The sequence below is a fragment of the Macaca nemestrina genome, chromosome 15 (assembly GCF_043159975.1).
Source record: "Macaca nemestrina isolate mMacNem1 chromosome 15, mMacNem.hap1, whole genome shotgun sequence".
NCBI lineage: Eukaryota > Metazoa > Chordata > Mammalia > Primates > Cercopithecidae > Macaca > Macaca nemestrina.
The window spans coordinates 19593939-19664246 of NC_092139.1; the positions used below are offsets into that span (position 1 = coordinate 19593939).

Below are 70308 nucleotides of genomic sequence, written 5' to 3' on the forward strand. Positions count from 1 at the left end.
ATTGTTACCTGGTTTTGAGACTTGCCATATATTTTCTCTTCAGTTTGGATAGAAATGCTGCCTTTGGGTACACCTTTCTGTATGCCCTTTTCTCCACTGTTGAGTCGTCTTTCTTCTGCACTTGAAGATTGGTATGATATTTTATTTTCCTTATGGACATGCTCTTGATCTTGACTAGGAATTGTTACCTGGTTTTGAGACTTGCCATATATTTTCTCTTCAGTTTGGATAGAAATGCTGCCTTTGGGTACACCTTTCTGTACACTCTTTTCTTCATGGTTAGGTTGTCTTTCTTCTGTGCTTGAAGATTGGTATGATACTTTATGTGCCTTCCGGCCATGCTCTTGATCTTGATTGAGATTTTTTGTCTGGTGTTGATTCTTGTTATATACTAGGAGCTCATTTTGGGTAGTAAAAATGTCTTTGTATCCATGTTGGAGTCTGTGTTGATGTGCAGGATGGAGTGAAGTTTGTAGTTTACTTGAATGTTCCTCTCTCACTTCAAACACATTTTGGTAATGCCCTTTATTTCGATGAGAATTTTGAGTCTCACGTTGTTGTTTGTTTTGTTGTTTGTTAGCTACTAGCTCTTCAGTTTGGAGAACATAATTGGTTTGGGATCCACCTTGTGTTCTACCTTTTTGTGCACCAGAGGCTGAAGCTTGTTCTTTACTTAGTCCACGAAACCATAGCCTTTCTTCTGTGTTTGAATATTGACGGAATATTCCCTTTCCAGATGGGCTATTCCCCTGATCTTGAGAAGGATTTTGTGTCCCGTGATGAACTTGGCCTCCTTTATGATGTATAACTATCAGATGAAAATGACGTTTTGGTTTAACACGGCCTCTGCCTTTTTGTTTATAATTGAGCAGTCTTTGACGTCTACGTAGATGTTGTTTTGATTTTGTTGTTTTATGTTGGGCATTCAAATAATATTGCTGACTTTTTCGGGTCCGGTCATGATCATTGGCATCTACATGATATGTGTGTTGAATAGAAAAACTGCCTTTGGATTCAGTATGTTGTTTGTCTTTTTGTCCAGAATAGTGCTGGCTCCTATGTCTATGTGGAAATCGGGAAGATCCACTTGATAATTGGCCTTTTGATCCACCTGGTAATTAATAATAGAAATATATGCATTCATTATCTCCAAAGCTCTCTTGCAACTCTTACCTCCCACCTTTTCCCAACAAATTACTGATATTTCCAAAAGCCTACAGCGTTGGGTGGAGAAAAATCAATTTTCATCAAGGAGAAGAATCTGTGCCTGAACAGGTTACTGTTTGCACCCTGAATACCCTTAGAGGCCATTCTTTCTGAGTAGCTTTCCCAAGGCTTACCCTCTCCACTCACCTTTTTGTCCCATTACAGCTGCTTGCTTCTCCAAGATAAGGAGCAGGGAAAGGACAAAGAGGATGATGGACTTCATCTTGCTTGAAAAATCTTGTCTGAGAACGGAATGGATCTCTTCATTTATATGTTCCTTGAATGGGTGTGCCATGGGTGGAGCTGAAATGTCAAAAGGCACTGCCCTTTCATAGCTTATTAGTAAATGCCAACTTCCTCGCCACTGCTCAGTGGGGGATAATGTCAAAGTCCCCAGGGACTTAGCATGGGGACATAATGTCAAAGGCAATTTTTTTTTGCTTCCAGAATCCCCAGCAAAATTTTATCGGTCCTTGTATATCATCAAGCCAGATCGCTTGCATTACACAGAAGACATTCAGTCCGGAGTAGGAAGGAGACTAGCTTCAGGTTACAAAAGTAACTGGTGGCTGACTATGCCTTCATATTCTAAATGGGTTTCCTTTCTGATGCCATCACTTAAATACTCAATTTAGGTATAACTCTGTACTTCATCTTGTTTTAAAATAATCCTGAGATGCATTCTGTTTTACTTGAAAAGGAGCAGTCATAGAAGTAGAATGACACAGAAGAGAAAGAAACTTTATGGAAGGCAAAGAAAAAAAGTTTCAACAAATAAATGAGGCACACCAATGTCAAATGTATCTGTGAAGTTCATCACAATAAAGACTGACATGTGTCAAAAGCTTTCTAATGTCACTCACTGCTAGTAATGTTAACGAGAGATGAATACGCTTGTGTTGGGTTGTCAGTTGAAGGATGGAGTCCAGCTGAAACCATCTCAAGAAGTCTGATTTCATGGTAGAATGACAGTTGAGGCTGTATCTGGAGGGTGAGGCAAGCTCCAGAGATATTTTGAAAGGATGAGAAAAATTTAACATGTTTTTATGATGATAGGAACAACTGTTGGAAAAAGAAGTAAGAATGTTGGTTTCCAAATTGGATTATTTGATGATATCTACCTAAACGGCAAAATATATTTTTTAAATAAAAGCATTTCATACTTCTGTAATAAACTGCTGCACCCTCCAACAGACTGTGAGAAATATTTGCTACCTTCAATGGATTAAATAATGTATTGAGAGTGGAGCTAAAGCTAAAATTTTTACCTTGAGTGGAAGCATAGGATTTTTTTGCTTTTGTTTTGTTGTGGTGTGTTGTTTTGTTTTGTTTTTTTGCAATTGTGAAAACTTCCTGAAAAATCCAAGGAAGGTTTTTTTACTTTGACTGAAAAAGTACTTGTTATGAGCAGACCACAGGAGAAGCAGCAACATTTGAACAGTGACCCTGTATGCATTCAGAACACTGTGGAGGGTAATTCTGGAGAAATGATGGCTTGAAAACTTATTTTCAATTATTCTCTCTTAAAATCCTAACCTTCCTGTAAGCAATGCTATATGGAAGGGGAGAAGGGAAAGGCCAGCCATAGAGAAAAATGCCATGCCATCAAACACAAAGCATGTGAGCTACATGGTTTCTCTATGAGCCACTCTGAGATCTTACCAGTTTTATCTGTTTGCCCTAAGGGCAGTAAGTATTTGCTTATGGCAGGGACCCCAAAAGAGAAGAGTAAAGTTTTCCTGGACACAAATTTATTGCTATACCTGCTAATCACTATAATCTTCCTTACACTTCCCTTAAGGAAATACCAGGAACTGTTCTGTTGCAAGATTACCAGAACAAAGTAGAGTCTGAAATATTAATCTTACTTATGGATCAAAAACAAAACTTTCAACTAATCTAGTGTCCAAAAGATACAGATAAAACAAATGTGCACAAGATATGCAAAAACAAAGCAGGAAAATGCAAACCGGGCATAACATGTGATTATGATACTCATATCATGATTGGGTTTAATGAAATTTGGAAAAAAAGCATTTCAAAATAAAAAATAAATCTATTGATAAAGATGAAAGCAGAAATCGGTAATTTGGAAAGCAGAAACATGGTATAGTGCTGCATACATCTTAGATGTGGTATCATGACTGGGAAAATATCAAATGATAAAAAAACAAGGAAAAAATAGTAGAATATTTTAAAGTTCACCAAGTAGGAGAGAGGCCACTGAACTTGACACAACTTATATGCCCCTGTGGCAGCAGAGTGGCTATATGTCCACACTGAGTACCTGAGAAATAGCCCTGTAACACCCTCTCCCTCCACAGACACATCCGTGGCCTGCCCAGTGGCCCTGTGCTCCCAATAAGAGCTTGAGAAACAGACTGACAAGCTCCCGTGCTGGACATGACACCACGCTGGCCCAACTGCCAAAAGCCCATTTCCCAAACCTGAGAAACAGCCCATGGGCCACCCCTAGTGGGCATACCCAAGCCAGCTGAGCAGCTATGTGGTCATGTCCCAGGTCTGAGAAACAGTCTCACAGACTGCCTCTTGTGGTCACACCTGAAGGACAACCAAGAAGCTCCGTGCCTGCACCCTAAGCCTACAAAACGTCTTCTTGGGCCACCCCTTACAGAAATGCTCAAAGCCTAGCCACGCAGCCATTCAGCTGTGTCAAGTGCCTGAGAAACAGCCCTCTTTCCTCTCTTACCCCCTTCCTCTTATAGGCCATCCAATCAGCCTTACACCCACATCTTGGGCCTGAGAAAAAGCCCAGTAGACTGACCCTGGTAGACATGTCTTCAGACCAGTTGAGCTTCTGTACTTGCATGTCCTGAGACCAAGAAACAGCTTCACAGGCCACCCCTCACCTGTAGTCACGCACACTGACTGAATAAACATGCGCCCATACTTCCAGCCAGGATAACAGCACGCTGGCCCCAACGCCATTGAGTCATACCTTAATTGAATCACCTACCACGTGGATGCACACACCCCTAACCTGAGAATTAGCACTGGAACCACAGCACTGGCAAAGCCATGCCACTGTAGCAGCACACTCTCTCAACTAGGGCGCTGAGAAACTCTCAATTGGCACAAGTGTGGATTATAGGTGAAGAAACTATGTGGAAATAATACTGCTACATACACCTACAACAAAACCCGACAAACCCAAATGAACTAATACCTAAAGATCCATTCATAAAAATAAGCTTTCACTTATGAAATCTACTCCATAAAATTGGAAGAGGCAACTTTTCCATCAGATGCTTAAAATAATAGCAGAAAAGTTCTTGCATCTTGGCAGAGAGATAGAAATCCAGGTCCAGGAAGCTATAAGAACCCTAAATAATTCAACCTAAACAGGTTCTCTCCAAGGCACATTTTAATTGCATTGCTAAAAGTCAAAGACAAAGATTTTTAAAAGCAGCAAGATAAAAATGTCAAGTCACATATACGGTAATTCCCATTTGACTAACAGAATTTCTCAGCAGAAACCTTACAGGCCAGGAAAGAATGGTATAATATACTCAAATTACCAAAAGAAAAAAATTATCAGCCAGGAACATCACACTCAGCAAAGATATCCTTCAGAAATGAAGGAGAAATAAAATCTTTCAGAGAGAACAAAAATTAAGGGAGGAGGGTGGCAGAACAAGATGGTGGAATACAAGGCTCCAATGATCCCCTCCGCCCCCAACAAGGTCGCCAATTTAACAAGTATCTGCAGAGAAAGAGCACCTTTATAAGAACCGAAAAATCAGGTGAGCACTCACAGTGACTGATTTTAACTTTATGTCACTGAAAGAGGTACTGAAGGGGTAGGAAAAACACTTGTATCATGATGCCACCCCTCCTTCATCTCCCGGTTGCAGGTATAGGGCACAGAGCATTTCTGTGCAGGGGGTGAGAGAAAGCACAGCAATTATAAGTTAAAAAGTGGCACAAATGAAGTTAAAGTAGAGAGTCTTTATTAGTTTTCTTTCTCGTTTGTTTGTTTATGGAAGCAGTGTTAAGTTGTTATCAGTTTAAATAATGGGTTATAAGATAGTATTTGTGAAGTGTGAGTCTTCCAACTGTGTTCTTCTTAGTCAAGATTGTATGGCTATTTGGGATCCCTTGAAATTCCAAATGAATGTTAGAACCCGCTTTTCCATTTCTACAAGAAAGCCATAAAATTTTTTATGAGAATTGCATTGATTTGGGCCTGGTGCAGTGGCTGTAATCCTAGCACTTTGGGAGGCCGAGGCAGGTGGATTGCCTGAGCTCAGAAGTTCGAGACCAACTTCGGCAACACGCTGAAACCCCTTCTCTAGTAAAATACAAAAAATTAGCTGGGCATGGCAGTGTGCGCCTGTAATGTCAGCTACTCGGGAGGCTGAGACAGGAGAATCGCTTAAACCTGGGAGGCGGAGGTTGCAGTGAGCTGAGATCGTGCCACTGCACTCCAGCCTGGGCGACAGAGCAAGACTCCGTCTCAAAAAAAAAAAAAAAAAAAAAAAGAATTGCAGTGATTTGATGATCACTTTGGGTAGCATGCCATCTTAACAATATTAAGTCCTCCATTTCACAAATACAGGATCTACATCCATTTATTTAGGTCTTTACTTTCTTGGGAAAATGTTTTGTAGCCTTTAGTGTATAAGACTTACATGTCATGGGTAATTTATATTTCTAAGCATTTTGTTTTTTATGACATTCTAAATAGAATTGTTTACTGAATTTTAATTTCGAATTTTTCATTATCAATGTATAGAAATACAACCGATTGTTATCTTTTAATCATGGATTCAGCAACATTGGTGATTTCGTTTGTTAGGTCCCATGGTTTCTTAGTTGATGCTTTGGAAATTTTTGCATATGTATTGTCTGCTAGTGAAGGTAGTTTCCCTGTTCCTTTATTTTTTTAATTTTATTTTTCTGTAAGTTGTTGGGGTACAGGTGGTATTTGGTTGTATGAGTTAAGTTCTTTAGTGGAGATTTGTGAGAACCTGGTGCACCCATCACGGGAGCAGTATACACTGCACCATATTAGTTGTCTTTTTTCCCTCGCCCCCCCCCACTCTTCCCCCCAAGTCCCCAAAGTCCACTGTATCATTCTTATTCCTTTGTGTCCTCATAGGTTAGCTCCCACATATCAATGAGAACATACGATGTTTAATTTTCCATTCTGAGTTACTTCACTTGGAATAATAATCTCTAATCTCATCCAGATCATTGAAATAGCTGTTAATTCATTCCTTTTTATGGCTGAGTAGTAGTCCATCATATATACATATATGGGCAACACGATGAGATATATATATATATTCTATGATATGTGCTGCCCATATATATTCTGTGAATATATATATTCATATATATGATATATAAATATAAACATATATGTTTATATATACATATATAAAATATATATATATAAAATAGGTTCTCTCCATTTTAATTGCATTGCTAAAGTCAAAGACAAAGACAAAGAAAGATATATATAATTCTATGATACATGTTGCCCATATATATATATTCTATGAATATATACGTAGATAAAACAGATTCTCTCTAAGTCACATTTTAATTGCACTGCTAAAGTCAAAGACAAAGATTTTATACATATATATACACATACACATATATATACATATACATATAACTCTGAGATATATATATATGTGTGTGTGTGTATATATATATATCAGAGTTTCTTTATCTACTCATTGATTGATAGGCATTTGGGTTGGTTCCAGGATTTTGCTATTGTGAATTGTGCTGCTATAAACATGCATGTGAAGTATCTTTTTTGAAAAATAACTTCTTTTCCTCTGGGTAGTTACCCAGTAGTGGGATTGCTGGATCAAATGGTAGTTCTACTTTTAGTTATTTAAGGAATCTCCACACTGTTTTCCATAGCAGCTGTACTAGTTTACACTCCCACCAGCAGTGTAGAAGTGTTCCCTGATCGCCACATCCACATCAACATCTACAGTTTTTCGATTCTTCGATTATGGCCATTCTTGTAGGAGTAAGGTGGTATTGCATTGTGGTTTTGATTTGCATTCCCCTGATCATTAGTGATGTTGAGCATTTTTTCATATGTTTGTTGGCCATTTGTATATATTCTTTTAAGGATTGTCTGTTCATGTCCTTAGCCTACTTTTTGATGGGAATGATTGTTTTTTCTTACTGATTTGTTTGAGTTCGTTGTAGATTCTGGATATTAGTCCTTTGTCAGATGTATAGAATGTGAAGATTTTCTCCCACTCTGTGGGTTGTCCATTTACTCTACTGACTGTTCCTTTTGCCATGCAAAAGCCCTTTAGTTTAATTAGGTCCCAGCTATTTATCTTCGTTTTTATTGCAATTGCTTTTTGCCTTTTGGTCATGAAATCCTTGCCTAAGCCAATGTTGAGAAGGATTTTTCCAATGTTATCTTCTAGAATTTTTATAGTTTCAGGTCTTAGGTCTAAGTCTTTAATCTGTCTTGAGTTGATTTTTGTATAAAGTGTGAGAATGAGGATCTCATTTCATTCTCCTACATGTGGCTAGCCAATTATCCCAGCACCGTTTGTTGAAAAGGGAGTTATTTTTCCCCACTTTATGTTTTCATTTGCTTTGCCAAAGATCAGTTAGCTATAAGCATTTGGGTTTATTTCTGGGTTCTCTATTCTGTTCAATTGGTCTATGTGCCTATTTTTATACCAGTGCCACACTGTTTGGGTGACTATGGCCTTATAGTATAGTTTGAAATAAGGTAGTGTGATGCCTCCAGATTTGTTCTTTTTGCTTAGTCTTGCTTTGGCTATGTGGGCTCTTTTTTGGTTCCATGTAAATTTTAGAATTGTTTTTTCTAAATCTGTGAAGAACGATGGTAGTATTTTGATGGAGATTACCTTGAATTTGTAGATTGCTTTTGTCAGTATGGTCATTTTCACAATATTAATTCTACTCATCCATGAGCATGGGATGTGTTTTGCATTTGTTTGTGTTGTCTATGATTTTTTTAAGCAGTGCTTCGTAGTTTTCCTTGTAGAGGCCTTTCAACTCCTTTGTCAGATGTACTCCTAAGTATTTTATTTTATTTTATTTTTGCAGCTATTGTAAAAGGGGTTGAGTTCTTAAATTGATTCTCTGCTTGGTCACTGTTGGTGTATAGAAGAGCTACTAGTTTGAATACATTAATCTTGTATCTGGAAACTTCGCTGAATTCCTTTATCAGTTCTCCAGTTTCTGGAGGAATCCTTAGGGTTTTCAAGGTAAAAAGTCATATCGTCAGCAAACAGGAACAGTTTGACTCCCTCTTTACCAGTTTGGATGCCTTTTATCTCTTTCTCTTGTCGGATTGCTCTGGCTAAGACTTCCAGTACTGCGTTAAAGAGGAGTGGTAAGAGTGGGCATCTTTGTCTTGTTCCCATTTTCAGGGTGAATGCCTTCAACTTTTCCCCATTCAGTATTATGTTGGCTGTGGGTTTGTCATAGACAGCTTTTACTACATTAAGGTATGACCCTTGTATGCCGATTTTACTGAGAGTTTTGATCATAAAGGGATGCTGGATTTTGTCGAATGCTTTTTCTGCATCTGTTGAGATGATCATGTGATTTTTGTTTTCGATTCTGCTTATGTGGTGAATCACATTTATTGACTTGCTTATGTTAAACCATCCCTGCATCGCTGGTATGAAATTCACTTGATCATGGTGGATTATCTTTTTGATATGTTATTGGATTCAGTTAGCTAGTATTTTGTTAAGGGTTTTAGCATCTATGTTCATCAAAGATATCGGTCTGTAGTTTTCTTTTTTGGTTGTGTCCTTTCCTGGTTTTGGTATTAGGCTGATGCTGGCTTCATAGAATGAATTAGGATGGGTTCTTTCTTTCTCTATCTTGTGGAATAGTGTCAAAAGGATTGGTACCAGTTCTTCTTTGAATGTCTGGTAGAATTCTGCTGTGAATCTGTCTGGTCCTGAACTTTTTTTGTTGGCAATTTCTAAATTACTCTATCAATCTGGCTGCTTGTTATTGGTCTGTTCAGGGTATCTAATTCTTTCTGATTTAAGCTAGGAGGGTTGTATTTTTTCCAGGAATTTATCCATCTCTTCTAGGTTTTCCAGTTTATGTGCTTAAAGGTGTTTATAATAACCTTGAATGATCTTCTGTATTTCAGTGGTGTCAGTTGTAATATCTCCTGTTTCATTTCTCAGTGAAGTTATTTGGATTTTCTCTCTTCTTTTCTTTCTTAATCTTGCTAATGATCTATCAATCTTACTTATCATTTCAAAGAACCAGCATTTTGTTTCATTTATCTTTGTTACTGTTTTTTGTTTGTTTGTTTGTGTCAATTTCATTTAGTTCTGCTCTGATCTTGGTTATTTCCTTTCTTCTGCTGGGTTTAGGTTTGACTTGTTCTTGTTTCTCTAGTTTCTTAAGGCATGACCTTAGATTGTCTATTTGTGCTCTTTCAGACTTTTTGATGTAGGCATTTAGGGCTATGGACTTTCCTCTTAGCACTGTCTTTGCTGTATCCCAGAGGTTTTGATCGGTTCTATCGTTATTGTCATTCAGTTCGAATAATTTTTTAACTTGCATTTTAATTTTGTTTTTGACCCCCCCCCCCATTTTTTAAATTTGGATGCCTTTCATTTCTTTTCCTTGCTTGCTTTCTGTGGCTAAAATTCCAAGTACAATGTGAATAGAAATGGCAATAGCTGCATCCCTGTCTGTCTTGTTTCTGATCTTAAGGAAAAACTTTTAGCTTTTTAGCATTGAGTTTAATATTGGTTGTGGGGTTTTTTTTTTTTTTAGATAAATACCCTGTGTCATATTTTAAAAGGTTATTGTACTCTGTCTTTTTTTTTTTTTAGGTTAAAAGAGATATCAGAAGCAATTGAGGGACTAGGAAGTGAGTCCTCTAGGGATAAGGAGGCATTGCACCAGATATTTTTTTTAAATGATTTTTTAGCAGTGTCATCTGTCTCATTAACAGTCGTTTTTTTCTTAGAAGTCTCTGCTTTAATATTTAAAATGACATAATTTCTTTTTTTTTGTTTTTGTTTTTGTTTTGTTTTTTTGTTTTTGTTTTTGTTTTTGTTTGACAGAGTCTCTCTCTGTCGCCCAGGCTGGAGTGCAGCGGCGCAATCTCGGCTCACTGCAAGCTCCGCCTCCCAGATTCATACCATTCTCCTGCCCCAGCCTCCTCAGTAGCTGGGATTACAGGTGCCCGCCCTCACGCCCGGCTAATTTTTTTGTATTTTTTAGTACAGACAGGGTTTCACCGTGTTAGCCAGGATGGTCTCGATCTCCTGACCCTTGATCCGCCCGCCTCGGCCTCCCAAAGTGCTGGGATTACAGGCGTGAGCCACCGCGCCCGGCCGATTTCTTGTTTTCTTATAAATGCATGCTGCTAATAAACCCATCGTATATTTTCACTATGTCATCTATAGGCACTTTTTCTGCAGGTTCAGCAATGTCATTTTTACTGTTTTGAGACTGCATTCTAAGTGTGACCCATCACATGCAGTCGGGACGGTATTTCCTACTTGTGACTTCATGTTAACCCTCAAAAATTTTAGGATTTTGGAGTATTTTGGATCTGAATTTTTTGGATTAGGGATTCTCAACCTGTACTCACAAATATTGCCATAATCAGCCTTTTTCAATCAAATCAATACCATTTACTGGAGCTATAAAAAGAAAAAAGAAAAAGAAAAAAAAGAAAAATCTTTCATCCTGCAGTGAAAGATTTCTGTAAGGAAAACTACAAAACACTCATGAATGAAACTGTAGATGACCCAATGAAATGGAAAAACATCCTATGCTCAAGGACTGGAAGAATTAATATTGTTAAAATGCCAATACTGCCCAAAGCAATCTCCGGATCCATTGCAACGTCTATCAAATGTCATTCCTCACAGAATCAGAAAAAAAAAATATCCTAAAATGTATATGGAACCAAAAAAGGGCCTAAATTGTCAAAGCACTCCTAAGCAAAAATAACAAAGCTGGAGACATCACCTTACCAGACCTCAAATTATACTACAAGGGTATAGTAACCAAAATATCAGTAGAACAGTAGAACAGAATAGAGAATCCAGAAATAAAGTCATATATCTACAGCCAACTGATCTTTGACAAAGTCAATTAAAATGGACACGTGGGGAAGGACATCCTTTTCATTAAATGGTGCTAGGAAAACTAAATTGCCATATGTGGAATAATGAAATTGGACCCCTGTCTCTATCCATATACAAACGTCAACTCAAGATGGATTACAGACTTAAATGTAAGACCTGAAACTATAAAAATCCTAGAAGAAAACTTAAGTAAAATCTCGGCATTGGTCTAGGCTAAGAGTTCGTACCTCATAAGCACAAGAAACAAGACCAAAAATAGACAAATGGGACTTAATTAAACTAAAAATCTTCTTTACAGCAAAAGAAACAATCAACAAGTAAACAGACAACCTGAAGGGCGGGAGAAAATATTTGTAAACTCTACCTCCAACAGAGGACTGATATCAGAATTTATAGTGTATGCAAAAAACTCACCAACAACAAAAATCAAATATTTCCTTAAAAACTGGGCAATGGGCATGAATATACATTTTTCAAAAGAAGACATACAGATGGCCAACAAGCATCTGAAATAATGCTCAACATCACTAATCATCAGAAAAATGCAAATTAAAACCACAAGAAGATATCATCTTACACTAGTCAGAATGGCTATTATTAAAAAGTAACAAAATAACAAGATGTTGTGAGGATGCAGAGAAAAAAGAATGCTTATACATTGTTGGAGGGAATGTAAATTAGTATAAGCTCAATGGAAAACAATTTGGTGATTTCTCGAAGAACTAAAAATAGCACTACCATTTGATTCAGCAGTCTCAATACTAGGTATTTACCCAAAGTGAAATAAATTATTATATCAAATAGATACCTGCACTTACGTGATTATTGCAGCAGTGTTCACAATAGCAAAGAGATGTAATTAACCTAAGTGTCCATCAGCAGAGGACTGGATAAAGAAAATGTTTATATATATATATATATATATGGAATATATGTATATGGAATATATATATGGAATATATATGGAATAGGTATATGGAATGTATATATGGAATATACATATTGAATAGGTATATGGAATATACATATGGAATATCTATATATGGAATATGTATATGAATATATATGGAATGTATTTATGGAATATATATGGAGAATATATATGGAATATAGATATGGAATACAGATATGGAATATAGATATATGGAATATGTATGGATTATATAGATATGGAATATGTAGATGGAATATATATGGAATATATATATGGAATACTATTTAGCCCTAAGTAAGAATGAAGTCATGTCTTTTACAGCAACATAGATGGAACTGGAGGCCATTATCTTAAGTAAACCACTCAGAAACAGAAAGTCAAGTACTACATATTCTCACTTACAAGTGAGAGCTAAGTAATATGGACACAGAGTGTGAACTAATAGACACTGGAGACTCAGAATCATGGAAGGATGGGAGGAAGGAAAGGAGTGAGAAATTACTTACTGAGTTCTTTGTACATTATTTGGAAGGTGGTTACACTAAAAGCCCATACTTCACCACTGTGCAATGTATCAATGCCACAAAACTGTACTTGTACCCCTTAAATTTATACAAATTTGAAAGGAATTCAACCCAAGGCTTACAACAATTCAAGGAGTGTTTTATTAAGAATAACAAGTGAAGCTCAGCAAAAAGAGACAGTTTTGTGATGTGTAGCTTGTTCTTTTCCCATATTTTTGTCCAGCTGTGTGGTATCCTGGAAAGTCAGTAGTCTTGCACTGCAATAGTTGTGAAAACCAGCAGCCTAGCAGTCACTGAAGGAGAGAAGGATTTCCTCTTTCTGCCTTCAAAATCTTCATCCCTAGGAAATTATCACAAATTTACCCATGTGCCAACTCTTTTCAAAAGCTTTTTCTCTTAAAACATACATTTATCTCATGTAACTCAGAGTGTGGTCTGTGTGGCCAATGCTATCCCAGAGGCAATTATTTTATGTGTATAAATGTAATTGGTACAAGTACAGTTTTGTTAATGGATATATTATATAGTAGTGAAGTCTGGTGTTTTAGTGAAACCATCACTTGAATAATGTACATTGTACTTATTAAGTAATTCTTCATCCCTCTGTCATCCACCCTCTCACCCTTCCAAGTCATCAGTATCTATTATAGCACACTCTATGTCCATGTGTAGACATTATTTAGTTACCACTTGTAAGTGAGAACACGCAGTTTTTGACTTTCTGTTTCTGAGTTCTTTCACTGAAAATAATGGCCTCCAGTTCTATCCATGTTGCTGTAAAGGACATGATTTCATTCTGGGGAAGTTTTTTGACCTCATAGCTACTTCAGACGCAAGACTAACTAGAGCTAAAAAGAGCATGACCAAAAAACAAAAACTGAAAACATGGGAAATGAGGTGTCCAGTGTGTCTTGAAACTCTTTGTGTTACTTTTGGGAATTTAAAAGGCTATACCCATGTGTAGCATTGTATGTTTTCCCCAGTGCTGTGGACATGCTCGGGAAAGGCCTAAGAATGCCCTAATAGTTACCTCTGGCTGAATTCTATGCTCTGTGTGAGTAGGAAGTGAAGTCCAAAGTAGAGTTGTAAACTGCTTGCTGCAACAATGAATATATGCCTCATCATATACACACACAACCCCTTGGAAAAGTCCAGGTGAATTACATAATTTAAGATCATTGCTGTCCACTCATTACCCGACTAGTAAGCTAACAAAACAAAGACTTTAGTGGCTGCACATGACACGTAACGTAGACTTCACAAAATTAGTCCAAGAAGGTTACCAAGTGAGTAATCAGCAATGAAAACCTCACAAACAAATGGTGAAGAGATAATCTGTTTCCAAAGCTGCAAATTATATTAGGTAAAAAGTCCAGTTTTATTTAAAAATTATGAGACATGCAAAGAAACAGGAAATATTGCCCATATACAGAAAAGAGGGAAAACAATAAATAGAAATATTCCTTTAAGGCTGGGCGCAGTGGCTCACGCCTGTAATCCCAGCACTTTGGGAGGCCGAGGCGGGTGGATCACGAGGTCAGGAGATCAAGACCATCCTAGCTAACATGGTGAACCCTGTCTCTACTAAAAATACAAACAATTATCCGGGCATGGTGGCAGGTGCCTGTAGTCCCAGCTAGTCGGGCGGCTGAGGCAAGAGAATGGCTTGAACCCGGGAGGCAGAGCTTGCAGTGAGCCAAGATCGCGCTACTGCACTCCAGCCTGGGCGACAGTGCAAGATTCTGTCTCAAAAAAAAAAAAAAAAAATGTTCCTCTAGGAGCCCCAGACAATGGCCTAGTGGACAAAGACATCAGCTAGTATACTCAACAAACTAAAGGAAATCATGGACAAAAAGACTAAAGAAAAGTATGAAAATCATATCTCACAATACTGAAATAATTCAAGATAAGTGGTGAAGTTGTAAAGTACAATCGCTGAGATAGAAATTCACCAGAGGGGCTCACCAGCAGGTAGGAATGGACAGAAGAAAAACCCGACGTAAGTATAGATCAGTTGAGATTATACACTCTGAGGAACAGTAAAAAAAAAGAAAAAAAGAAAAAAATGAACAGAGTTTCAAAGACTTATGGAGCATAATCTAGTGTAAAAACGTATGCATAATGGGGATTTCAGAAGAAAGAGAGAATGGCACAGGACATTTGAAGATATAATGGCTAAAAACATTTTGATTTTGCTTAACACTATTAATCTCCACATCTAAGAAGCTCAATGAATGCCAAGTAAGAAAAAATCTAAGAGATCCACACCTAGACAATTTATAATCAAGATATCAATGACAAAGATGACTAATCAATAAGCTTAGCAGATTACTTCTCATGAAAACCATTCAAGCCAGAAGATAGTGAGAGAATATGCCAAAAGTGGTGAAAGAAATATTTGTCCAGCAAGAATTCTATATCGTGGCAAATCTATCTTTAAAGTCAGGGAAAAATTAAGATACTCCCAGATATATAAATACTTCAAGTTCATCACCATTAGACTTGCCATACATAAAATACTCATTGACCTGATGGTATATAAAGAAAACCCTTAAGAATACATACCACCCCAAAATATTATTAGAGCTAATAAATGAATTCAGGAAGGTGGAAGACATAATGTCAATGTATTACGCATATGAAATTGCATGTGCATTATGAAAAAACCCATTTACACTAGCCTTAGAAGAATGAAACACATAGTAGTTCACTTAAGCAAAAAAATAGCAACACCTGTACACTGAAAAACAACAAATCATTGTTCAACAACATTAAAAAAAAAAGACAGAGAGAGCCATTCCTTGTTTGTGAATCGAAGACTTGATATTACTAGGCTGGCTGTTTTCCATATTTGATCTATAAATTCAATAGAATTCTTATAAAATTCCAGATGACTTTTTGCAGAAATTGACATGTTAATCCTAAAATTCATGTGTAAATACAAGACACCCAGAATAGCTATTGACTAATAATTAAATTAGATCATTAAAATAATTTTTAAATGCTTACAGTTATTTTAATATAATCTCTTGAGATCAACAACACATTGCTAGCCAGGAGCAGTGGCTCATGCCTGTAATCCCAGCATTTTGGGAGGCTGAGGCAGGTGGATCACTTGAGGTCAGGAGTTCGAGAGCAGCCTGCCCAACATGGTGAAACCCCGTCTCTACTAAAAATACAAAAATTAGCCAGGCATGGTGGTGCATGACTGTAATCTCAGCTACTCGGGAGACTGAGGCAGGAGAATTGCTTGAACCCAGGAGGCGGAGGTTGCAGTGAGCCGAGATCGTGCCATTGCACTCCAGCCAGAATGACAGAGCAAGATTCTGTCTCAAAAAAAAAAAAAAAAAAAAAAGAAATGATGTGCAATTTCATTAGTCCTCAGGAAAAATGCAAATCAAAACCACAACATGATACCACTTCACACCTTTTGCAATAACTATAATCTTAAAAAACATACAATAGCAAGTATTGATGAGGATGTGGAGAAACAGCAACATTCAGACATTGCTGGTGGGACTATAAAATGGTAGAGTCATTGTAGAAAACAGTGTGTCAGTTTCTTCAAGAGTTAAACAGTGTTGCCATGTGACCCCAAAATTCCACTTCCATGATAATACCAAAGAGAACTGAAAATGTATTCACACAAAAATTTGCACATGAATGTCCATAGCAGCATTATCAATAATTAGTAAAAACAAGAGCATCTTGGAAGAAAGGAACCTTGATCTGTACCTTGCATGGAATGCAAATATTAATCAATTGGAACCATAAACCTTAACATAGATGCTAAACCTATGCAGCTTCTAGGGAAAGATATCACAAACAGAACATTTTTGCAGGCTTGGAAAGGGCAAAAGTTCTTAGACACAGTAATATCCAATTTAAAAGGGAAAATAGATATATTTGATTCTGTCACACTTTAAAATTTCTACTCTTCTGAATACACCATCGGTAAGAAAAAGAAAAAGAAAAAAAAAAAAACCCAAACCACACACTGGGAAAAAATTTCACTCCTAGGTATTTACCACAGATAATTAAAAATACATGTTATTGTGTCTTGTACAGGGATTTATGTGATATCTTAATTCACTATCACTCAGTTGGGAACACCAAATGTTCATGTACCAGCAGATAAATGGAAGAACAAATATGGAGACTCAAACAATGTAATATTATTCAACAATAAAAAGAATGAACTGCTGATACATACAAAAACAATGAATCTCAAACATTGAATAACAGTCAGACACAAAAGGTAATGTTATCATATGATTTCATTATGTAAGGATTGAAAACAAGCAAGTTATTAGTTTCTATGTCAGTATAAGATTTGCGCCTGAAGGGCTTCGAGTGAATTTGAAAGGGGCATAAGGCAAGATGAATGTTCTATATGCTCATCTAGGTGTTGGGCAACCATGTGTATGTGTTTGTCAATCTCATTCAAACAGATATATAAGATCTGTGCATTTCTTTATATGAGTTTTACCTCTATTTCAAAGAACATATAAGAAAAGATTGTTTTGTTATTATTATTTCCAAATTTGTTGTCATTCTGGCACTTTTCCCTGAGCACTTTGGCTGTGATCATCTCACTGAACACATCTAAGCATCTTTATGCGATGGTTATTATATCCCCTCATTAAGAGGCAGGAGGTCAGTATCAGAGATCCTGTGACCCAAGACTATGCAAGTGGTGGGAACCAAAGTTCATGCTAATTGTACCACAGCACACAGCATTTATGACTCTGGCTCTTTTGCTTGTTTACATGTCAGTTTATTTTTCCCTCCCCCATGCAATCAGCAACATGTCAGGGAAACTGTTTAATGTATTTCTGTCCATACATAGAGGAGAGAATCTGTTCAGCAGACTGTAGCAGGTATTTCTAGCTTCCCTGATGCTAAGGCCCCTAAGCCCATTATAACCTCTCCTTTCTAACTGCTGGGCTGGGAAAATAAAGCAGGTGACTGAGCACAAGGTCTCTATTCTCTTGGAAAGGTAGCAGTGAAGAGAGACAGAGTTCTCATGCCACTATGACAAAGTCTCTAGTCACACACCTACAGGCGACATGAGGACATTAAGACCTGATGGAGACTCTTTCTTTCTCTCTCTCTTTCTCTCTCTTTTTCTCTTTCTTTCTTTCTTTTTCTTTCTTTCTTTCTTTCTTTCTTTCTTTCTTTCTTTCTTTCTTTCTTTCTTTCTTTCTTTCTTTCTTTCTTTCTTTCCTTCTCTTTTTCTTTCTTTCTCTCTCTTTTTCTTTTTCTTTCTCTCTTTCTTTCTTCTCTCTCCTTTCTTTCCTTTCTTTCTCTTTCTTTTCTTCTTTCTCCTTCCTTCCTTCCTCCCTTTCTGCCTTCCTTCCTTCCTCCCTCCCTCCCTTCCTCTCTTTCTCTCTCTCTTTCTCTCTTTCTTTCATTCATTCTTTCTTTCATTCTGTCTTTCTTTCTTCTTTCCCTTTCTTCCATCAGGAAACAGTACTTTTATTGTACATATGAGACAAACAAAACAACAACAAATGCTTTGCCAGAGTCATACAGCAAAAGAAGTAGAACTAAAAGGAAAATTTATGGTAAGCAATTGCTAATTCTCTACAATTTCTTCTTCACCAAGCTATTGCAGCACAGGGGCCATTCAGCTGTGTATGCGTGTGCTTCATGTGTGTGAGAAGTGGAGATGGGTACCTGTGGGCCCACAGCACACCCATATACATATTTCTTGGCTGATCTATACTAATCCTTAACAATGACATACTTGGTAGATTTTATGACTTAATACACACATAACTGGATGCCTGGCTGTGGTGATGGACAATCATAGCTACACCTACTCTTTTGGCTCTTTTGATGAAGCTGACCCTCTGACTTTCAACCTGTTGGCTAGCTTAGGGAATGATTCACTTCTCCTTGAAGACTTCATGGCTCTTTATAAACTTATGGCTCCTTGGTTGTTGGTATGTGGGGCCCAGGCTAACCCAACTCTGGGCCTATATGATCCATGATTTTGACGGTGGGCAAAAGTGCCAATATCTGCTCCAAGTAGGCCTGTGTCGTTCTGAAGCATTCATATCCATCTGACCTATTCTGGCCCTACCAAATTTACTGCAGCAATGGGCCTCATTAGACACCATCTTTAAGATCTTACTGACCTCCTTTCTTTCTTTTTCCTTCCTTTCTTCTTTCTTCCTTCCTTCCTTTTCTTCCTTCCTTCCTTCCTTCCCTCTTTCCTTTCTTTTCCTTCCTTCCTTCTTTCCTCTCTCTTTCTTTCTTTCTTTTCTTTTCTCTCTCCTTTCTTTCTTTTCTTTTCTCTCTCCTTTCCTTCCTTTCTTTCTTTTCTTTTCTTTCTTTCTTTCTTTCTTTCTTTCTTTCTTTCTTTCTTTCTTTCTTTCTTTCTCTCTCTCTTTCTTTCTCTTTCTCTTTCTTTCTTTCTTTCTTTCTTTCTTTCTTTCTTTCTTTCTTTCTTTCTTTCTTTCTTTCTTTCTTTCTTTCTTTCATCTACAATATTGAGTCAGTAAGTACTATGAAGATTGCTGTGTCAAACTTTTCCATGTTGCAGATGTGGGACTTAAGCTTGCAGGAAAGAACAGATTTAGGTAAAGATATACAGGTTATTGTGGCAGACTTGGAACTAGAATCCAAATCTCTTATTCTTAGTCTTGTGATTTTCTCACTCCCCTATGTTGGCCTCTTCTCCTGGAGGTTTAGCTTTCTCTGGAAACTTTTTTAAAATAGAGGGGGAAAAGACAGTATAGGCAGCAGAATTTCCATTATGAAGACACCACCTGCCTCAATATTTCTTTGACTGGTGCTCTGGTCTTTCCATCCACAGGTGACATTTTAACCCACTTGCTGTTACTGAAGTTGTGCAGATTTAACATATCACCTTTGGTGTAATTGCATCTCAATGGATGCTGTAGGGGTAAGACATTCTTAAGCTAAGTGAAGGGATGTGCTACTGTGGAATTGATCACCAGCAGATCAGAGACTTTCCCAGGGCCTGTTGCAATACATTTCCTCTTGTCTTTCTTGGATATTTTTAGTTCCTGGGGTCTGATTAGTACCAGGGTCATGAGAGCCTTTAGTGTTGGCCTCAGGTGGTAGACATGTGACTGGCAGACTAACAGCACCCTATTTTTAGTGTTGGTTTCTATCAATACATCTAGAAATGTGGCTTTGATTACTATTCTCCCTAGTGCTTCAAAAATATCCCTTTATTTTCTTTCAAAACCATTTATATTAGTAATGCCCTCAACCCCTTGAGCAACTAGGAATCCAGAGAAAACAGGAGTCAAAAGCAGATGAAGCAGAAAATGATCTCTTTATTGGAAGTTTGAAGGGACTTCAGGTTGAGAAAGCCTAATTCAAGGAAGCACGGGCAGGTGGTGTCATCCATGGACCAAGAATCTGAAACTACATGGGTGTGTGCATATCAGAAACATCACAGAATTCACTGAGGTCAAGTGATACCTAGAGAGAAAGAAGAGAATCAATGATGTGAGTACAGTAAAAAGTGAAGGGTGGGGATGGTAGCTGGGCCCCCTGTCCCCTTCAGCTCCAATTGTACCAGCCCTCTATTACTAGGATACCAGGCCACTAGTTGCCAGCCGGGGCCACTGTTTCTGCTGCTTGCCCTCTCTTCAAGTACAGTGTTACTTATTGCAAAGAGGCAGGGAAGCACCATTACCCCTCTCAGGGCTTCAATTTTCTTCTCCTGATGTTGCAAACATCTAATTGGCCCATGAGATCCCTCACCATCTCTTGTGTCTCCCTTTCCATCTCCTCTTTCACAACATGAACGGGGATCTTTCTACTTATCTCTTTCCTGTATTCTGAGAGGGAGGACTGCTAGTCTTTGGGCTTGTGGTCTCTGAAGGAGCATAGATGAACCCTAACAGGGATGCAAGAACATTCATTGGTGCGCAGAAAGAAAATATTAACTGCTATAATCCTTTATACTATATAGGAAATAAATTGAGGTTTACTAACCTAAAGTATAAGAACTGACAAGAGTATACCATAAACTTATAAATACGCATATGTAGTCAGTACAGGTTCAAAAAACCTTTAGGAGGTAGGCATATACAAAAAAAAAAATTATTGAAGAATATTCAATTAAGGATAGGAATTCTAGGACCTCATGATAGGCCAAACATCCTTCTGTGCCACTACCAGACCCTCTCCTCACCAGGGAATTGTGAGGCTCATCTTCCTAACACTTGTTATACAGCACTTCTATTGGTGTGAACAATGGTTATCAATCCTACAAAAGTCCTGGAGAGTCCCCAACAATTCTAAACATTGGGAGAGGTATCTCCCCTATTTGCTAAAAAAAAAAAATTACCTTGATATTGATCCATCCTTTCACATGGTTACTGAATGGTAGGTTTATGTAGATAATGGATTTCTGTGGTAGTTACGACGTTGTACCAAATGATGATTACCGTCACCTTCATGCTCTACAATTACAATATCCAGTGCCCCATGAGATCCATGTTGGTGCCTGACTTTTTGTTCATGACTGAGTAGGTCTTGTTCTCTATTTGTAGATTGGCCAGACTCTCCGTTTGCATTTTCACCATGCCGTGACTGTTGCTTAGGATTTGGTGCCTGAATTTGAGATTTGCCTGCTATTAGGTTTTCAGTTTGGCTATAAATACTGCTTTGGGATACATCTTTCTGAACACCTTTTTCTCCATAGTGGAGTCGTCTTTCTTCTGTACTTGAAGATTGGTATGATATTTTGTTTGCCTTTTGGCTATGCTCTTGCTCTTGACTGGGAATAGTTATCTGTTTTTGAGATTTGCCATGTGCTTTCTCTTCAGTTTGGCTATAGCTACTGCTTTGGGATACATCTTTCTGGACACCATTTTCTCCATAGCGGAGTCGTCTTTCTTCTGTACTTGAAGATTGGTATGATATTTTATTTGCCTTTTGGCTGTGCTCTTGCTCTTGACTGGGAATTGTTACCTGTTTTTGAGATTTGCCATGTGCCTTCTCTTCAGTTTGCCTATAAATACTGCTTTGTGATACATCTCTCTGGACACCATTTTCTCCATAGTGGAGTCGTCTTTCTTCTGTACTTGAAGATTGGTATGATATTTTATTTGCCTTTTGGCTATGCTCTTGCTCTTGACTGGGAATTGTTATCTGTTTTTGAGACTTGCCACGTGGTTTCTCTTCAGTTTGCCTACAAATACTGCTTTGTGATACATCTTTCTGGACACCATTTTCTCCATAGCGGAGTCGTCTTTCTTCTGTACTTGAAGATTGGTATGATATTTTATTTGCCTTTTGGCTATGCTCTTGCTCTTGACTGGGAATTGTTACCTGTTCTTGAGATTTGCCATGTGCCTTCTCTTCAGTTTGGCTATAGCTACTGCTTTGTGATACATCTTTCTGGACACCATTTTCTCCATAGCGGAGTCGTCTTTCTTCTGTACTTGAAGATTGGTATGATATTTTATTTGCCTTTTGGCTGTGCTCTTGCTCTTGACTGGGAATTGTTACCTGTTTTGGAGACTTGCCATGTGCCTTCACTTCAGTTTGGCTATAGCTACTGCTTTGGGATACATATTTCTGGACACCATTTTCTCCATAGTGGAGTCGTCTTTCTTCTGTACTTGAAGATTGGTATGATATTTTATTTGCCTTTTGGCTATGCTCTTGCTCTTGACTGGGAATTGTTATCTGTTTTGGAGACTTGCCATGTGCCTTCACTTCAGTTTGGCTATAGCTACTGCTTTGGGATACATATTTCTGGACACCATTTTCTCCATAGTGGAGTCGTCTTTCTTCTGTACTTGAAGGTTGGTATGATATTTTATGTGCCTTCCGGCCATGCTCTTGATCTTGATTGAGATTTTTTGTCTGGTGTTGATTCTTGTTATATACTAGGAGCTCATCTTGGGTGGTAAAAATGTCTTTGTATCCATGTTGGAGTTTGTGTTGATGTGCAGGACGGAGTGAAGTTTGTAGTTTACTCGAATGTTCCTCTCTCACATCAACCACATTTTGGTAATGCCCTTTATTTCGATGAAAATTTTGAGTCTCACGTTGTTGTTTGTTAGCTACTAGCTCTTCAGTTTGGAGAACATAATTGGTTTGGGATCCACCTTGTGTTCTACCTTTTTGTGCACCAGAGGCTGAAGCTTGTTCTTTACTTAGTCCACGAACCCGTAGCCTTTCTTCTGTGTTTGAATATTGACTGGATATTCCCTTTCCAGATGGGCTATTCCCCTGATCTTGAGAAGGATTTTGTGTCCCATGATGATCTTGGCCTTCTTTATGATGTATAAGTATCACATGAAAATGACCTTTTGATTTAGCACTGTCTCTGCCTTCTAGTTTATAATTGAGCAGTTCTTGACTTCCACGTAGGTGTTGTTCTGATTTTGTCGTTTTATGTTGGGCATTCGAATAATACTGCTGACTTTTTCGGGTCCGGTCATGATCATTGGTATCTACATGATATGTGTGTTGAATAGAAAAACTGCCTTTGGATTCAGTATGTTGTTTGTCTTTTTGTCCAGGATAGTGCTGGCCCTTTTGTCTTTGTGGAAATTGGGAAGATCCACTTGGTAACTGGCCTTTTGATCCACCTGGTAATTGATAATAGAAGTGTATGCTTTCATTATCTCCAAAGCTCCCTTGCAACTCTTACCTCCCACCTTTTCCCAACAAATTATTGATGTTTCTAGAAAAGCTGAAGCTTTGGGTGGAGAAAATCAATTCTCTTCAACAAGAAGAATCTGTGCCCAAACAGGTTACTGTTTGCACTCCAAATAATCTAAGAGGCTATTCTGTCTGAGCAGCTTTCCCCAAGGCTTACCCTCTCCACTCACCTTTTTGTCCCATCACAGCTGCTTGCCTCTCCAAGATGAGGAGCAGAGAAAGTACGAAGATGATGTTGGGCTTCATCTTGCTTGGAAAGCCTTGTCTGAGAGCTGAGTGGACCTTGTCATTTATATCTTCCTTGAGTGAAGGTGCCATGGGTGGAGCTTAAATTACAAAAGGCACTGCCTTTTCTTAGTTTATCAGTAAATGCCAACTTCCTCACCCCTGCTGAGTGTGGGACAAAGTCAATGTCCCCAGCAACATAATGTCAAAGGCATTTTCCTTCTTCTGGAAGCCTCAGCAAATTTTTATCAGTCCTTGTTGATCATCATGCCAGATCACTTGCATTTTACGGAATTTTAGACGAAAGTAGGAAAGAGATTAGCTTCAGGCTACAAAAGTAATTGGTTTCTGAGAATGCCTTTATATTCTAAATGTGAGTTTGCCTTCATGATGTAATAAATTAAATATTCTATTTTAGATAGAACGCCATACTTCCTTTTGTTTTAAAAATGATCTTGAGACACGATCTATTTTACCTAAGAGTGAGCAATCATAGAAGTCCAATGACATAGAAGATAATGAAACATTATGGAATCCAAAGAAAGAAATTTTAAACAAGTAAATGGGGCACACCAATGTCAAATATGTCTGTCAAGTTCAACACAGTAAAGACTGACATGTATCCAAAGTTTTTCTTAGTTGTTGCTAGTAACTTTAATGAGAGATGAATACAATTATGTTGGGTTGTCAGTTGAAGGATTGCGACCAGCTGCAACCTTCTCAGGAAGTCTGAATTCATGGTGGAATGAGAGCTGAGGCTCTATCTGGAGGGGGAGGTAAGCTCCAGATATGTTTTCAAAGGATGAGAGAATTTTAACATGTTTTCCTGGTGATAGGAACAACTGTTGGAAAAAAAGTAAAAATGCTGGTTTCTAAATTGGGTTCTTTTCATGAAATCTACCTAAATAGCAGATTTTTTTTTTTTTTTTTTTTAGTTAAAAGAAGTTTCTACTTCAGTAATAAACAGCTAAATCCCCACACAGGCTGTGAGAAATATTTGCCACCATCAATGAATTGAATAATGTATTGTGAGTGGACATGAAGCTAAAATTCCCACCTTTGGTAGAAGCAAAGATTTTTTCCAATTGTGATGACATCCTGAAAAGTTTAAAGAAACTTTCTTTACTTTGAGTCATAGACTTTGTTATAAGCAGATCACAGGGGAAGAAAGAAGAAAGTGTCCCAACAGTGTTCCTGTGTACATTCAGAACACCTTGGAGGGTACTTCTGGGGAAAGGATAGCTTGAAAACTTATTTTCAATTATTCTAGCTTAAAATTTTAACCTTCCTGTAGGCAATGCTTTACGGAAGGGGTAAAGGGAAAGGCCAACCACAGAAAAAAGCACTATGCTATCAAACATAAATCATGTGAGCTGCATGGTTTCTCTATGAACCACTCTGAGATCTTACCAAATTTATCTGTTTGCCTCAAGGCCAGTAAGTAGTTCCTTATTGCAGAAACTCCAACAGAGTAGGGTGTTATTGTCCTGAACTAAAATTGATTACTGTGTCTGCTAACCACTGTAATCTTCCTCACACTTCCCTTAAGAAAATACCAGAAACTGTTCTGTTCCAAGCTTACTGATACAAAATAGAGTCTGAAATATTAGCTTTACTTATGGATCAAGAACAAAACTTTCATCTCATCTAGTGTCCAAAAGATGCAGATAAAACAAAGGAGCGCAATATTTGCAAAAACAAAGCAGGAAAATGCAATCCAAGCATAATATGTGATTATTATATTCATATTAGAATTGAATTCAATGAAATGTGGAAAAAACAATTTCCAAATGATAAAGGAATGTATTGATAAAGTTGAAATCAGAAATCAGTGATTTGGAAAGCATAAAAATGGTATGGTTATGCATACATCTTAGATATGGAATTATGATGGGGAAAAGATTAAGTGATCAAATGATTTGCCCTGTTGGACAAATTTTTTAAAAAGCAAAAATATTAAAGTGCACTAAACTGGCACAAAAATCAGAAAGTTTTGTACTCATAGGAAAAGAAGAAAACAGGAGGATTTAAATGTATTTTGCTCAATTCTATGGGAAATCACTTTACAACTTAGAAAATATTCCAATATAGTTATTTTGGGGAAATGGGCAGAAAAACCTGGTAGAGTAGGACTCCCCAGAGATTATACCCTCCAAAACATGAAATTTAATAATTATCCACATGTGATAATACTTTCTCAAAAGCTAAACAGGCCAGATGAGATATTACAGAACCTGATTATAGCATAATAATTAAAAATACACATTGAAGAGAATATGAAAGACAATTTCGTTTCCTGCATCACCCCTAACCCAATCACAGGCAGCACAGTGCAGAGAGAGCTACTTTCTTTCGGGGGAAGGGAATGAAGTAAGGCTTGGACTTTTTCATAGAACCCAATACTAGTCACATAATAGTAAAATTCAGCACTGGGAGGACACTCATGGTGACTCTGGGTGAGTACCTGTGGCCTAAGCAGCAAGACCGACCCCAGCAGCAGAGAGGAACACATAGTTCCTGTGAGATAGACTTGTGTTCTTACCTGCACCACTGGCAGCCAACTACAGCAGCCTTGGATTATGAATAACCAACATAGATAGGCAGGTATCAGTGAGGAGGAGTTGGGAATGCAGTCCATCATTGTGCCAGCCTCTGCAGCCATGGGTTAGGGCCTGGTGCAGAACTGGCCATGGTGGTCCTGGGTTTATGACATCTCCTTGTGCTGCAGTGACTGAAACAGTCACAGACTTACAAACCCAGAACTGATGATCTGCCTAGAATTTCTGGACAGAGTTGAGGGACATTCTCAGACAAAGCCAACTTGGAGTAAGTAGCTACCTTAAATTCAATATCTGCATTCAAGTACCTACCTGCAATTCAGTAAGTACCTTCTTCTTCAATGTGCAGACATCAATGCACAATCACAAGGATCAAGAACAATTGGGGAAAACTGATAACACCAAATTAACAAAATAAGGTACCAAATGAACAAAATAAGATACCATTGATTGGCCCAAAGACATGGAGATGTATGACCTGCCTGAAAAAGAATTTAAAATGACTGTTCTAATGGAGCTCAAAGAACTTTGATACAATACAGATAAATAATTAAATGAAATGATGAAAACAATAAGCGACCAGAAAGAGAGATGTAACAAAGGGCAAAAATGATAACAAAATATCTAATGTTAATATGGGAGATGAAGAATGCAATGAATAAAATGAAAAGTGCAATAGAGTGCATTAACACCAGAAATGATCAAGCAAAAGGAATAATCTGTGAGCTTGAATACAGGTTACTTGACAATATATACTCAGAAAAGGAAAAAAGAAGAAAGAATAGAATGAAGGAAACTTATGAGATGTATGGAATAGCATTAAGTGAGCAAAGGGACAATTTACTGGTATTCAAGAGAAGTTACAGAAATATAAATGGAAAAGTAAAGAAAGCTTATTAAATAAGTAATAACAGAAAACTTTCCAAATCTGAAGAGTTCATATATATATATACACACACACATATATATACACCCATATATATACATATATGCATATTTTATATATATATATATGTAGTCAAAGTTCAGGATGTCAACAGTCACCAATCACATTCAATTCAAAAAAGACTAGACATATAATAATCAAATTGTGAAAGATCAAAGACAAAGAAATGATCCTGAAGCAGCAAAAGAAAAGAAGCAAATAAAATACAAAACAGTTCCAATACACTTCACATCAGACCTTTTTTTTCTTTTTCAACTGTCATTTTACATTCGGGGGCAAGTGTGCAAGTTTGTTACCTGGGTATATTGCATGATGCTGAAGCTTAGGGTATGAATTTTCCTGTCATTCTGATACTGAGCATAATACCCAACATTTAGTTTTTCAACCTTTGTCCCCTTTCCCTCCCTTCTTCTCTCCTCTAGTAGTCTTCAATGCCTATTATTTCCATCTTTATGTTCATGAGTATCTGACATTTAGCTCCCCTCTATAACTGAAAACATGTGGTATATAGTTTTCTCTTCCTGCATTAATCCACTTAGGATAATGGCCTCCCACTGCATCCATGTTGTTGCAAATATATGATTTTATTTATTTATTATGACTGTGTAGTATTCCATGGTGTATATACACCACATTTTCTTTATCCAGTCCAGCATTGATGGGCACCTAAGTTGATTCCATGTTTTTGCTAGTATGAATAGTGCTGCAATCAAATCATATTTCTCAAGGGGAACATTAAAGATCAGAGGAGAGTGGAATAATATTATCAAAGGAATAAAAAAAAAGAAAACCATCCAAGCATACTATACTCAGCAAAGCTGTTCTTCAGAAATGACAGAGAAATGAAAACTTTCCCAGACGTGAAAAGGTGAGGAGGTATGTCACCATCAGACCTAATTTTATAAGAAATGCTAAAGGAGTTCTTTAAGGTGAAAGAAAAGGATGCTAATGAGTAATATAAAATAATCTAAAAGTATAGAACTCACGAATAAAAGTAATTACACAGTCAAATTCAGAATACTGTGATACTATAATGGTGATGTATAAATCACTTCTATCTTTAGTATGAAGGTTAAAAGATAAAACTGTTGAAATTAATAGTAGCTACAATAAATTGTTAATGCATATGGCGTATAAAAGCTGTTAATTGTGACATGCGAATATCAAAATGTGGGGAGGGAAGTGGTGGTAAAGTATAGTTTTATGTTTTGTAATCAAACAAGTTATTATCATGTTAAAATCACTTGTGATAGCTACAGGATGTTTTTTAAAGGCCTCATGTTAGCCACAAAGACAATATTTTTAATAGATGCCCTAAAAATAAAAAATAAGTATCAAAATATACTACTAGAGAAACTAACTTAATCATAGTGGAAGGCAATAAGAGAGAGAGAGAAGGAAGGAAGGAAGGAAGGAAGGAAGGAAGGAAGGGAAAGAAAGGAAAGAAAGAAAGAAAGAAAGAAAGAAAGAAAGAAAGAAAGAAAGAAAGAAAGAAAGAAAGAAAGAAAGAAAGAAAGAAAGAAAGAAAGAAGAAAGAAAGAAAAGAAAGAAGGAAGGAAGGAAGGAAGGAAGGAAGGAAGGAAGGAAAGAAAGAAAGTGAATCACCAAAACAACTAGAAAACAAAAGTGGTAGTGGTAAGTCCTTACCTATGAATAATTATCTTGAAATTGTGGTAGTAGTAAGTCCTTACCTATGAATAATTATCTTGAAGGTAAATAAATTCACTAATCAAATGCCTAGGTTGGATGAATGGGAAAAAAAATAAGACCCATCAATAGGCTTCCTAAAAGAGGCAACCATACTGGTAATTACACACATAGACTGAAAGATAATGGATGGAAAAAACATTCCACATAAGCAGAAACCAAAAGAGAGCAGGAGTAACAATACTTATATCAGATCAAATAGACTTTAAGTCAAAATGTAAAAAGACATAAAGATCATTATATAATGCTGAAGAGGTCAATTCAGCAAGATAATACAGAAATTGTAAGTACATATGCACCCCAAATCCAAGCACCTAAAGATATAAAGCAAATATTCTGAAGAGAGATCAACTGCATGCAATAATAGTAGGTGTTTTAGGCCATTTTGCGTTACTATAAAAGAATACCTGAGACTAGATAATGTATACAGAAAAGAGGTTTGTTTGGCTCAAAGTTCTGCAGGCTAAGATACCTGATGCCAGCACCTGCTCAGTTTCTGGTGATGCCACACAAAATATTTAATCGTGATGGAAGGGAAGGGGAGCCAGTGTATCACATGGTGAGAGAGGGAGCAAGAAAGATGCCAGGGTCTTTTAAACAACCAGTCGTCATGTGAACTAACAGAGTGAGAACTCCCTCATTACTGCAGGGATAGCACCAGGCCATTCATGAGGGATCTAGCCCCATAACCCAAACACCTCACATTGGGCTGCACTTCCAACACTGATGGTCACATTTTAACATGAGATTTGGAGGGGACAGATATCCAAACTATATCATTAGAGGATTTCAAGACAGTGTAATAGCAATGGACAGATCACCCAGACAGAAAATCTGCAAAGAAATATGAGATATAAGCTGCACTCTAGACTAAATAGACTTTAAGGGCATATACAGAAAAGTATATTAAACAACTGCAGAACATATGTTCTTCTCAACTGCACATGAAATATTCTTCAAAATAGATTATTATATGTTAGGCCACAAAACAAGTCTTAACATATTTATGAAGACTGAAACCATATCAAGTATCTTTTCTGACCACATTACTATCAAACTGGAAATTAATTAAAGAAGGAACTTTGGAAAATACACAAATACATGGAAATTAAACTACATGCTCCTGAACAACAAACTGGTCAAAGAAGAAATTAAAAAGGAAATGAAAATTTCTTTGAGACAAGCTAAAGTAGAAACACAATGTATCAAAGGCTATGAGATATAGTAAACATAGTTCTAAGACAGAAAGTTACAGAAATAAGTGCCTATACAAAAAAGAAAGAAGATCTCAAATAAACAACCTAATGTGGCGCCACAAGGAATAAGAAAAACAAAAGAGAAAACTAATCATAATAACACTAGAAGGAAAGAAATCATACGGATATAGTAGAAATAATAAAAATGGAGACTAGAAACACAATACAAAAGATCAATAAAACAAAGAGTTGGTTTTTGGAAACGACAAACAAAATCACCAAACTTTTGGCTAGACTAAGTAAAACAAAAAAAAAAGAAGACTCGAAGACTTGGTTAAATAAAATCAGAGATGAAAAAGGAGACATTACAACTGATACCAGAGAAATACAAAGATTGTTAGAGACTCATGAACAACTATATACCAACAATTAGATAACCTAGAAGAAGCGAATAAATCCCTAGACCCATATAAGCTATCAAGATTTAACTATGAAGAAATAGAAAATTTGGCAGTCAGCAAGATGGCTAACTAGAGACCCATGGTGCTCATCCCCACTAGAAGAAAGGGTCAAGGTAACAAACAGCTAAGATTTGGTTGGAGTGTCAAAGGCAGAGTACTGGAGTGCCTGGGGGAGTGGAGATGAACCTGTGGTGATTAGTTCAGGAGGGCAGTTCAGAGGCATCTGAATTCTGCAGTCCTGTCTCCCTCCACCCGGATCAGATCTGTCTGGAGTCAAGAGGGTCTTCCTGTTGCAGGGAAAATCTAAGGAGAAGGTCCCCACCAGTCACCTTGCGACTGCAAACATGTACTGTCCTTACAAGAGGAGAATCCCACAGTCCTTTAAAGTCCTGAGCCCAGTTTGGAGAGCTGCTGGGAATTCACACAGCTGTATTGCCCTGCATTAGGGGCACAAGGTGTGCGCTACCCACATCCCACTCACCCACTTGGGCCAAGCTGCAGCAGCACAGTCCCGTCTTGACAACAGAGCCCCCTCTGGAGTGTAGCCTCCTCTGGAACTTCTGACAACCACACTTCTCCAGCATTTGGCTTCCCTCTTCATTACGCCAAGGTCACATAGTGGCTGAACTCCACAACCCCAGCTGTGCAGAGTTTGAGCCCAGGATTGGCTGTGACTCTGTTCCGGCACAGAAGGGAAACCAACTTATGCCACTGCATTTCAGCTGGGGAATAATCGTCCAGTCACACCGAGTAAATCTGTCCTTGAACTAGCCAAACTGCCACATGCCCTCTACTAAGCAGGAGGGGTCCCTGAGCTCCAAGCAGCTGATATGGGCCTCACTCAATACCTGAGAAATAGCCCTGCAGCACCTTTGCCCTCCACAGATACATCCATGGCTTGCCCAATGAACCCTATCTTTTAAATAAGGGCCTGAGAAACAGTCCCACAAACTACCCTTAGTGGGTATGACCCCAGACTGCCCAAGTAGCAAAGAGCCCATGTCCCAAACTTGAGAAACAGCCAATGGCTACCCCTGGTGGACATGCCCAGGCCAGCCAAGCAGCTATGGGCCTTTGTCTCATCACTGAGAAAGAACTCCACAGTCTGCCTTGGTGGGCACGCCCCAAGGCCTAAAAAGAAGCCCCATGCTTGGACCCTTGGCCAACAAAACCACTTCTTGTGCCACCCCTCACAGAAAAGCCCAAAGACTAGCCAAGCAGCCATGCAGCCGTGTCAAAGGCCAAAGAAGCAGCCCCGTTCACTCCTCCAGCAGACATGCCACTAGGCTACCCAAGCAGCCTTGTGCCCATGTCTTGGGCCTGAGAAACAACCCAGTAGGCTGCTCCTGACAGACATGACCTCCCTGTCTGTATCATGGCACCCTGGTTCCAATGTCAGTGAGCCAGACCACCATGGCTGATCCACGAAGTGCATGCACACAACCCTGACCTGAGAAATAACCCTGCAAGTTCACCCCTAAAAAAGTCATGCCGCTATAGCAGCAAATTTTTTAGAGTAGGGCACTGAGAATTCTCAAATGTTCCTCTGGATCTAGCTGCCCAGTGAAGTTGCCACACTCCAGGCCTGTGCTGGGGAATGTCTGCAAGAGATCTGGTGATGTGGCCTGTCCTCAAGTCTCCCAGCAGTGGGTGGCCACACCAGTCATGGGGGTAGTAGGGGAGTGATGCAGACTCTATGAGATTCCTTGGTTATTGACAGCCTCAATGTATTGGTTTTCTTGAGCACTGGTTATAGTAGTACTGAACTGGTCACCTGGACAGAATCAGGACCTGGTTAGTCAGAGGGGTACAGGCAGTGGTGATAGTTGAGATTGCTCAGCCATTTTCTCCTTCCTAGGTGCAGTGTTATTCTACCGGGAGATGCTGTAATGGACTGTGTTGGTTGGCCTCCAGCCAGGAGGTGGTGCTTGCAAAAGAGCACCAGCTATGGTAGTAGCAGTGGGATTTTTGCTTGCTTTAGGTTGCCCTCTGGCTTCTTAGGCAATAGGTGGGGCCATAGAGCTTCCAAGAGTTTCTGTTTTTTGTGTTAAGCTACCAGGGCAGGTGGCAGAACAAAGCCAGGTGGGGGCTGGGTCAGGCAGATTTGCACTCTGAGTCTTCACATTCAGGGAAAGCAGCAGCCCCTGTGGGTGCTGGGGGACAGGAACAGTTCTCAGGCCACTGGGTTGATGTTCCAGAGGGGACTGTTGCAGAATGGCTGTAATTTCTTTTTTTCCTTTTTTTTTTTAAATTATACTTTAAGCTCCAGGGTACATATGCACAACATGCAGGTTTGTTACATATGTATACATGTGCCATGTTGGTGTGCTCCACCCATTAACTCGTCATTTACATTAGGTATATCTCCTAATGCTATCCCTCCCCTCTCCCCCAACCCCACGACAGGCCCCAGTGTGTGGTGTTCCCCACCCTGTGTCCCAGTGTTCTCATTGTTCAATTCCCACCTATGAGTGAGAACATGTGGTTTGGTTTTCTGTCCTTGCGATAGTTTGCTCCGAATGATGGTTTCCAGCTTCATCCATGTCCCTACAAAGGACATGAACTCATCCTTTTTTATGGCTGCATAGTATTCCATGGTGTATATGTGCCACATTTTCTTAATCCAGTCTATAATTGACGGACATTTGGATTAGTTCCAAGTCTTTGCTATTGTGAATATTGCTGCAATAAACACATGTGTGAATGTGTCTTTATAGCAGCATGATTTATAATCCTTTGGGTATATACCCAGTAATGGGATGGCTGGGTCAAATGGTATTTCTAGATCTAGATCCTTGAGGAATTGCCACACTGTCTTCCACAATGGTTGAGCTAGTTTACAGTCCCACCAACAGTGTAAAAGTGTTCCTATTTCTCCACATCTTTTCCAGCACCTGTTGTTTCCTGCCTTTTTAATGATCGCCAGAATGGCTGTAATTTCAAAGTTAAAAAACAACAGATGCTGTAGGCTGTGGAGAAAAGAGAATGCTTATATCTTGTTTCCACTTTGGTTGGTTGGTATGTAAATTAATTCAGCCCCACTGTAGAAAGCAGTTTGGAGATTTCTCAAAGAAGTTAAAACAGAGCCACGATTTGACCCAGCAATTCCACTACTGTGTATACACCAAAAGGAAAATAAATCACTCTACAAAAAGGACACCTGCACTTATGTTCATTGCTTTCCTATGCACAATAGTAAAGATATGGAATCAACCTAGGTGCCCATAAATGGTGGATTAGATAAAGAAAATATAACATGTATATGCCATAGAATACTACACAGCCGTAAAAAGAATGAAATCATATCCTTTGCAGCAACATGGATGCAGCTGGAGGTCATTATCCTAAGCAAATTAATGCAGGAACAGAAAACCAAATACCACATGTTCTCACTTATAAGTAGGAGCTAAACATTGAACACACACTGACATAAACATGGGAACAACAGACACTGTAGACTACTAGAAGGAGGAGAAAGGGAAGTGGGCATGGTTTGAAAAACTATCTATTGGATACTACGCTCGCTACCTGGGTGATGCGATCTGTACCCCAAACCTTTAGCATCACACAATAAGCCCATCTAACAAGCCTGAACATGTGCCCTCCCATCTAAAATAAAATTTGAAAAAAAATTTAAAACTATATAAAAATGTTTAAATTATGAGGCAAAACCAGCCATAGATAAAGAAAAAGTGATGAACAGAAAATGGAAAACATTAATAAACATATATCAGATAAAGGGTGAATTTCATAGCATATTGAAAAAATTTCTTCATTATAATAAAGAAGAGCAAATCATCTAATAAAGAATGTAAAATATGAGCTCCACCAGGTACTTAGAGAAATTATAATACAAACAGTTAATGCATGTATGAAAACAATTACAGCTGCATTCATAGTTCAAAGACTGCAAGTTAAATAAAGTAAAATTTGTCTTTTCACTTATGAGGCTGATTTCCCAGTAATGGTTCTTGGCAAGTTCCTTCTATCTCTGGCCTCAGTTCTGGTTATTGTAAGATGAGAAAATGGGCCTATGTAGTCTCTTGAAGTCCTTGCTGTGGCGAGGACTAGTAGATTAAGCAAAGCCCTCTGCCTGGTGAAGAGAGAATTTGCAAGAGCACAACACAAAGCACATGAGGTTGGGATCACTGTGCTTGGGGACACCAAAGGGGTACAGAAAACCTCATGATAATGGCTGATTTGATATTCTGTAATGAGTGTTTATTCATCTTCATTAAGTTTTATAATGGTTCCACAAATGGAAGTTTCTTTAATCTTCATGGACCTCTCATATCTATGGTGTATTTGTTTGTTGGTTGGTTTGTCAAACAAATAGTTTGTATTTGATTACAAATTATCTCCCAATCCTATGGGGTTTATTCGTTTATTTATTTATCCGAGTATGTGAAATTTTCATATGTCTCCACAGAAGGATCTGTGCATAAAGGTATATTCAGAGAAGAATCAGATATCCATCTCCATTCCCTCTTTCCTTCCTACCAATTCCTGACCACATCCTACAGGTGACCACTCTCATTGGTCTCTGGGCTTTTCCTTTCTTTTTTTTTTTTTTTTTCCTGCAATGAGTAAGTAAATGGATATTTTCTTATTTTGCATTCATTGTTACAAGACACTTTAAATTTATCATTCCACAATGTACATACCTCAGTTCATGGACATCTTCCATGTTCCTTTGAATAGCTGCATAGTACTTCATTTTACAGCTGTACTATCATTTATACAACCACTCTTTTCTGTATGGGTATTTTGTTTGTTTCCAACATTTTGCAGTCATAAATAATACTGAAATTAATATGTTTACTGTAATTCCACACTTTGGCTTATATTGTTCTGTTGGTCCACAATTTCTATTATAACCCTACCCCTTTCACCCAGCATCAGGTCAAGCTGATGGAACAATGGTTTTATGAGAAAGACCCCTGCATCTTCCTGACTTAGTCTATATCCTGTGGAAAGAAAAATGATTTGAAATCAGGACTGATCTTTTTCATTTTCAGCTTTACTCCTCAATCCTAAGCAATATTCCCCTTCATTAGATGAGGGCAGTTTTCTATATGTCAGCAGGTATTTTGACTCCAAATTCAATGGAAGATTGTGACTCAGGACATTTATTACAGGCTTGAAAGAATTCAGGGCCTGGCTTGGCCTGACTCCTGGGCACTCTGTGATCCTAGGGACAGACACACATCGCTGGCTAGAATTGAGTCTGCAAAGCCCTGGAGAGTGACTCCAATGTACCTGAGGTCATCTGTGACGTTCACTGCTCTACCCCTGGAGTGCATCCGGAGCCTGGAGAGATGCTATCTGGGCTCCTTGGTTCAGTGAAGCTCTGTGCTGCCAGAGGACTCCAGTTGAGTTATTCCTAAAATAATACTTTCTGGCTTCTCTACTCACAAATCTCACAGAATACTGCAACTGCTTTCTCTGGGCAATTTAAAACACTTTTTGCAGTCCCAGAATCCTTCATCTTTCTTTCCCTTCTTCATCTCTCCTCAACAAAGAATCCACAGTTGCCTGAATGAGGCATAAGTGTCTGTATAATCAAGGAATATCATAGTCATGAATGCACAGAGGGCCCACTGACCTCAAAGCCCTTCTTAATTTTGTTTATTTTTTATTTTTTTTCTAGCAGGTATTCTGAGCATCAGAAGCTGACAGTGATTGTCCAAGATCCTACAGAAGGTTGGTAGCACAGATGGGGCTACATAGAATATAATCTGCAAGAAGAAAATACAAAGTGTTCTTTGCTCCAGAACTCAAGATGTAATGAGTGTGGGTGTTGTAGACAGTTCTAATTTCTTGGCTTCTAAGCATAAGAATGTCATTCCTATTTTGGAGGAATTAACCACCATATGAGTCCTGGAACCCGGAGGCTCTGCCACTTTTTATAACAGAAAGGAAAGTCTGGACACTTGTTTTCCCTGCCTCCACTGAGAGACAACCTAATGTGAGCACATGCTGGGTTCAGATCATCAGATGCACAAACTCTGGACTGTACTTGGGAGCTAGTGATAGTAGGAAGTCAAGGTTCACTCCTGGGGCAGTTACAGCAATGGCAGCTGTATTGGACTTATCAGAAGAGAAATGGAAATGATGGCCCATGCATTGAAGAGCATCTGGCTTTGGCATATTGGCTGAGAGACATGTAACCTCCATCTACTCCGAGGTGGCAGCAATGAGCTCCACAAAGGCCAATATCTGACTAATTTTGACTGTGATTCTGCATTCAATGACTTCCTTGTTTTTGCCTTTTCTTTTAACTTGAATTTCTGGGTTTCCTAGTGGTTTTGTGAACCAGTCAGACACTTTTCATTTTCACAGAGCCAAATAGACTTCTTTGTAATTAAGAAGAAAGTAATTGGGCGAGTCTTGCTAGGGAATAGTGTGAAGAGTTCCTTGGATGACTCCAAACCAACAACCACAGCTGGTGAAAGTTATTTTTATTTTATTTCTTTCAGATTTTATTTGTATTGTACACATTTAAGGTATACAATATGATGTTTTGATATACATATACATAGTTAAATGATTACTGCAGTCAAGCCAACTGCCATATCCATTGTGTCATGTAGTTAACTTTCTGTTGTTGTGAGAGAAGCACATAAATACTGTCTTAGCCAGTTTCCAGTAGATAATACTAAGAGTTGAGTGACCTGGTGACTTCTGCTCTGGAATAGCAGTGTGAGGAGATCCATGGAAATACCCTCAAACCAAACAATCATACCTGATAAAAGTTATTTTTTAAAACAGCCACTTGAAGTCTCCGGGAATTGTCTTAAGTACATACATTTATTTTTAAAACTCTACTAAACCTTGGAGGAACACAGAGTGTCTACAGCATTTGAGTCATAACCCACTCTATACTTTCTATATCCTAGCTCAACATGAGGGGAGTTTCACTCAGGGCACATCTAGCCAAGAAATGGGAGAACCTCTTTCCTCTCACTTCCCTTTAAAGGGTTATGATATCTCACCAGAGGCAAAAGGTTGCCAGCATCTCTCAAATCCATTCCAAGGTTGTATTGCAGAGATTCCAGTGTGATGAAGAGGTACAGAGTTCCATTCTTCCACTCAACACTACTTGTAGTGAAGAGGTTCTACCCCAGGCATTGTAGGTCAAGAATGTTGAGACCCCCATAGCCCTCGGCACAGCTCATTTGCTGGGCAGAGTTTTCATGCCAGTGAATGCCTGCCAACAACTGCAGAGGATACTACTGCTCATGGCCAGAACCCACTTGGTAAAGCAGGGCTGTCGCTCTGAGAAAAGTGAACCATTCTTTCCAAAACAGCTCCTTAGAAAGAACTCAGTGATTTTCCAAAAGTGAGAGGCAGGCTGTAAGAACAGAGAGCTCCAAAGTCCTCCCGAAGGAACTGACAGTATTAGGAACAGAGTATAAGGAATATCCAGCCTAATAGTGCTCTTAAAAACAATGGAGGCTGGGTGTGGTGGCTCATGCCTGTAATCCCATCACTTTGGGAGGCCAAAGCGGGTGGATCATGAGTTCAAGAGATCGAGATCATCCTGGCCAACATGGTGAAACCCCGTCTCTCCTAAAAATACAAAAATTAGCTGGGTGTGGTGGTGCACGCCTATAGTCCCAGCTACTCAGGAGGCTGAGGCAGAAGAATCACTTGAACCCAGGAGGCAGAGGTTGCAGTGAGCCAAGATTGCACCACTGCACTCCAGCCTGGCCTGGTGACAGAGTGAGATTCTGTCTCAACAAAAAAAAAAAAAGGAGATTTTCGTGGGTTTTAGTGGTAAACAAAGAAGAGTAAGTTAGCCCATGAGATAAAAATCTAATGATTAATGAAATTGAACATACCAACTGATAAAGTAAACATTTGAGGTTTTCCAGGAAAATATTGATGATAAATTGTCATGGGAGAGTTACCCATGACAAATTTTAATTCCACCATAATTATCACAAAAATATGTCAACGTGATTAGAACATACAGTAATGGTGAGAAAATGCACACATCTCAATGGAATAAAAGATAAACTCAATGCCTTTGAGAATTTTACAAATGATAAGGGCAGAATTCCACATCACTTAAGAAATGTTAGTAATTCAGCAAATGATGTTTAGACTGATTGCCAGCAATTTAAGGAGTAAATACTGGATTTCCACCCCACCCATTATTTTAAAGTACATTTTAGGTGGTCAAGGATTTAAACATAAAGATCGAACTATGAAAGCATTCAAAGTAAACATGAGACAAGTTTGGTAGAATATTTACATGTGAATGATTTTCTGAAGTAAATTAATATCATTAACTACAAGTGAATAAAAAGTTTTACAGGGAAAATCATGCATACAGGAAAAAAACAGAAATTTTAAAAATGTATAAACATATACGGTGGGAATAGAGATATTCTATAATATATTGAAAAAATTTTTAAAACACAATAAGGAAAATAGATCTTCTAATAGAAAAATAAACATAGACTATGAACATATGGTTTATTAAAAAGTAATGCAAGTAGCTACTACATATTTGAAAATAAATAAAACCACATCCATAATTAAATAAAATCACACCAAGTTAAAACAAACACATGAATCTTTTGTTGTCTTTCCTGTAAGATGGTCTTCCAAATTTGGGGCAAATTTCATTTGCCAGCGGTCTGTGTCTCAATTATTATAAAAGGAGTAGCTTGGTCTCTTAGGACTCTTCTTGCTGTGAGAAAGATTTCAAGAATCTTACTAAAGTTTCTTCCAAGTGAGCTGTAAATGTGCAGTAGAATAGCAGAAAGCTCGTGCAGTGGGCACACTGCAAGTGAGAACACCAAGGTGATGCAGAAGGCCTGGATGGTGGCAGAATTAGCATATTGTGGAGTGTCACTTTACAGTTGAGTTGCTGACTTCTTTGGGATCTCCTCAAATCTATATTTTTCTTTGATTCCACACTTTGGCTTGGATCATTCTATTTCCCTGGAATTCCTATTGTCACTGTGCTTTTTGGCAAATTAACCCCTCAACTAGTCTTTTTTGAAAGGCTAATGAATCCTCCTGCTTTTTCAACATTCTACCAAAGGGAATGACATCAGATTAGAATAGATAGTTCCCAGCCCCAGTTCTGCCCCTGATTTCTAGAGTAAACTTTGATGGATCCCTGGATTCCAGTTTTCCCATCCACAAAATGGGGGGTTTTGTCTGGATATTTCAAAGGGACTTTCCAATTTCAAATTCAAGAAAAGTTGGAATCTGTTACAAGCTGAGAAGCACTTGGTACTTGTGCATGATGCTTATCACTCTGGGCTCCAAGAGACAGATACACATGGCTGGCTAGAACAGAGTGTCCCCATCCCAGGAGGTACTGGACAAGGAAGGCCTAAGAAGGTTGTTCAAAACTTATCATTAGTGATCCCTGCTTTCAACCCCCATGGAGCACACAGAGTCTGCAAATATGTTATCAGCCTTTCCAGTCTCACCAAAAACAGCTTTGTTAGAGAACATTATGCCTCTAGGAGGAACACGGTAGCAGTGGAGCTGTCCCAGGATGACCATATCTTTTCTGACTGCAGTGCAAATTCTGGGCAGTGATTCACCATTTTAGAGTCTCTGTGTAATTTCAGTAATATCATGCAGCCCCTGAACTTCTCATCTTTCTCATCATTCTTGATCTCCCCTCATGATTGCATCCAGAATTGTAAATGCCTTTTCAAGGAAGTAAGTGGGTTAGATAATCCAGCCAAGAGGTGGTGGAGTCCCTACTATCGCCAATCTCCATTTCCTTTTTCCAGTTGATTAAAACTGTAGGTCATAAGCTGGGGCTAGAACACAGAGTGAAGGAAAGGAGGGGCATAGGAGGTGCTCCAGTGCTCACGATGTGATGAGAATGGTGATGTGGACAACTTTCATGTCTTAGCCTCTAAGCATACAAGCACCATTCCCAGCAAAAGCTGCAAAGTCCATATGCCTGTTTCTCTGACTTCTTGGCAGCCTCCACATGTGCACATGCACTGGTTCAGACAGTCGGAGGTACATACTGCAATGGACTGAGAATTGGTGATAGAAAAAAGCAGACCTGGAGGTGGTGAGAGTTTACTTCGGCAGCAGTGGCATAAATGGCTACAGCATCTATTTCCAGGGAGCAGAGTGGAAGTGGTGTCCAATTTGTCAATATTGGTGGCCAGACATGGTGTTGTCATGCCTGGAGGCAGCAGTGGTATGGTCTGTTGCGACTGGAGAGAAAAAGACTGTGGGACCGGTGTTGTTGAGGAATGAGTGTGCCCATAAAACCACTAAACAGTAGGCTGGGAGGATAAAGTATCATCTAGTTTATCCTCTAGATAGCTGGAGAAGCTGAAGATGCAGCCTGTGATTAAAATATAGGCAGAAAAATGGGTCAGGCCCATTAAAGGTGACCTTGTGAAATAAATTACTGCCATTGAAGAAACTGATTAAAAAAAAGATAGCTGGACTTCTGCCCAATAAGAAAAGGCACATTCTTAGGAATATTTCCATGGTGATTAGGGAGCGTCCCTTCTATTTCCAGAGGTGAACATTTGTGGGGTTCACTTTATACCTGCCAACGTGTACGTTTCAAGGGGAGTTTGGAACCCTAGAAAGATCCACGGTATGGGAGATACATCCACGCTTTTGACTGTCCACTATGTGGAACTCCCTTGTTATGTTGTGGGATCTCCCTATTTAAGGCTATCTTTGAGACTTGCTGAGTGACAGAGCTGGGCTCCTACTGCAAAAACAGAACAAACCAGGGGGCACTTTCCTTCCCTCCTGAGGCCTAGGGCTGCACTAACATGCTCAGCAAATGTAATGCTCCCATATGTCACCTTAGATCTCCATTGAGTGACTCAAAGAAGCAAGGATGAAGGGGCATTCTTTCCCAGAACAAAGTAGTTTTCTTGTTCACAACAATACCCAATTCCAGAGTCATGGGTGGCAGGAATGAGTGTCCAGGACTGCAGCAGCTGTGTACACATCACACAATTGTCGAGATGTGGTTCTGGCTGTTGTCATGCTACCCAGACACTCTTATATCTTACAATGGTCCTGATCCTGAATCTTCAGGCTTCTCAGAATTCTGTGAACCGTGTTTTGAAGGTTGGGTTATTCAGCAAGTTCAGGGTTCTCAGGGGCTGAGACAGAGTTAAGAATGCAAGTTGCCTTGTGAGGTCACACCTGTGAAAGTAAAGGCGAGGAAGCAGGATTAGGCAAAGGACGCCATTGCCAAGCTGTCCTGACAACGTCTCTGTCAGCCCAACAGGAAGCTCTGGAGCAAGAATTTTTTATAAGAGGAGTTCAACACTGGGCATGAAGGGTAGAATCTCATACTATAGCCTTACTTTGCCTTTGGCTGGAGGTCCCTGGTTCTGTGTGATCTCAGCTCAAACACTGAGGTTGTCCCTGAGGTCGAGCAGTGGCTGGCAGCAATTAGCCAACCACACTCCACGCAGCTGGGCAACAAGGTGCTCCTTGAAGGGGGATCCAAGCAGTAACTCTCTGTCAGCCACAGTGCACCCCGGCACTGCTGGGATCCGGGCTCCACACACATTGGGAAGCTTCTTCCAGGCTCTGCTGGGCTCTCCCTCTGCGATAAACCATAAGAAGGTGGAAGGGAAGGGGTACACAATAGCCGTGGCCTCTGCAGTTGTTGTGTGGGTGGCGATTGGTTCTCATCATCACCCTCCTGTATTTCCATGTTAAAGTACCCCACCTTCAGCTACCATCAGTGCTGAAGTCAGTGGCTTACCTGGTGGTAGGACTCACATTCTCATTCCTGGGCGTAACTATGCCCTACTCAGGACAGGATATCCTGCTAAAACTTTAGAATAAATCTCTTCTTTTGGCTAAGCAGACATGCTACTTAGAAAGTCTGCCCTTTAATTATCATGATGTTTGTTTGGAGCCCTGCTTAGTAAAGCTAAAACATTATTCACCATGATCCTTGAAATTCACAGCCTCTGCTGTATGTTAGGGAAGATACAGAATAGGAGGTTTCTCAGCCCTTACCCAATGCCCAGAGAGATGACAACCAGCGGCCTTGTCCCTTGCCCAGCCTCCTCATCCTCAGGACCTTGGGGGTCAGGACAGCAGCCAGGAGGTGAGAAGGGAACCTGGTCTACAAAGGAGTCTCAAGGCTTTCTTTTTTCCCTCTTTCAGTGGTGATTCCCTCCGTTATACTTGATTTTATTCAGCTGTGCTTCACTCCTTTTCATCTTGACTATAGTAGCAAATGATTTGCCTATTTTGTAATTTTTTCAAAACCAATATTTAAATCTATTAACTAGAGCTAATGTTTGTCTCTTCTTGACCTCAAACATTTGCTTTTATCTTTATCATTGCTTTTTTGACCTTATTCTTTTTCTTTTTTTGTTGAAATTTTGATTTATTTACATTTATTGTTTCATTTTTGTTGATACAAGTATTTAAGGCCTGGGTGTGTCCTCTGTATCCTTGTTTACTTTTTTGTCCACTTGGTTTGTTTTGTACCAATACAGTGTGTTCAATTCTCCTACTGTTAGTGTGTTTTTATCTATATCTCCTTGGTGTATCCCATATTTTCTTCTTTATAAAAGTGTTTTTTGTGCTATATAGTGCTTACATGCTTATAACTAATATCTTTACTGATAATTGTGACTTTTAATGTTCAGTGTCCTTCTTACTGTTTCAGTAACAAAACAAGTTATAACCAATGATGTAATAAATATCTATGAGTCCACGCTAATATAAACAATTAAGTAAATAAATGAGGGATAATAAGCAAATATCTGACATCAGATATTTATAGATTATTATATTCTATCTGTAATTATTATAGAATAATAATTATAGTTATCTATCTATCATTCTTATAGTATAATTCCAAACTATTTATTTAGATACTTCCCCTTTAAGGAATATCTTATATATGGTTGTACAGTGACTTCCTTTCAAAGAGTATAGCATGGAAGGATAGGGGGAAAAGTTGAATTTCAGTGTAGAAACTTGATGAACACTGCCTCAGCCTGGCCATCTAGGTCAACATCATCAATAGTAAGTCATGTTGAAGTCAGTACCCTGGATATTACGTGATAAGAAGGGCACTTTACCTCTGATGTTTTCCTCCAAAAAACCACAATCCCAGTATAATGAGAAAAACATCAGACAAATTTCAGTTGAAGGACATTCTATAAAATACTTAAGCAGTACTCCTCGAAACTGTCAAGGTCTGCAAAAACAAGGAAAATGTGTGCAATTGTCACAACCAAGAGGAGCCTAAGAAGACATGACCACTAATTATAATCCACATTGTCCTGGATGGGCTCCTGAAACAAAAAGAACCCTGGTAATAGCAAAGGCAATATGAACAAAGTCTGGACTTTAGTTAATAATAATGTAGCAATACTGGTTCATTCCTTGTGACAAATGCACCCTAGTAAAGTGTTAACAGCAGCAAGGACTGTGCGCCGGCACACAGAAAGTCTAGCAAATGCTCTGAGCCTCCAGGACTCTTTCCCTGTGTTTTCATATGTGGACATCTTCCTCCTGGGAATGAGTTTATTTCAATCATAGGCTCTTTCATTCTTTGCACACTTATTTCTGGACCCCACTGTTTCCTCTGAAAAAGGCAGAGGCAAAAGTTCAAGAGAGCTCTCCTTTGAAAATCAGATGTTCTTTCTGTATAATTTGAAGTTTTTACTGTTCTCTGACTTCAGATTTTGTTGAAGAAATGATATTTCTGAGGTTTTCTCATTCTTCTGTGTAGTGATATAGCTTTGTAAGAATACCTTGGGAGATTTACATTCACAAGGACACCATAACTCTTGCTACCCTCGAAGTCTGGCGAATTTGTATTTTTCTGGTAAAATACTCAACTGGAGAATATTTTTGTAAGAATATTTTAAAATTTTGACTTTACAGAAATTGAAAAACTTTGTAAGGTTAAAATATATAATCTAGCTAAAACAATGGTTAACAACTAACCAGAAAAATAAATTTAAATGTATGAGAGCAAAGGGTGGCTTTTCTGTGTATAAGAATCACTCTTACAAATCAATTGAAATATTATGGCCACCTAGTAGAAAAAAGAGCAAACAATTGGAAAACAGTGGAAGACTCCAAGTATTAGGAGACAAATACTGAGGCATCAATTGGAATCATAGAAATCACATTTGAAACAATTTGGTCAAGTCAGCTATTTTCAGACAATTGTATAACGAACCCATGTCTGGGAATCAGAGAACCAGCTCTTTTCTGGGCTTGACTGAGTGAAATTAGGAAATGCATTTCTCCCTTCAGGGGTCTGTGCAAGCTGGATAAAGTAAGGAGGGAAATGACATCTTCCCTTCCCACAGTCATTTTGTTGTCCCTTATGCCATTTAAGATTTGTTCATCAAGTGTCAATATCTCTAGGGAGGCCATGCAGAGGCAGCAAAGTGAAACATGTTAGGACCTTATACCTCTCTTTGAGGTCGTGGGTCTCCAAGCCCTTGTCTGGTTCCAGCACTCCTTGGACAAGACTGTCTTCCCTAGTAACAGCACCTCTCATTGCTTGGGAAGTTGGGAGAACTAGTACCCCATTTCTGCTTTTGAAATCTGGTTTGTGTCTAGAGGACACATCCGATGCATGGATCACATCCAGAATTATTGCAGAGGGAAGCAATGAAATGGAAGCAAGAAAAATAGCTTCTTTTCAACTCACCCAAGACATCACTCATGCTTTCTTTTTTCTTTATCTCCTTCAAGTGCATTAATAATTTTTCTCCAACTTCTTTCAGAGAGTAGTTTCCAGGGGATTTTTTGGGGGTAGTTGAAGACAATAGAAGGCAGAAGAGGAAGAATGAGTAACTTCCACAATCTCCTCCCCAAGAGGTATAAAATAACACTACCACTAAGAAATTTCTAAACAAAACCACACCCTCAATATAACTTGAAAACAAAGAATGCCAAAAATACAAAATACCTGTCAGTGAAAAGGGAGGAAACAACAAATCCCAGGGCTGGGACTCACACTCTCCTGCCCTTTCCAGCCCCACTGTAAAACTTAAAGCTTTGCAAAATCGACCGAAAAAACTGCTGAGGAAGGAATGACGTAACCGAGATGGTGAAATAGAAGGCACCTGCTCATGTTCCACCAGAATGACAAGAATCCTACACTCCTCCACAGTCCAAAGTCTCTCTGGGAGCCTCTGGATCTGGATTCAGGGGGAAGTTTGTGAAACTCTGGTGGAGCCCAAGACCTTGGAGGGTCATATTGAGAGTACAGACCAACAACTACGTGGCTGATCCGCTGAGCTGGCTCCAGAGTTTAATCCCAGAAATGGCCCAGTCATTCAGGAGTTTGGTTACATTTGGCCTTGAGCCTGCAATCAAACCCATCTGCTGTGGGGTCCAGAATGAATCACACACACTAGGGCTTTGGCAGAAAGGCCCTTCTGCTCACTGACTGGGCAGTGAACCTGAAAGCTGCCTTGTGATTCAGCTCCGGCCCCCATCAGCTGAGGTCCCAGCTCAAAGCTGCTCACACAGCAACCCAGAGGGAGACTCACACACGTCTCATAGCCTAAGAGTCTAAGCCTCCCTGACAGGTTTGCCAACCTCTGTTGCACAGTGGGTTGAGATGGGATCAAGTCTCAGCTCTGATGCTTCCTGCTGTAATTGAACTATCCTTTCGGTGCTGAGACTTGCAGGGAGATATGTACTTATCTTGGCCAACAAGATGGACTCTCCAGCCTCCAGCCCACAGCAGATCCCAAAAGGGTTGCGGGGGGGGCATTCCCAGCTTCAGCTCCTTCTGCTGCAATCAGGAAACTATCGCGTCTCTGCAGGAACTTGCTGGAAGATGTGCACTCCTTATAAGTCAATGAGACTGGGCTCTCCAGCCACTGCCCCACAGCAGATCCTGAGGGGCCCAGTATCAGCTCCACTCTCTCCTACTGCAGTCAGAGGACTATAGCAATTGGCAGGGTCTTCCTGGGCGATACGTCCCTGCCTGAGTGAACATGAAAGGAATATCAGTCTCTGTTCCACAGCAAATCTTGGATGAAGAAACCACTGGTCTCTGTGAGGTCTTGAGTTGCTCAGCTACCTTACTGTCATCCTGGACTGCTTCCTGAGGGAAAAGAAAGTGTCTTTTTGAAGCCTTTCAATTTTTCTCTCTCAGTGGCTTAATCTTCGCCTGAATTCAGACAAGAGTTAGTTCTTTTGTTTTTGTAAATAGTGAACCTACCGTCTGCATCTTGTTTCTTAAAAAATCCAAGTTTTCTTCGTTGTTTTGGAACTTGACATTGATCTTTACCTGAATTAGATATAATGAGGCCTGATTCTGGGTTTTCTTTTGTTTTCTATTGATTTCTCAACCTGACTATCCTAACAAAAACAACATATTGATTATTGTTACTTTGCAAAACTTTTTTTTTAAGTCTAGGAGGTTCCAGTGCCCTAGGGTTAATCTTCATTTGTAAACATCTATGCCTATTCACAAGAATTTATGCTTCCCCGTAAATTTAATTATGGTTTCAAGTTCCCTTAACTTCCATAAGAACACCATATTAAAAATGGATTTTGAGTGTAATACACCTTAGGGATAAATTAAATAAATATTAAATATTGAGTAAATAGTGACATCTTCACCACGTAGTCTTCCCATTCATGTATTGTGGTATGTGTATATTCAAGTCTTTTTATATGAATATGAAAAGTTATATAGATTTCTTTTCTAGAGCTCTGCCTCTCTCTTGTTAAGTTTATTTATAGCAATGGTGTGATTTTGTTGATATTAACAATAGAAAATGCAGCATGTCTAACTGATTGTTGCTAGCATATAATAAAAATATTTACTATCACTAACCTTGTGGCTTTTAATGGTTAATCTCTCTTAGCTTCAATCTTTTTACAAAATTAGAAAATAAAATATGTATAATGGCCATCTGAAAAGGACTTATGAAAAATAAGTGACAATACATGTAATCTACCTGGTATAGGAAATAGAGTAAATATTAAAAAACAGAAACCATTATTTCCTCCAATGATGTATTCAGTATTTGTCAAGCCAGAAGTTTGGATACTGCTCTCACCTGTGCTCCAAGATACCCTAGTATCAAAGCCCTACTGTTGTTCAGACTAGCCCCTGAACGATAGAGAAAAATCATGGCTCAGATGCTCATGGATGGGGCAAAGTGGTGCAAGGATCCACGTTGTCTCATCCCAAGCCTCTGCTCCCCATGTCTTCTCAGAGCAGGAACCCAACACACAAAGAAGAGCTGTTTCAGATCCCAGAATGGCAGGATTAGACCTTCCTTTGCAGAATAATTATACCTTACCCCCTTAACTGAAATAGACCTCTGAGGCTTGGAAGGGGGACATACATTTGCCAGAGGTCGCCCAATACATAGGGAGGCAAAGCCAGTGCTCAGATCACCTGACTCTCAAGCCTGTGCTCATTCCGCTTCACCCAGGCTGCTGCCTGCCTGGGGGCTGTGGCCTTCTCTGAGAGTTTCCTTGTGCAATGGCAGTGGGACAAGTGGGTCAACAGGAGAGCCATGAGGTTGCTCACATTCCTGCCCCTTTCTCCACTACTCAAGTCTGCCCTGCCCACAATGTGTATGTCTCCAGAGAATGCGATTCACCGAAATCTCTGACACCATAGTATGAATGACTTAGTGTATCCTCATTCACATCTTTTTTTTTTTTTTTTTTGTGAGACAGAGTCTCACTTTGTCGCACAGGCTGGAGCGCAGTGGTGCGATCTCGGCTCACTGCAAGCTCTGCCTCCCGGGTTCACGCCATTCTGCCTCAGCCTCCTGAGTAGCTGGGACTACAGGCCCCCGCCACCACGCCCGGCCAATTTTTTGTATTTTTAGTAGGGATGGGGTTTCACCATGTTAGCCAGGATGGTCTTGATCTCTTGACCTCGTGATCCACACGCCTCAGCCTCCCAAAGTGCCGGGATTACAGGCGTGAGCCACCGCGCCGGGCCCTCATTCACATCTTAAAACAGAAATCTGGAAGAGGATATTGCTTAACCTAAAGGAATGCTACATCATGGAGGAATCTCAGGCATGAACCAGTGAAATTCTAAAGAGCAGGAATTTCACAGCATCTGTAACATCATCCTTTCTATGTTGTCTTGAAAAAATATAGATCCCTGGGAAACGTTAATGAGAAGGAAGTGGGGAGCTGTAGGTTCAGCCACAAGGGTTAGCTGGTCACACTGGCAAGGCCGACAGTAGCCAGGTCAGGTCTGATGGTGGATTGGGAAACAAAAGACCTCCTTATGGTTTATGTAACGTTTATTTATTTTTTGTGTTTTGTGTTTTTCCTGTTCCTTGGCCAAAGGCAAGATTTCCAGATTTCCATTTTCTGGTGAAAAGGAGATGGCAGTGCTGAGGCTGATTACTGGATTGGTAATATGAAGCCCTAGCAACGGGCCTCCTGTTTCCTCCCCGCACCCTGCTCTCTTTCACCACGGGACCCTTTCCCCTCCTCACTGGACAGAAGAAGTCCCAATTCTACACCCATTTCCCCAAAGCGTCCAGGAGCCCAGAAATCATAGGAACCAGAAGCAAGTGGAGCAGACGGGACTCTTTATTGGAAAGTGGATGAGACAGGCAGCTCCAGGCTTGGGCATCCTGTATGGGAGGAAGAATGGACAGTGTGGGAAGGGGAAGGGCAGCAGGGACCTAGGATCAGATGGGGCCTCTAGCTCTGGGTATGGCACAGGTGCAGCAATGACAGGCTCCATCTGTGGAAGAGAAGAGAATCAGACGTGAGAGTCAGCACATCGAAGCACTCAGAGGCAGGGAGGAGGCCAGATCATCCTTCTCGGTACTGGTTATAGCCTCTCAGACCCCTCAGTCTCCCAGTTTTTCTGTCACCTGCCACAACCTCCCTCCCACCAACCTGGGATGGTTCCCCACCGCTCAGCCTTCTTTTGTGTCTTCAGGGGTCTCCTCTTCCTCCAGCTAGTGCTCACCTCACTGGGGAACCATACAGGCCATCCCGCAAGAGCCTTCACAGCACTTCTTGATTCCTGGGCAGTCAGTATCTTTCAAGCAGCGGTTAGGGGGATTCAACATGGCGCACCGGATCAAGATATTGGGGCAGGAGCCAGGCTTAGTGGAGACGGGACCTTTGACTGGCCCTTGCCCTTTGACTCTATCTTGACCTTTAACTGAAACTTGTCCTTTAACGGGATCTTGTCCATTGAACGGAACACGGCCTTTGACAGTGTCTTGACCTTTAACAGGAACTGTTAAAAGAAGAAACGAGCCCACATTTATACCCAGTAAGCCCCTGCTTCAGCTACCATGTCTTTGTCCTGGGTCCATCCACTGCTTACCGCAGCATCCTCAAACCATGACCTGAGTAGGGAAGGTACACCTGGGAGAGCGACACTCTTGGAAGGCTCTTCCCTTTTTTGGGGAGTCTACAGGATCAGCATTCCCTTGGGTGTTTGTTTCTTCCCCCTTCCTCCACTCCAAGTCTCTTAGAAGCCGTGGTCAGACTGGGGTGACAACCAGCAGTGAACAGAATACATTGTCATTTCTTAGGAAGCACATTGGAATAGGAAAGAACCCCGAGCCACATACCAGGAGACTTGAGCCCCATCCTGGCTCTGGGAATTACCTTGGCAATTGCTCACTCATTTCTACATTTTGGTTCCCTCCTTATAAAATGGGGGTCCTCAAACGACATGATTCCTGAAGCCTTGTTGTTTCTTAACCTCCTTTTAGAGTACAGATTACTCTGGTGCTATCATGGGGCAGAGAAAGAAGGGACAGTGTCCACACCCAAGGTTTAAAATCCTGGAGTTCATTATTTTATTGCACATTCTGCGCAGGTATTGACATCTGAGGCCAAGGCCACATACCAACATTACTTCCACCAACAGTCCTGATCTCTCAGTCACTGGGGTGGAAAGCATGTGGAGTCCGCCAGCTAAAGTTCTGCTTTTTTCTGGATATGATGGCAAAGGCCAGAAAGCTGAAATCTGGGTTCCAGTGCTGCCTACTGCTTCATAAGTGCTCCCTGTCCTGGCCCAGGGTGTCCCAGAGGGCCTCCCCTCAGTCCAGCCCAGCCTAGCAGGCCACCTGTTCACTCACCTCCCGTGACAGCTGCCTCTACAACCAGCATCCCAGCAATGAGGAACACCACCACGATCAAGAAGCTGCTGGCCCTCATGGTGTCAGGAAGGTGTTTGGCTAAGAGCTAAGGCCATACCAATCTTTATGCAGTCCAGCTTGGCCTGGCTCCAGGGGCGGGTCTGTGGTATTCACAAGGGACATTTCCTTAGCTGTATTGGGAAATATCCACCCCATTCTGGGAGGGACCTGGGGGCTTTCCCCAAGGATTATTCACAGGGAGAACTAATGGACATTACATCGCATCATCTCTGACTGTCCCAAGAGTTTTCCTACTTTCTCACAGAGTAGAAGTGCTGGCTCACTTATTAGGTAACATTACAATGAAATTCTTCATGCTTTGAAATACAGTGAGGCCCAAGAAGAGAAAGGAATCACCAAAGGTTATTCAGCAAGTCACTGGTAGATCCGGTCTTGATTGTAAAATCAAGGTGTTTCCCCATTATGCTCTGGTGCTGCAAACCCCACCCAGATCTACTTTATCATTTCACCACTCCCAGCATCAAACTGGGCTTTTCCTTCCTTCTTCCCTGGTCCTGCAAAAAACTCTGTAAGACAAATTTGCCTTGAATATATAATGACTAATTATTGCACCTTGCTATTTCAGAGACGACCTTTCAGATGCATCAAAAAAGTAATTGAAAGGTGTAATTCTAGGTCTGAAGAGGGATGATGCCCTTAAAATCACAGTGGTAGGGAGAAAATAGTCAGAAAAGAGTAGAAAACACAAATCATGTATACATTGGACATCTACAGTGTGTGTGTCCAGCATGCCTCCCCACTTCTTTGAACAGCACCTTGTTTCTTGTGAAGAATTGTTGTCTCTTTGAACCGTCAACTTGTGAGTCTAAGGGGGACTGCTAATCATGAAAGCCTGAACCCTGACCACAGGTAGGGATATGTGTGTGTGTGTGTGTGTGTGTGTGTGTGTTGTGTGTGAGACTTGGTCTGGCCTATTAAAATCTTTTGTTTGAATGGGTAATAAAAGGAGAAAAAGGGGGTCCCTTCTTTTGGCAAAGGTGATCTATATGAACCACCGAATTCCAGAAGCAGTGATCTAAGTCTGGGGGTGGAGATCAATTGTCTGAGAAAAACAACCCTAATACACTGAGACAAGGAGAGAAGTGATGGTGAGAGAAGATTCAGATGACACAGCCAGGCTTCCCTCCTTTACCTTGAGAGCAGTTCTTCACACACCCTTCTCATGTTTGGGTTATAAGGCAATAAATTAGCCCTCTGCTTCAGCTAGTCTGACTTACTATTCTGTCATTGCTACCAAAAGTTCTGAGTAATAGAAACGAATATCCTGAAGTTGGGTATGGTCAGGGACAGAATCTGAGTTAAGAAAGTCACTGAGTTGAGGTGGAGTTAAGGCAGGGAAGGTAACAAACTAATTATTGGACAGTAATCCAGCCAGTTAAATCCCCACCCCTTGTCTCTTTAGACTCTGACCGCATGCCCACCAAGCCTGAAATTGAGTGAAATATAAGCAAATGTCAGACTGTTGAAGTCTTTTGACTACTTCATACAAAAGCTCATTGTACAATAAGCCACACAAACAAATAAAAAGTGCAGAGAAAATACCTATACTATTTAAAGAATAGCATTAAAATGAGCTGCCAGGTAAAGGAGGAGAATATTTGCTATATCTATGCTTCATGCCTCTCTTCAGTTGCTTCATTCTCCTTCCTCCCCAAAGATAACCGCTTTCTGAGATTTTGTGTTAATTAGCCCTTGCTTTCCTTTATAGTTATGCCACTTCTGTCTGTATTCTGAAATATATATTCAGTTTAGTACACTTTTCAATTTGTATGTAAATGAAATCTAAGGTGTAGTGTTCATATGTCCTGCTTATGTTGCTCAACATTATATTTTTGAGAGTCATCCGTTTTGAAGCCCACACCTGTAGTTCATCATTTTCACTGCTGTACAGTATTCTATGAAAAATACCAAAAATGTTATATATTCATTCTACTGTCAATATACATTGGATATTTCTAGGTTTTAGCTATTATAGTGTTGCTATGAATATTCTTGTACATATCTTTTGGAGAACATAGGTATGCATTTATTTTGGATATATAGTTAGGAATGGAATTGCTGGATCCCAGAGTACAGATCACAGAGTATAGATACATCCAGCTGTCATAAATACTGCAATCAATTTTCCAATATCATTGTACCAATTTACACTGCTATCAGCAATGTGTGAGCATTCCATTTGCTCCATAACCTTACCAATGCTTGATATGATTTGCCTTTTCATTAGCCATTCAGGTGGGCATCTTGTGGGATTTCCTGTGATTTGAATTTACACTTTCCTAATAACTGGTGAAGCTGACCCCTTTTTAATATTTCTTTTTCTTTTTCTTTTTGAGATGGAATTTTGCTCTTGTCACCCAGGCTGGAGTTCAATGGCACGATCTCGGCTCACTGCAACCTCCGCCTCCCGAGTTCAAGCGATTCTCTTGCCTCAGCCTCCCAAGTAGCTGGGATTACAGGCACACGCCACCATGCCCAGCTAATTTTTGTATTTTGTACTTTCACCGTGTTGGTCAGGCTTGTCTCGAACTCCTGACCTCAGATGATCCACCTGCCTTGGCCTCCCAAAGTGCTAGGATTACAGGCATGAGCCACCGCACCCGGCACCTTTTTAATATTTCTATTATCCATTTGGCTATCCTCTTTTGTGAAGTGCCAATTCAAGTATCTTACCATTTATTTATTTATTTATTTATTTATTTATTTAATTTCAACTTTTATTTTAGATTTGAATGGGTTGTTTATCTTTTCTTATTGATTTGTAGTAGAGAAAACTTTTATGCATTACTAATGAGAGTCTATATTGGTGAAACTTATTTGAAAACAGTTTGACATCAGCTAGTAAAATTGAATGTGTACACAATCTATAATTCAGCAATTGCACTCCTAAAGATTTAATTAAGGAAAATATTTCCACAAGTTTACCAAGAAACATGCACAATAATGTTCACAAAAGTACTGTTTTTAACAGCAACATACTGGAAACAGTCCATATCACCAGTACTAAGATACTGGATAAATATGTCATGACATATTAACGCCAGGAGGTAGTATACAACTGTGAAAATAACTGCATTACAGCCATGCACAATATGACTATAATTAAAATAATGTTGAATAAACAACACAAGTCCACAGTGACAATATTTAGAATTACACACTTGTCATAAAACTCAAAATGAAGGAAAACTGGGAAATATATTGCCTAGGCATATTTATACATGAAGCAAAGCTCAAAAAGGGATACATAAAAAATGAGAAAACTATAAACATGACATACAAGATAGTGGCTAACCCCGGAAATGAGAGAAGAAAACATTCTGGATGGGTGAGAAGGACACGGGTTGATTTAAGTTGTTGGTTATTAGTAATGTTCTAGTTCTTGGATTGATTGCGGGGGGAGAGAGAGAGAGAGAGAGAAAGCTGCAGAGCAAATCATTTGTAGACTACCTTAGCTTTCAATAAACCCACATTGCTATCCTCACAGGTTGTTTCCAATATTTTGCTATTACAAACTATACTACATGTGACCTTTCTTAGCTTTCTTTCTTGTGAACCAGATTCCCAGAAGTATATTTGCTAGTACAAAGATGAAATGCATCTGAAATTTTGATAATATTGCCATATTTCCCTTGATAGGGGTTGTATCATATTGTAATCCCACCCGTAGTGGATAAAATTGCCTGTTTCCATCAAGCCTCATGAACAGACTGTGTGTCTAATTTGGGGGTTTTATTTTTAACTTTTATTTTAGGTTTAGGGGTACATGTACAGATTTGTTGTATAGGTAAATTTCATGTCATGGGGGGTTCGTGGGCAGAAGTATCTCATCACCAGGTAATCAACATAGTACCTGATTAGTTTTTTGATCCTCACCCTCCTCCCATTCTCTACCCTCAAGTAGGCCCTAGTGGCCAATGTTCCCTTGTTTGTGTCCGTATGTACTCAATGTTCAGCTTTCATTTATAAGTGAGAAAATGTGGTATTTGCTTTTCTGTTCTTGTGTTAGTTTGCTTAGGATAATGGCCTCCAGCTCCATCCATGTTGCTGCAAAGAACATGATCTTGTTCTTTTTTATGACTGCATAGTATTCTATGGTGTTTTTGTACCACATTTTCTTTATCCAGTCTATCATTGATGAGCAATTAGGTTGATTCTATGTCTTGATATTGTGAATAGTGCTGTGATGCACATACCGCATGCATGTGTCTTTATGATAGAATGATTTATATTCCTTTGGGTATACAACCATTAATGTAATATCTTGGGTTGAATGATAATTCTGTTTTAAGTTCTTTGAGAAATTGCCATACTGCTTTCCACGGTGGCTGAACTAATTTACATTCCCACCAGCAGTGTATAAATGTTCCCTTTTCTCTACAACCTTGATAGCTTATGTTATGTTATAATGACTGGTGTGATATGCTATCTCAGTTGCTGTTTGGGTTTTCATTTCTCTAATGATTGGTGATGTTGAGCATTTTTTCATATGTTTGTTGGCCACATGTATGTTTTCTTTTGAGAAGTTTCTGTTCATGTTCTTTGCCCACTTTTTAATGGTGGTGTCTGTTTTTTGCTTGTTAACTTGTTTAAGTTCCTTATAGATTCTGGATATTAGACCTTTGTTGGACACATAGTTTACAAATATTTTCTTCTATTCTGTAGGTTGTCAGTTTACTGTGCTGATAGTTTCTTTTGCTGTGCAGAAGCTTTTTAGTTTAACTAGCTTCTATTTGTCAAGTTTTGTTTTTGTTGCTATTGCTTTTGGCATCTTCATCATGAAATATTTACCTGGTTCTACATCAGAATGATATTTCCTAGGTTATCTTCCAGGGTTTTATAGTCTTATGTTTTACATTTAAGTCTTTAATCCATCTTGAGTAGATTTTTGTATACGGTTTAAGGAAGGGGTACAGTTTCAGTCTTCTGCATATGGCTAGCCAGTTATTCCAGAATCATTTATTGAATAGGAAGTCCCTTCCCCCATTGTTTCTTTTTTGTTGATTTTTTTGAAGATTAGATAGTTGTAGGTTTGCAGCATTATTTCTGGGCTCTCTAATGTTCCATTGTTCTAAGTATCTGTTTTTGTACCAGTACCATGCAGTTTTGTAGCCTTGAAGTATAGTTTGCAATCAAGTAACGTGTCGCCTCCTGCTTTGTTCTTTTAGCTTAGGATTGACTCGGCTATTCAGGCTCTTTTTTGGTTCCATACAAATTTTAAAATAGTTTTTTCTATTTTTGTGAAGAATGTCATTGGTAGTTTCACAGGAATAGGATTGTATCTGTAAATTGTTTTGGGCAGTATGGCCATTTTAACAGTATTGATTCTTCCTAATCATGAGCATAGGAATGTTTTTCCATTTATTTGTGTCATCTGTTTTTTCTTTGAGCAATGGTTTGTAATTCTTGTTGTAGAGATGTTTCACCTCCTAGGTTAGCTATATTCCTAGGAATTTTTTTCTTATTTGGCTATTGTTAATGAGATTGCATGCCTGATTTATCTCAGCTTAGATTTGTTGGTGTATAGGAATGCTGCTGACTTTTGTGTATTAATTTTGTATCCTGAAACTTTGCTGAAGTGGTTTATCAGATCAAGGAGCTTTTAGACAGAAACTATGGGGTTTTCTAGGTATGGAATTATATTGCCTGCAAACAGGGATAGTTTAACTTCCTCTCTTCCTATTTGGAAACTTCTTATTTCTTTCTCTTTCCTGGTTCCTCTAGCTAGGACTTCCAGTGCTATGTTGAATAGGAGAGGTGAGAGAGGGAATTCTTGTCTTGTTCTGTTTTTCAAGGGAAATGCTTCCAGCTTTTGCCCATTTACTATTATCTTGGCTGTAGTGTTTTCAGAAATGACTCATTATTTTCAAGTATGTTCCTTCAATGCCTAGTTTGTTGAGGGTTTTTAACATGAAGGAACATTGAATGTTATCAAAACCTTTTTCTGCATCTGCTGTGATAATCACGTTTTGTTTTTAGTTCTGCATATGTAGTGAATCACAATTATTAATTCACAAGTGTTGAACCAACCTTGCATCCTAAAGTTAAAGCTTACTTGATCATGGTGGATTCGCTTTTTGACGTGTTGTTGGATTTGATTTGCTAGTAATTTGTTAAGGAGTTTTGCATTAGTGTTTGCCAAGGACATTGGCCTGAAGGTTTTTGGTGTTGTGTCTCTGTCAGATTTCGGTATCAGGATAATGTCTGACAGAATGAGTTGGGGAGGAGTCCCTCCTCTCCAGTTTTTTGGAATAGTTTCAGTAGGAGCGATATGAGCTCTTCTTTATACATGTTATACGATTTCCCTGTGAATTGTTTGGTCCTAAGCTTTTACTTGTTGGTAGGCTTTTGATTACTGATTCAATTTTTGAACTCTTCATTGGTCTGTCTAGGGATTCAATTTCTTTCTGATTCAATCTTGAGGTTGCACAGTTCTAGAATTTTATCCATTTCCTTTAGGTTTTCTAATTTGTCTGCCGAATGTTCCAAGTAGTCTCTGAGAGTTGTTTGTATTTCTGTGGGGTTAGTGATAACATCATCTTTGTGATTTCTGGTTGTGTTTACTTGGATCTTCTCTCTTTTTCCCTTTATCCCCCTAGCTAATGATATATCAATCTTCTTTATTCTTTTAAGGAAACAGCTCCTGGATTCACTGATTTTTTGCATTTTTTTGTGTCTCAATTTCCTTCAGTTCAGCTCTTACTTGGTTACTTCTGGTCTTCTGCTAGATTTGGTGTTGGTTTACTCTTGTTTCTCTAGTTCCTCTAGTTGTAATCTTAAGTTGTTAATTTGAGATCTTTCTAACTTTTTAATGTGGGCATTTAGTGTTATAAACTTTTCTCTTAACACTGCTTTGGATCTAGAACTAGAAATACCATTTGGCCCAGCCATCCCATTACTGGGTATATACCCAAAGGATTATAAATCATGCTGCTATAAAGACACATGCACATGTATATTTATTGTGGCACTATTCACAATAGCAAAGACTTGGAACCAACCCAAATGTCCCTCAATGATAGACTGGATTAAGAAAATGTGGCATGTATACACCATGGAATACTATGCAGCCATAAAAAAGGATGAGTTCATGTCCTCTGTAGGGACATAGATGAAGCTGGAAACCATCATTCTCAGCAAACTATCGCAAGGACACAAAACCAAACACTGCATGTTCTCACTCATGGTGGAAATTGAACCAACTACAGGAAGGGGAACATCACACACTGGGGCCTGTCATCAGGTTGGGGGAGGCGGAAGGGATAGCATTAGGAGATATACCTAATGTAAATGGTGAGTTAATGGGTGCAGCACAGCAATATGGCACATGTATACATATGTAATAAACCTGCATGTTGTGCACATGTACCCTAGAACTTAAAGTATAATAGTAAAAATAAATAAATAAAAACACTGCTTTGGCTAGTCCCACAGATTCAGTATGCTATATTTTTTTCTCGTTAGTTTCAAAGAATTTCTTGATATCTGCCTTAATTTTATTATTTACTGAGAAGTCATTAAGAAACTGGTTATTTAATTTCCATGTAATTGCATGGTTTTGAGCAATTTTCTGTGCATTGATTTCTATTTTTATTGTGCTGTGGTCCAAGAATGTGGTTGGTATGAATGTGGTGTTTTTGAATTTGCTAAAGATTGTTTTATGTCAAATTGTGTGGTCAGTTTTAGAGTATGTGGCATGTACAAATGAGAAGAGTGTATATTAGGACGGTTTTGGGTGGGGAGTTCTGTAGATATCTGTTAGGTCCATTTGGTTCAGTGTTGAGTTCATGTCCCAAATATCTTTGTTACTTTTCTGCCTCAGAGATCTGTCTAATTCTGTCAGTGGAGTGTTAAAGTCTCCCACTATTATTGTGTGGTTATCTAAGTCTCTTCATAGGTCTGTAGGAGCTTGACTTAGGAATCTGGGTGCTCCTGTGCTAGATGCATACATATTTAGGATAGCTAGGTCTTCATGCTGAATTAAGCCTTTCATTCTCGAATGCCCTTCTTTGTGTGTGTGTGTGTGTGTGTGTGTATGTTTTAATCTCTATTGGTTTAAAGTCTGTTCTGTCTGAAATTCGAATAGGAACACCTGCTTTTTTCTGTGTTGTGTCTGTTTGGTAGATTTTTCTGCATCCCTCTACTTTGAGCCTATAGGTGTCATTGCATGTCAGATGGACTCTTGAAGACAGCACACAGTTGGGTCTTGATTCTCTATCCAACTTGCCACTCTGTGCCTTTTAATTGGGACATTTAGCCTTTTTACATTCAAGGTTAATACAGATAGGTGTGGTTTTGATCCTGCCATTGTATTGTTACCCAGTTAATACACAATTTGATTGTGTGGTTGCTTTATAGTGTCAATGGTTTATGTACTTAAGTGTGTTTTTCTAGTGGCTGGTAACGGTCTTTCCTTTCCATATTTAGCACTCCCTTTAGGGCCTTTTGTAAGGCAGGTTTGGTGGTAATGAATTCTCTTTGCATTTCCTTCCTTGAAAAATATTGTATTTCTCCTTGTCTTATGAAGCTTAGTTTGGCTGGATATTAAATTCTCAGTTGGAATTTCTTTCTTTAAAAATGCTGAATATAGGCCCCCAATTTCTCCTGTCTTGTAGGGTTTCTGCTGACAGGTTTGTTATTAGCCTGATGGGCTTCCCTTTGTAGGTGACCTGCCCCTTCTTTCTAGCTGCCTTTAACATTTTTTGTTTTATTTTGACCTTGGAGAATCTGATGATTATGCATCTTGGGGTTGGTCATCTAGTATGATATTTTGCAGGGGTTCTCTGCATGTCCTGAATTTGAATGTTGGCCTCTCTAGTGAAGTTGGGGAAATTTTCATGGGTAATATGCTCAAATATGTTTTCCAAGTTCCTCACTTTCTCTCCCTCTCTTTCGGGAACACCAGTGAGTCACAGATTTGGTCTCTTTACATATTCCCATATTTCTTGGAGATTTTCCTCATTCTTCATAATTGTTTTTTCTTTATTTTTGTCTGATTGAGTTATTTTGAAGAACCAAAATAGCTTTGAGGTCTTAAGCTCTGAGATTCCTCATCTTGGTCGATTCTGCTGTTAATACTTGCAATTGTATTCTGAAAACCTTGACGTCAGGTTTTCAGTTCTATCAGATCAGTTTTGTTCTTTCTTGAAATTGCCATTTTATCTTTATTTCCTGTATCATTTTATTGTATTCCTAAGATTTCATGGAATGGGTTTTTACTCTGTCCTGAATCTCAGTGATCTTCATTACTATCCCTATTCTGAATTCTATTTCTGCCATTTCAGCCATTTAAACTTGGTTAAGAACCATTTCTGGAAAACTAATGTGGTCATTTGGAGGTAAAAACACACTGCCACCTTTTGAGTTGCCAGAGTTCTTGCACTGGTTCTTTCTCATCTTTGCAGGCACTGTTCCTTCAACATTTAAAGTTGCTGTCCTTTGGATGAGTTGTTTGTTTAGTTTTGTCTTGTTTGCTTTTATCTTCTTTGATGCCATTGGGTGGTTGATTTTGCTATAAGTTGAGTTCAGTCAACTGGGTTCATTTCTGTAAGATTTTAAGGCCCAAGGCTCAGTCCAGGACCCCTGGACTGCATGCTCTAACTCTGGAGTAGGGGTGGTAACAGGCCCCTGGATTTATTCTTGGGCCCTTCAAAGTTAGAAACATGCTGCTCTGGATTGCTGAGGTGTTCCCAGTCCTCTGGCTATAATATTCCAATATTCTCATTGAGGCAGTGGCAGTGGGATTCATGCTCACTCACACATTAGTATAACCTTCTATATGTTTTTATTGTCACATCATGTACCCATTAATGAGCTTTATAATAATTTTCTCATGCATTTGCCTTTAAATCCTATAGAAAAGTGGGAAGTTACAAGTAATTCAATAATGTTGGCTTCTATATTTACCTGTGTAGTTACTTTTACCAGTGTTCTTTCTTTCTGTGTATGACTTTGAATAATGTCTAGTTTCTTTTCATTTCGGCCTGAAGAACTCCCTTTAGCATTTCTTACAGAGTAAGTCTCCTAACTACAAACTCTCACTTTTTTATACTAGGAATGTCTTCATTTCTCCTTCATTTTTGAAGGATAATTATGCTACATGTAGAATTCTTGGCTGGTAGGTTTTTTTCTTTCAGCACTTTGAAAATGGTTTCTAATTGCCTTCTGACAAACATGGTTTCTGGTAAGAAATCTGAAGCTAATATCTTAAGAATCTATTGTATGTAATGAGTTACTTCTCTCTTGCTGCTTTATAGGTTCTCCCTTTGTCTTTGAGTTTCAACAATTGGATATACTATGAGTAAATGTAGGTTTCTTTAAGTTTATCCTGCTTGGAGTTCTTTGAGATTCATGGGAATATAGAGTCACATATTTCATCAAGAATGTGACTTTTGCCATTATTACTTCAAATATTTTTTCTTCCCCTTTATTTTTTTCTTTTTCTGGGACTTCCATTATGCCTATGTGGGTAAGCTTGATGATGTCCCACAGTATTCTTAGGCATATTCTTTTTTCTTCCTTTTTCCTTTGTTCTGCAGATGGGATCATTTCAACAGACATATCCTGAAGTTTACTGATACTTTGTCTTGCCTTCCCAAGTATTTTGAATCTCATTAGTACATTTTTTCTTTCTCTTGTTCTTAGAGTTTCACAATGATTAGCCATTAAGCTTTTAAAACAAACTTCCTTACAAAGTTTTTCTCAAGACAAGGGAAGAAGGAAAGAAAAGCCCAGTTTGATACTGGAAGGAGTAAAATGATAGGGTAGATCTGGGTGGGGTTTGTAGGATTAGGGCGTAATGAGGAAACATCCTGGCTTTACAATCAAGACTGGATCTCCCAGTGAGTAGCTGAATGACCTTGGGTGACTCTCTTCTATTCTTGGGTCTCAGAGTGTTTCAAAACATTAAGAATTTGATTGTAATGTTGCCTGAGAAGTGAGCCAGCACTTCTTCTCTGCAAGAAAGTAGAAAAGCTCTTGGGACAATCAGTGGTGATAAGATGTAATGTAATGCCTGTCACTTCCCCCTATGAATAATTTTTGGGTAAAGATTCCAGGTCCCTCCAGAAAGGGGTGGATATTTCCTGATAGAGCTAAGGCTATGTCTTGTTCCTTGTAAGTACCAGACCCACCCCTGGAGCCAGGCCAAACTGGGACTGCATAAAGACAGATTTGGTCTCAGCTCTTTGTCAAGCACCTTACTGACAATGTGAAAGCCAACAGCTTCTTGGTCCCAATGGTGGTCCTCATCCTTAGGACACTGGCAGTAGAGGCAGCTGCAATGGGAGATGAGTGAATAGGTGACCGATGGGACTGAGCTGGACAAGCAATAGTCTTTCTGGAGTCTCCTGGGTCAAGACAGGTGGTACTTCTGGAGCAATAGGCAGCACTGGAGCCCACACCTTCGCTTTCTGGCCTTTGCCATCATATCCAGAAAAAACATGTGAGGTCTACTGGTCAATGTCCTGTTTTCGGAGTTACATTAAAAATGCTTGAATAAACATGTATCATGCTCCTAAATAGTAAGACTTTAGACAGTCAGAATGTCAATAATTACACAGAAATTAAACAACTTGCTCCTGAATGAATAAAACTATAGTTTTACAATTTCAGGTCTTACATTTAGGTTTGTAATACATTTAAAATTGATGCTTGTATAAGGGGTGAGATAAGAGCCCATTTTTACTCTTCTGTATGTAGATATTCCATTTTCCCAACACTAAGTGAGAAATTTAAAAATTCTTTGAAATTGATGAAAATAGACAAAAACAACATTATTAAAGTAATTTGGGATGCAGCTAAAGCAGTGTTAAGAGGCAAGTTTATAGCACTGGAGGCCTACACCAAAAAGTTAGAAAGATCTCAAATTAACAATATAACATTACACTGAAAGAAATTTGGAAAACAAATTTCTTTTGTTTTGGTTTGCGAGCAAACCAAACGCAAAGCTAGTAGAAGAAAAGAAATAACTAAAATAAGAAGAACTGAATAAAATTAAGATGTAAAAATTCACACAAAAGCCAACAAAACCAAAAGTTGGTTCTTTGAAAGAATAAACTACATTGATAGACCACTAGCTAGATTACCAAAGACAAAAAGAGAGAATATCCAAAGAAACACAATCAGAAATGACAAAGATGATATTAAAACTGATCCCATGAGAATAGAAAATATCCTCAAAGACTATTATAAACACATGCACATAAATTAGAGAATCTAGAGAAAATGGATAAAATTCTGGAAACAAACGACCTCCCAAGATTGAATAAGGAAGAAAGTGAAAACTGAAATAGACCAATGACTAGTTCTGAAATTGAATCAGTAATTTTAAAAAAAAAAACTCTACCTACCAATGAAAGCCCTAGACCTGATGGATTCACAGCCAAATTCTACCAAAAGTACAAAGAAGAGGTCCTGCCAATCCTAGTGAAACTATTCCAAAAAATCAAGGACAACTCTTCTCTATCTCTTTCTATGAAGCCAGCACCATCCTGATACCAAAATCTAGGAGAGACACGTAGAAAAAGAAAACTTCCAGCCAGTATCCCTGATGAACATATACCCAAAAATCCTCAGTATAATTACTAGCAAACTGAATCCACCAGCACATCAAAAAGTTAAGTCTTGACTTAGAGCAGTGGCTCATACCTGTAATTTCAACGCTTTGGGAGGCCAAGGCACTGGTCATTGGCCGGGTGGGGGGATGGGGACTCACAGTTAGAGAGCAACCTGGGCACCATATCAAGACTCTCTGTCTACTAATTTTTTTTTTTTTTTTAACTCAGCCAGACATTATCCCAGCTACTAGGGAGGCTGAGGCAGGAGAATCCCTCAGGCCCAGGGGTCAAGACTGTAGTGAGCTGTAAGCATGCCACTTCACTCCAGCATAGAAAATGGAGTGACAGAGTGAGAGCTTTTCTGTAAAAACAAACCCTTTGTGTATCTTTGTCTTCATTGTCTGCGTTTTTGGCATCATATTCAATACATCTCCATTGAGATCAATGTCATGGAGTTTTTCTTTTGCAGTAGTTGTCCCTTCTTATAGTTTCATAGTGTCAGGTCTTACATTTAGGTTTGTAATATATTTAAAATTGATGCTTGTAGAAGGGGTGAGATAAGAGTCCATTTTCACTCTTCTGTATGTAGATATTCCATTTTCCCAACACCATTTATTGAAGAGACTCCCGTTTCTTCATTGTGTGTTATTGGTACCTTTGTCAGAAATTAATTGACTGTAGATATGTGGGGTTATTCCTCATCCTATTTCATTAACCAAAATGTCTGTTATTAATGCCAATACTATGATGTTTTGGTTACTATTGCTGTGCAATATATTTTGAAATCTGGCAGTGTGATGCCTCCTGCTTTGTTCTTCTTGTTCAAGATTCTTTTTGTTATTGGGGGGCTCCTTTAGTTCCATTCACATTTTAAGATCATACTTTCTATTTTGGTAAAGAATGACATGAATTTTGATAGGGATAGCATTGCATCTGTAGATCACTTTAAGTATGAATATTTTAACACTTAATTATTTTGATTAATGAATATGGTATGTGTTTCCATATACTTGTGTCATCTTCAGTTTTTTTAATCAATGTTTTCTAGTTTTCAATATACAGATGTTTTGTTTTTTGTTAAATTTACTCCTAAGTATTTATGCTTTTATAAAAGGGATTGTTTTTTAAATTTCTTTTTCAGACAGTTTTAAACATTGAACTGTGTTTTGACACACTACTGAATTTTGTAGGTTGATTTTGTATCCTGCAAGATTACTGGATTTATTTATCAGTTCCAACTGATTTTTGTAGTATTTTTGGATTTTTTTATATATAAGATAATGACATTAGCAAACAGAGACTATTTCACTTCATCCTTTCCTATTTGGATGCCTTTTATTTTTTCTGTTCCCTAATTTCTCTGACTAGGACTTTCAATACTATGTTGACAAGTGGTGGGAGAGTGAATTCTTGTCTTGTTCCTGATCTTGGTGGAAAAGCCTTTCACCATCTTGATTTTAGCTCTGGCTTGTCATGTATGACCTTTATTGCATTGAGGAACATTTCTTCTAGACCCGATTTCTTGCAAGGTTTTATAATAAAAAGATGTTACCTTAAGTCTATGAGTCTCCCTTAAGGTAAAATAAGTCTTTTGTAGGCAGCATAGAGTTGAGTCTTTGTTTTATCCATTCATACACTCTATGACTTTTAATTGGATAATTTTATTCATTTACACTTAAAATAATTATTGACAGGTAAAGAGTTACTATTGCCATTTTGTTAATTGTCTACTGGTTCAATTGTAGATCCTTCATTCCTTTCTTCCTCTCTTGTTGTCTTCCTTTGTGGTTTGATGACTTTCTCTAGTGGTATTCTTTGGATCTTTTCTTTTTATTTATTTTACAGCTATTATAAGGTGTGTCTTGGGGTTGCTCTGATGTTTGCATAAAACATACTTATTACAGCCTATTTTAAATTGATAACAACTTTATTTTGATAACATACACAACCTCTAGTTTTTGCTCCCTCTCTCCCCATGTTTATGTTTTTGAAGTCACAATTTATATATTTTTATAATTTGTAGCCCTCAACAAATTACAGTATCTATATTTGTTTTTAATATATTTTCCTTTTAATCTTTGTACTGGAGATATAAATTATTTGCCCACCACCATTACAGTATTAAAGTGTTTACAATTTGACAGTGTGCTTACTTTTACCAATGAGTTTTATATTTTCATTTTATTTCATGATACTTATCAGCATCCTTTTTGTTCAGCTTGAAAAATCTCTTTAGCATGTTTTGTAAGATAGGTCTTCTGGGTACTGTATTCTTGGTTGACAATCTTTTTCTTTCAGTACCTTGAATATGTCATTCGACTTCTTTTTGGCCTGCCAGTTTTCTGCTGAGAAATCTGCTGTTAGTCTATGAGGGTTCCCTTATACATGATGATTGTATCTCTTTTGCTGCTTTTAACATTCCATTTTTGTCTTAAACTTTTGACAATATGATTGTAATGCTTCCTGGTTTGAGTCTCCTTGGATTCATCTTAATTGGTGCCATTTAGGCTTACTACTAGGATCAGGCTTTTTTTTTTTTTTTCCTTTGGCTTATGAAGTTTTTGCCATCATTTCCTCAAATATGTTTTCTGTCCCCTTTTCTCCTTGCTCTACTTCTGACATGCCAATAGTGCATAGCTTTTTCCTCTTGGTAGTGTCCTGGAAGTCACTTAGGCTCCCTTCACCCTTTTTCACTCTTGTTTTGTTTGTTTGTTTGGTTTTTGGTTTTTTTTTTCTGCCATAGACTGGATGATTTCCAGTGGCCTATGTTCTAATTCACTGGTTTTTCCTTCTCCTTTATTTAGTCTGCTATTGAATATCTCTATTGAATATTTCAGTTCAGTTATAGTATTCTTCAGACCTATGATTTCTGTTTGCTACTTTTTTATACTATCTCTTTGTTGAAATTCTGAGTTTCTTCTTGTATTCCTCTTCTGACCTCACTGAGCATCTTTATAATCATTATTTTTTAATTCTCTTTTGGGTAAATAATATATCCGCATTTCATTTGGGTGGGCTTCCTGATTTTGTTTGGTTTATTTATTTATTTATGTGTTTGTTTGTTTTGCTTTGTTTTATTCTTATATATTCCCATGTTTCTTTGTCTTTCTTGACTCTTTGTGTTGATTTCTGCATATTAGATAAGACAACTACAACTTCCAGTCCTGTCAAACTGTACTTTTGTAGGAAAAGAATTCCACCAATCCACCTGCTCAGAGATTTTAAGATGCTTCTGAAATATTTGTGTTTGTTCAGACTGCTGGCTCTGTTTGGATGTCTCCACAGAGCTTAGGATGTGCCTCCTCCTTCTATCAGTACCCAGAGACTGGTAAGGTAGAAGCCTAACTCTCTAGATGTAACTGAAAGAATTGGGGTGCTGATGTGTGTTCCAGTTTCATCTATCTTCATGCTGAAGCTGAGCATGGGCATTTTGGTCCAAAACTCTTTGCAGTAAGCCAGGGAGATAATCCGTGGCAAACGCTGTGCTCATGTTCAGGCTGCACCCTCTGATCATGGGAAATGCTGTGTTCACACTGATGCTGCACCCTCTGATCATAACACCCCCTGCTATAGACAGATATCTTATGGAACGAAAGTGTTGTAAAACCACTTCTTTGTTTTCTGTAGTCTGGGGCAACTCAGGAATACAAAGCCTCATTGACTCTCAGAGCTAGGTTGTTAAAGAGATAGTCCATTTGGTGAGAGCTATAAAAATTGCAGTACTCAGTCCATAGCCAAACTCCTTCCAGGAAGAATGAGTAAGCCTAGATTTATCATTGGGCAAGCTAGATGGAAGGCTCAAGAAGTGCCAAACCCTTGCTCTGGCTGTCAGAGGGCTCTTGTTTGTTTACCCCATTAACTCCCAAATGCAAGTTCATTAATAGCTAGGCCATCACTTAGCCACTGGAAGTGTGTGCTGTAAGCCCTTTCTGGAGAGAAAATAAGAGCTGCACATTCTTGCTCCTTTTCTGTACTTCTTCAAGGGGGAGTAGCACCTGGAATTTGTTACACTCCATTTAAAACCAACTTTTTTTGTCCTATGATCTAGAAAGACTAGAATATGCTTGTCCCCCTGTTCACAGAGCTAAGAAGTTTAAGCTATCTGTTTTGGAGCAATTGATACATGGTATAAACACCTTATGGGGAAAAACGGGACAGGGTTTTTCTATACCTCTTCTCCTTACTCTTCCTGGGTGATGTAACCCCTGGATGTGCTCACATGCCCATATAAAACTGTCACTTTTTTTACTGTGGTTTGAAGAGACAAACATTCCAATCTCCTCTACTCCCAGAACTAGGAGGGTTAGTATATAGTCCCTTAGGCGGAAATTGTAAAAGTTGGGGCACTTGATGGGCGACCAAATTCCTTCCAGGTGGAATTAATAGACTTAATTATCACCTGGAGTGTGCTGGCGATGAAAGCTTGAAAAGTGGCTGCCTACTTCTCAGGTTAATACTTGTCTGCCTCTTTAACTCGCCAGTGCAAGTTAGTTAGAAGCCAGGCCACTAAGTAACCACTGAAAGAGTGTGTCATAAACCCCTTCCAAGGAAAAAAGAAAAAGAAGCTACATTTTTTTTGTTGTTTGCCTTTTTTCTTCCTTCCTTTCTTTCTTATTTGTTTTATTTGATAAATTCTGCCTTTGACATTCTTAATTGTATCTTTTTATTTTATTCATTGCATTTTTCAGGTCCAGTATTCTATTTGATCCTCAAAAATTATGTTGAGTCTCTCTGTTAATATTTTCTGATACACTTCTGAATTGATTCTATATTAGTCTGTTCTCACACTGCTATAAAGGACAGCCACTGGCTGGGTAATTTATAAAGGAAAGCGATTTAATTGACTCATGGCCGGGGAGGCCTCAGGAAACTTACAAATGTATTTTCTCTTATTGAGCGAGACAGAGAGTATCCCTATATGAGTTTCACCACCAGCAATAATTTATTTTACAAGATCACCTTTAATTGTCCTGACCCTTTTTTCTATCCATATTTTAATCACAGGCTGCATCCTCAGCTTCTCCACACTAGATAATACTTTGTCCTCCCAGCCCAGTGCTTAGTGATTTTAAAGGCACACATTCCTCAACAATACCAGTCCCACAGCCTTTTTCTCTCCAGTCACAACAGAGCACACCACTGCTGCCTCCAGGCATGGTGACACCACGTCTGCCCACCAACATTGACAAATTGGACACCTCTTCCACTTGCCTCCCTGGAAGTAGATACCCAGTCACTGATGCCACTGCTACCAGAGTAAATACTCACTTCCTGCCATCTCCATATCTGCTTGTTTCTGTATCCCAGTTCTCAGTCCATCACAGAGTGTGTTCCTCTGACTGTATGAACCAGTGTACGTACACATGTGCGGGCTTCCAAGAAGGCAGGGAAGTAGGCATGTGGACTTTGCAGCTTCTGGGAATGGTGCTTGTATGCTTAGAAACCGAGACATGAAGTTGTCCACATGACCGTTCTCATCTCGTTGTGAGCACCAGAGCAGCTACTGTGTCCTGCTCTCCTCCACTCTGTGTTCTAGCCCCAGCTTGTGGCCTACAGTTTACCCAACTATAAAAGCGAAGTGGAGATTGGAGACAGTAGACTCTCTAGGGTTTGTTGGCTGGATTCTCTAAACTACCTACTGCCTTGTACTGTCTCTGAGTGTAATGGTGAGGTGAGATCAAGAATGATGGGAAAGATGAGAAGTTTGGGGCTGCATGATGATACTGAAGTTACCCAGAGGTGGTGAGTCAGAATTTGCATTGCAGACAGAAAACACATGGTTATTCAGGGACAGCCTCGCTGCAACCATGCTCCTTCTAGAGACAGTTTCACTAGCAAAGGAGTTTTTGTTGAGATTAAAAACTCTGCTATCCTTTGGGAGGCCGAGGTGGGCGGATCACAAGGTCAGGAGATCGAGACCACAGTGAAACCCTGTCTCTACTAAAAATACAAAAAATTAGCCAGGCGAGGTGGTGGGCGCCTGTAGTCCCAGCTACTCAGGAGGCTGAGGCAGGAGAATGGCGTGAACCCGGGAGGTGGAGCTTGCAGTGAGCCGAGATCGCGCCACTGCACTCCAACCTGGGTGACAGAGGGAGACTCCGTCTCAAAACAAAACAAAACAAAACAAAAAAACTCTGCTATCATATTTGCAAGCTCTATGTGCTCCACGGGGGTTGAGTAGAGAGAATCACTAATGACAATTTTGGGACAGTCTTCTTAGGCTCTCCTTGTCCAGTACGTGTTGGGATGGAGAGACTCGGTTCTAGCCAGCCATGTGTGTTTGTCTCCTGGAGTCCAGAATCACAAGGATAATGTACAAGCATCATGTGCTTCTTGGCTTATAATAGATCCCTAAGCCACAATCTTCTGTTGAATTTGAAGTTCGAAGTCCTCTTTGAAATAATCTAAACAAACACCCTCACCATGAAGATGGGAAAACTGGAGTCCAGGAGAGCCATCAAGCTTACTCTAGAAGTCAGGAGCAGAGTTGGGGCTGGGAACTACCTGTTCTAATATGTCATTTCTCTTTGCTAGGATGTTGACCAAGGAAGGAAGATTCAGTAGCCTTTCAAGAAAGACTTGTGATGAATTCATTCTGCCAAGACAGAAAGCAAAGTAACAGCCGGAATCAGAGTAATGGGATGACCGAGCCAAGGTGTTCAATCAAAGAAAAACATAGATTTGGGGACACCATGAAGATGAAAGGAGTGTGATTATAAAGTGACATGCTGGCCGGGCATGGTGGCTCATGCCTGTAATCCCAGCACTTTGGGGGGTCGAGGCAGGTGGATCACCTGAGGTCAGGAGTTCGAGACCAGCCTAACCAATATAGTGAAACCCCGTCTCTACTAAAAATACAAAAACTAGCCGGACATGGTGGCATGTGCCTGTTGTCCAAGCTACTTGGGATGCTGAGACAGGAGAATTGCTTGAACCCGGGAGGTGGAAGTTGCAGTGAGCTGAGATCACGCCACTGCACTCCAGCCTGGGCAACAGAGTGAGACTCTGTCTCAAAAAAGGTAAAAAATAAAAGTAAAAAATAAAGTGACATGCCA

The 70308-nt window shown here is 39.1% G+C and overlaps 3 protein-coding genes and 1 long non-coding RNA gene across 4 annotated transcripts in view; all 4 read right to left on the reverse strand.

Annotated features, from left to right (window-relative positions):
• SEMG2 (semenogelin 2) overlaps positions 1 to 1429 on the reverse strand; it is a 2917-nt gene extending 1488 nt beyond the window's left edge. Inside the window, exons 1-2 of the mRNA XM_011766839.2 lie at positions 1354 to 1429; positions 1 to 1111 (exon numbers count right to left, since the gene is read on the reverse strand). The exon at positions 1 to 1111 is cut by the window's left edge and continues 1488 nt beyond it. Coding sequence (XP_011765141.2) covers positions 1 to 1111; positions 1354 to 1429 — 1187 coding nt within the window. The remainder of the gene's footprint in view (positions 1112 to 1353) is intronic.
• Positions 1430 to 21069: 19640 nt separating this feature from the next.
• On the reverse strand, positions 21070 to 23957 carry LOC105496432 (semenogelin 1). Its single transcript, XM_011766840.3, has 2 exons — positions 23621 to 23957; positions 21070 to 23377 (listed from the first exon to the last, which is right to left on the reverse strand). Exons 1-2 carry the CDS (start codon positions 23766 to 23768, stop codon positions 21165 to 21167), a joined length of 2361 nt encoding a protein of 786 aa, XP_011765142.2. The 5' UTR covers positions 23769 to 23957; the 3' UTR covers positions 21070 to 21164.
• Positions 23958 to 35365: 11408 nt separating this feature from the next.
• On the reverse strand, positions 35366 to 45570 carry LOC139358448 (uncharacterized). The gene is made up of 3 exons (XR_011613309.1): positions 45215 to 45570; positions 41877 to 42121; positions 35366 to 41712 (listed from the first exon to the last, which is right to left on the reverse strand). It is a non-coding gene; the product is annotated as an uncharacterized lncRNA (long non-coding RNA).
• Positions 45571 to 49063: 3493 nt separating this feature from the next.
• On the reverse strand, positions 49064 to 50722 carry LOC105496428 (peptidase inhibitor 3). The gene is made up of 3 exons (XM_011766836.2): positions 50616 to 50722; positions 49487 to 49762; positions 49064 to 49255 (listed from the first exon to the last, which is right to left on the reverse strand). The coding sequence occupies exons 1-2, from the start codon at positions 50692 to 50694 to the stop codon at positions 49488 to 49490; spliced, it is 354 nt and encodes a 117-aa protein (XP_011765138.1). The 5' UTR covers positions 50695 to 50722; the 3' UTR covers positions 49064 to 49255; position 49487.
• Positions 50723 to 70308: the final 19586 nt, after the last annotated feature.

What these genes read in the sequence shown, in the direction of transcription:
- LOC105496432 (XM_011766840.3), bottom strand. Translation starts at nt 23,768, where the DNA reads ATGGCACCTTCACTCAAGGAAGATATAAATGACAAGGTCCACTCAGCT. An exon ending in AGCTGTGATGGGACAAAAAG is followed by an intron (nt 23,378 to 23,620) that starts GTGAGTGGAGAG and finishes ATCAATTACCAG; the next exon opens with GTGGATCAAAAGGCCAGTTA.
- LOC105496428 (XM_011766836.2), bottom strand. Translation starts at nt 50,694, where the DNA reads ATGAGGGCCAGCAGCTTCTTGATCGTGGTGGTGTTCCTCATTGCTGGG. An exon ending in AGAGGCAGCTGTCACGGGAG is followed by an intron (nt 49,763 to 50,615) that starts GTGAGTGAACAG and finishes TTCTTTTAACAG; the next exon opens with TTCCTGTTAAAGGTCAAGAC.